Source organism: Coptis chinensis, chromosome 3 (genome assembly GCF_015680905.1).
Source record: "Coptis chinensis isolate HL-2020 chromosome 3, ASM1568090v1, whole genome shotgun sequence".
NCBI lineage: Eukaryota > Viridiplantae > Streptophyta > Magnoliopsida > Ranunculales > Ranunculaceae > Coptis > Coptis chinensis.
This window is the reverse complement of record NC_141458.1, coordinates 72,482,314-72,554,402: the sequence shown is the minus strand read 5'-3', so window position 1 is coordinate 72,554,402 and position 72,089 is coordinate 72,482,314. Positions and strand designations below refer to the sequence as shown.

Here is a 72,089-nt window from a genome sequence, read left to right as displayed (position 1 = left end):
CAACATTTGGATCATAACCAATAACATAATAGGTGAAGAACACCCAAACAGCAACTTCTACAAATGTGATGGGAATCTTCAGGACCCATGTAGGGAGGGAATAAGCCCATGAAGGATAAAACAGGAGGTCCCTTTGCTTGTAAAACACTGGTAACTTTGCAATGGTCATGTTAAGCTCCGAGAAACCGTTGAACATAATAATGAGTAGAGTGTAAAATAGAGCTCCCGTATATATACCACCATCTGCTACATTATCACGAGACATTTCGGTACGCAGGAAGAGTGTCGATGCGATGAATGCCATTATGGTAAGCTGCAACAAGAATAAAAAATCAGTATCACATCAACAGGTAAGGAATGAAAGATTTTCAATCAGGAAACCTGAAACTCACTTGTGTCAATTTGAAGATGTACACAAAACTATTCCTCTTCATCAGCAAATATTCTCTTGCAATGCAAGCTTTTAAGAGTTCCTTCTTGTTAACCCCAAACTTCTTTGTTGTCAAAGCTGCAGGATGGCTCTTGCTCTTGTCAAACGGAATTGCAAGCTCATCACCTACTTTACGGCCAATATGGAATGATTGAAATGCCTCAGCGAATTCCTTGGACGGGACGAATGTGTAGGGTTCATCTTTACGTACCCAGTACTGTTTCTGATCTTTCTTTGAGGTCACCTATCATACAAATGAAAGTTCAATCTCAATCCCTAATCTTTTCTAAAAGACTCGCATAGGATAACAGCTGATGGGAAATAAAGAAAAAGTAGGTTAGGTTTTTGAATGAAACATACTTCTTGCAAAAAGTCGGCAACTCCTTTTCTGTCAGGACATTGGAAGCCCATCGATCCAAAGAATTCAAGTACATTCTCACGTGGACCCTGGTACACAATCTGACCATCTGAGATTAGAATAATATCATCAAAAAGGTCATAAGTCTCTGGAGCTGGCTGAAGGAGCGAGATGACAGCAGTCCCTTGGAGAATATGGATGGTTTGCCTCAGAGCATTCACTATCTGGAAAGTTGTTGAACTGTCCAAACCAGTAGATATTTCGTCCATGAACAATGCCTTTGCTGGTCCAACAAGCATTTCCCCTGTAAAACATTAGGCAGGAGGGTTTAGAATAAACGGTTCAAAGGGAAGTCATATGAATGAATTTCTAACTACACATCAGACTATGTTCTACCTGTCGTGACTCGCTTCCTTTGTCCACCAGAGATACCTCTCAGCATATCATTTCCCACTAAGGTATCAGCACAAACATCCAGTCCCAAAATCTAAAGTTTTCAATCATATCAGAAAACAGAACGTTACCTATCTTAATCTAGGCACTTCTCAACATATTGTTTATATTGTCAATAATATAATCCTTAGCACAAATGCTACCTTTAAAATGTAATCTGTAACTACACTGGCCTCCTGACCTTCAGTCGCCGCGGCCTGCATTATCAGGAACAAAATTCTTAAGCTTTTGGAAATAATGTATGACAAGGTAGCATACTCATCGCATAAATGCCTCAGCTAATCACCAACCAATATTTAAATTTTTTAATTCCAAATGTATTGGATCAATCACGGATTTAACTTTACGATAACCTTTTGAAAATTGCATAGAGCCCATTTCATTTGAAATATTAAAATTTGCTTCTCATCTCTTGGAAAGTAATCAAAGTTTCTACTCACCTTCATATAGACATCAATGTTAGGATCAGGTTTGATATTTGCTGCCTTCTCTCTTCTTGACAATTCTGCCAACATTTCTGCAGATTGCTCAAAATTGACCAATTTAGACTCCTAAGAAACTCCTTGAGATTTATTCTTGTTCAACATAGTGAAAATGATAATATTTAAACTTACCATAGCCTGTTCCAACCCCTTGACATCTAGCAGAGAAAGCCAGGGTTTCCCTCACAGTCATTTCTCCTATATGAAGATCATATTGGCTGATATATGCAGATGTTCTTTGTGGAACAAATTCATCCATTGCATGACCATTGTATGTTACTCTGCCTGAAACCTGACGTAGGAAAGAATCCGTTTTCAGTTTTTCAATAGTATTAAAATAAAGATTTAACTGGAGCTAACATATCGAACTTCAGTTACCTTCAGATCTGAATCAAGCTTTCCAGCCAAAGCCAACAGCAATGTAGTCTTTCCAGAACTTGGGGGTCCTAAGAGCAGTGTCATTCTGTGGATTTGGTAACAACGATAAGAACTGTATTATTTTGAGAATTCATGACATCATACTGAAACCAAATTAATCTACAGTTGGGATTTCAATGATGGAAAATGACACCATCTGTCTTACCTGCATGGCTTGATGATTCCACTAACATCATGAAGTATTGAGAATGGCCTCTTTCTATCAGGAAGAATATGGAGTGAGCCCAACAACCCCTACAGATCCAACAATAAGATATTATGTATATAGAATTGATTAAAACAAACTAATCAAGATTGTGAACGATCAAAATCTATATGTAAATGAGCTACCTCTATCATGTTCATAGTGAAATTGGCAATTGTAGGTAATGCTCTGCCTCCGACACGAGCTTCTGCATCGACATTTAGATGCTCATATCGAACTTCAATCGTTGGAATATCAATACCAACCCTGAAAACATATCGAATAAACAGAGTAAACATCACAAATCTAGCACAAAATTATTAGAAAAAAATAAAAGAAAACGCCGAAAGAACGCTGTTTACCGGTCAATACGATTCTTGAGCTTCAACAAGAACTTTTCATTATCTTCTTCAGCAACTCTCACCAACCTCTCTAAAAGTTGCTTCTTCTCTTGAAATCCAAGATTAAGAATGTCAATTTCTGTTGCTTCACCCTCTTCCCCAGGAAATATACCTTTCTTCATACGACTATAAGTTGGTAGTTTCTCAAGAGCAGCCCATTTAAGAGCTTCTTCATCATCTTCTTCTCGAGAAGACGCGGTATGGAAAACTTCAGAGGTACTGTTCCTCCATATAGAAGAACTATTCCTACGCATACTACTAACTCTATAAAGATCACCACTCTCCATGTTAACCACCTCAAAACAGCAAATTCTATAAACACCCCACTATAACCAAATAAGAAATGAAGTGATCTCAAACTTCAAAACTTGGAACAATGAGCTTGGGGTTCCTTGTTTATGACCTGTTAATGCGTATAACTTTTCCTTTGGTGCCTTGAACAGGTCTGTGAAGACTTTGTTTTTTGAAGATTATACGGTGAAGTGTGAAGGTTTATATAACAAGGTGTGATGGAGGCGGTTTGAAGTTTTAAATATGAATGATCAAACTTTTGGTTTTGAGGTTTGACCATATAGAGTCTACTTTTTTCATGGAAATGACAAAAAATGAAACTAAAAATGAAAATTAAAACAGAGAACAGATATAAAAAAATTGACTTTACTGATTCATGAATCAAGAACCACCAGCTAAGGCTCCTAAAAGTATGGGTGGAAATGGATTAGTTTACTGTCACCAATGTGAACTTTGTCATTTTAGTATTCATTATTAGCTCCAAATTAAAGTTTAAAAGTTGCAACCTCAATAATGCACATTTCAGCATTAATGCATGGCTAGTTGAATTTTTACTCAACCAAAATGCATTAAACTAAAACAAATTATCTAAACTAGTTAAGAAGGTACTTGTGTACCTTTTTGATTAACAACGATAACGACGCATATATGAAAGTATACAGTAAACTTGTTACTTGACATGCAACAATAGATCAGCTATGGAACGAGGCATCAAGTTATTGTCCCAACTTATAAAAGGGTCTCGAGTTTCAGCATTTCAGCTCCTCGTAAAAAAAAATAGTTACCGGTTACATTATGTTACTTTACTCATGTCATCGGTATACACAATTCGATTTTCCCTAACTAGGCTCTAGCCTAACTTCTAAGTTAAACAGAATTAGGAACGTAATATATGTTTTTTAGCACTGTGGCTCATTTTGTCATACAGAATGTCATATATATAAAGTTATAAACATATCTGAAATTGTTAATTCAACCATTCACTTAAAAGTAAAATGGGAAAGATTATTAATTTAAGTTAATATTAGCTAGTCAATGATTATGACTTCTTTTTTTTTTTTGGGTTTTTAATGATTGTGACTTTATGTGGTATTAAATAGAACACACACTCTACATTATAGATTTATAGAGTTTACCAAAATAGTTTGGCGCATTTGAAGCTAAATATGAAAATAGCTAGAAGTTGTGGACTTTGTCTGAAAGAAGGTTCTAACAAGAGAAGGGTACTCATCTTTCACTTCTCTTCAATTTCTGTGCGGTGGAATTTTCCATGAAGATTGTATGTATATTGGTGACTTGGTGTCACGAAAAAGTGCACAAGCAGTAACATGTTGGCATTGAATGATGTAGCATACAGCCGTACACACGCTTCTTCAATTCTTTTCCCATCTCTATTTCTTTTCATTTTTTTCCCTTTCTAGAAGATTGATCACGTTTTGGCTTACGACACGACTTGGCTTTACGTAGGGAAAGATTCCATAGACTCACTGTAAAGACCAGGCAAAACCTATTGGATAAAATGATGCGAAAATATGATTCAACTATTTTGACCCTGTCATAGTTCAATTGACCCTTGTTACCCAACGAGCTAGATGAATCGTTTACCTTATCATTTCACTAATTTTGTTTATGAATTTTTTCTATGACACCCATGTGGGGTTAGTGCGAGATTGCTGGAGAAGACGAAAACTCGAAATGGGAATATTACTAAAGGACAATAACTTGAGCTGTTAACATCGTCTAGAATCTAGATGGCATAGAACTATGCACATAGCACAGAATAATATAAGTTTGATCAAAATATAATATAAGTCTGATCAAGGAAGATTTTGGCAGCACTAGGTGTAGGGGAGTGATATTCTCTATCCAGCACGCGCTTAACATGGTGGAACTAATACACCGACCTATGGTCTCAGGTCGCATCCATGAGCCAACATCGCCACCGGGACGGTCGCAACATCATGCGAACTACGCCAAAGGCAAGTGACCGCACCCTATCCATAAGCAATCATGACCGGCGGGTGCTTGCACTCATCCCGATCGATCCGGGCCATCGGTCACGACGCAAGTAGCTACTTGCCCGTGACCGCCACTCCCCATCATCACAGCAGACCTATGTAGATATTTCTCACAAGCTCCCATGATCCACACCCCACGTTGGTGACATCCTTTACACGTGGAGGGTTAGGATACACTTTCAATCTCTATAAATACCTCTCATATGAACTACGCCAGACCTGATTCTACTCTGACCCCAGGAACCCGTAGAGTAAGATCGTGAGGCGATTAAGCTCTCAAAGCCGAACTCGGTCTCACCCATCCATCCATACCAGTCCCCCAAAGACTGTTTGTAAGGGAATATCACACCACACCTTTACATTGGCGCCGTCTGTGGTCTTGATTACTTGAGAAACCAAACCACTTTACAATCAGAAGCCAAAAATCAAAACAAAAGATTCTCAAGCCCACGAAGCATGGCAAGCCTCGAAGCTCAATTCCACACTTTGGCAGACCAGCTAGGAACAATGAATGAACAAATTGCCCAACTCAGGCAAGAAAACGTCACATTACGTGCACAAGTTGATACACAGAGCCCACTAGCTGGCACCGCAGAAGACGACGTCATCAACGTCAGTCAACAGATCACCGAGCTAAACCAAAGGCTCGACAAGAATGCGGTCAAGAAAGATTCCACCCAGATAGTGCAGAAAATGCTGAAAACCTATCGCGCATCTCCATTTGCTGCTGAAGTACTTCACAAGGTCTCCCCTCCAGACTTTGTCCAACCACGGTTCCCATCATGACGGTTCGCGACATGCCCAAAGCCGGCATATAGCACGATATGCTCAAAGCCTTGCACTCTACAGCGCGCCAGAGTTCGACCATCTCCGATGCAGGCTCTTTCCAGCAAGCTTAAAGGACGGCCCACTCGATTGGTTCTTCTCCCTCGAGCCAGACTCCATAAGAAGCTTTGAACAGCTTACCGACCTGTTCGCGAGCCAGTACGTACACAACAGACGCAAGAAGGGTGATCTCAATTCACTCTTCCAGCTCGCTCTGGGCAAGGAGGAAACCTCTGACTCCTTCTTAAGCGGTTCAAAACGAACTCTTGGACATGGAAAGCGGCCTCGAGGAATCATTTGCCGCGGTGGCTTTCCAACCGCTGCCGCTTCGCAACACCACCTACCTAACCGGTCGCTCTTGAAAAGACTAACCCGAAATGTTGGCGGTATGCGCTTCCGAGTGGATAAATACATCAAGCTGCAAGAGGCTTTGCTTTGCTAAAACGAAACGAAGAAGAAGAAGAAACGTAAGAGGGAGAGGTTTACGAAGCAGCATCATCCTCTAGGAAACGACCCCCACAACAATGGCAACCCTCCGCATCCAAACCAAGAAATGATCGGAATTCGCGTGCTCACCGGATCTCCTAGGTTACATACTAGAAAAGATCAAGCGAGCTGCATTCTACCGACCCGGAGATAAAGGCGACCAACAGATCGCCCGGACCCGAGCCTCTTCGCTTTTCACCGCGCCAATTGCCACGAGACCGACGTATGCTGGGGGCTCAAACATTATTTGCAGGATCTGGTCAAAGCTGGGCACATCAAGCAGTACACCAATATACCGAACGGCGACCTGCGCCACAAACTGATGGCCCGCCGAATACGCAGCAGGTCCCCACCCAGACGGAGCGATCTGAGGTCTCAAAGTCGCCTCACAACAGGGGACGCTCCAGAGAACGCGTCCGTCAAGATCGCCGTCAGCCGTCAAGAGGTCGCGAGCACGACAGAACCATCCACATGATCACTCTCCAAGATGATTCTGTCTCAAGTTCACGGGAAAAAAGAAGGCGCGTAGGTGCCCTCCATGAAGTATACAATTTCTCTTCACAAGCTGCAGCCGTGCCACGCAGTTCAGGGCGTAGAACAGGAGACATCACCTTCTCAGAGGCCGACCTCAACAAGGTCTGCCTCCCGCATAACGATGCACTCGTGGTCCACGTCAAAATCAGTGACTGGACCGTCAAGCGAGTTTTGATCGACCCCGGCAGCTCTTGCGATATTTTGTTCTACCACACGATCCAAGAGATGAACTTACCAAAGTCGGTCTTCATAGACCCCATTGCACCCCTCTTCGGATTCAACGGCTCCAGGGCCGATCCAATAGGAGACATCATCCTCCCAGTCTCAGTGGGATCTCGGGAAGACAAAGTCAAAACTCAACCGCACGCTTGGCGTCCTAGATACCAAGTCGTCCTACAATGCCATTCTAGGACGACGGTGGATACATCAGATGCAGGCCGTACCGTCCACGTTGCACCAAGTCATCCATTTTCCCGGCCCAAGGGGAATGATGGAAACTTCAAACAACCACTTTCGAGGCCCATCATTGTAACCCGGATCATCGCGACAAACAAGACCACCGGAACCTCCCATCTTAAAATTCGAACGAGCCTACCAGGCTATACAATGGCCAAAGACTTAGTGGTCGAGGTGAGAGCTAAGCGACAAAAAAAACGAGCGGCGGGGGCTCCAACAAGAGTTTCCACTCACCAGCCCCGATCTCGACCACTACCAAAGCGTGGGCGTACCCGGCGATTGCAAACCCATCAGTTAAGCCCGATGGCGAATGCCACGTACAAACAAAGTCTCGACTTCGCACCACCAGCTCCCATACAACCGGGGAGTCGCAAATAACGGCGAACTACCAGTTCTGTTGTCCGCGGCAACGCGAATCATTTCTGACCCTGTTGTCGTAACCACAGAAGACGTCCCAGTTCCTACGGCCACCCCAACCAGCTATCAGACCAGCCCGGCATTACCAAAGTGCAATCATCCAGAGAGCGCCCAGAACGCACAGAGCCAAGCACCGACTCAAGACAAGCAGCAAGTGAACCTGGGAACCGAAGACGACCCTAAACTCGTCTATGTGGGAGCCAACCTCGACCCCACACTTAAGGCTCAACTTGTAAATTTTCTGTCCATGAATAAAGATGTGTTCGCTTGGTCGTATATCGATGTGCCTGGTATAGACCCTAATGTTGCATGCCACCGGTTAAACGTCAACCCTGGTGCCAAACCAGTTCGACAGCGACCTAGAAGATTGTCTCTACGCTTTCAAAAAGCAGTCAACGATGAGGTTGATAAGCTCAAACAAGTAGGGTTCATCCGCAAGGTTGACTACCCAGAGTGGGTCGCAAACATAGTGGCCGTTCCAAAGAAGAATGGTACAGTCCGCCTGTGCGTCGACTTCACCAACGTCAATCAAGAAACTCCAAAAGACAGCTTCCCCCTACCCAGAATCGACCAACTTGTTGACCAGACCTGCGGACACGAGCTGTTATCATTCATGAACGCGTATAGTGGGTACAATCAGATACCACTAGCTGAAGAAGATCAGGAGAAGACATCGTTCATCACTGAGCAAGGAATTTATTGTTACAACGTTCTCCCGTTCGGACTAAAGAACGCGGAGGCGACCTATCGGTGACTACTAACCAACCAACATGTTCCAGGACATGTTAGGGGACACCATGGAGGTCTACATCGACGATATGGTTGTCAAAAGCAAGAAAGCAGGTGACCACCTTACTCACCTCGAACAAGCGTTCTCCCGACTACGACGAACCGGAATGAAGCTGAACCCAGAGAAGTGTCTTTTCGGAGCGTCCTCCGGAAAATTTCTCGGATATCAGGTCTCGCAACGAGGTATCGAAGCAAATCCAGATCAAATTCGGGCGTTCTTAGACATGCCCGACCCTCAAACAAAGAAACAGATACAGAAGTTGTCGGGGCATGGTCGCGACTCAACCGGTTCATATCAAGAGCATCCGATAAGTGCCGACCGTTCCTACAGATACTAAAGAAAGGCGAGCAATTCTCATGGAACGATCAATGCCACCAAGCATTAAGCCACCCTTAAGAGTACCTCACAACACCTCCGTCCTAGCTAAACCAACGAGACGGAGAAACTCGGGGCTCTATCCGGCGGTATCCGATTTAGCCATCGGTTCGGTCCTATTCAAGGACGAGCACAATTCAGAAACGATCTACTTCACAAAGCAAGACACTCACTCCAGCCGAGAAGAACTACTCTTACATAGAAAGAGCGGTCCTTGCTTTGTTATACTCGGCAAGAAAATTCAGACCGTATTTCCAGGCTCATCCAATCAAAGTACTTACCGATCTCCCTTTGAAGAGGATTCTTCACAAAGAAAACAAGACTACTAGGATGGCAATATGGGCCGAAGAGCTGGGCGAGCACCACATGGACTTCGTCCCGCGCATATCGCAGAAGGGTCAGGTCGTTGCAGACTTCCTAGCAGATTTCCCAGTCGACGACCCTAATTGGGAGGCTGAAACAGAGGTCGCACCCAAGAAAGCGAGCATGCAAACAGTCTGGTCTCTCTACGTCGATGGTTCCAGCAACCCTGGAGGCAGTGGTATGGGAATCGTTTTAGTCTCCCCCGAGGGAGCTATGGTAGGGAAGGCAGTTCGTATAGACTTCGCAACGTCCAACAACGAAGCGAATCTGAAGCACTAATAATGGGAAATCTTGTAGCGATCCGGCTTGGAGTAAAGGAGATCCAAATCTTTAGTGACTTCAATGGCGTCGTTCGCCAGGTTGCAAAAGAGTACACTACCAAAAGGTAACCTCTCTAAATACCTTCAAGTTGTTAACGATTTGCTTCCGTCATTTAGCGAGAGCGACGATACACCATTTTTTTTCGTGGCGAGAACCGCCACGCAGATAGATAACTGGCATACTTAGCCACTCGGACAATCGAATTGTGCCCTAGACAACCGATCATCGAAGTAGTCGATCGACCCGGCTTACCAAAGCGGACCAAGTCTTGACAATTAGCGACTGTTCCCACTCTCTCAAGATCGACGAGTCAAACCGGATGCGACCTATTATACAAGACATCGATGCACGGCACACTCCCCGTGATGAGCGCACCAAAGCCAAGAAGGTTCCACACCAAGCACGTAGCTATTGTTTGGTGAACGGCGATTATTCCGCAAAATCCAGCGGGGGGACCTCATCCGAGATGTATCGATCGAGCAAAGGCCGACTAATTTTTGCTTTGAAATTCACGAAGGAGAGTCGCGGCAACCATCTTTGGAGGTCGATCATTAGCCCACAAAGCGATCTCCCAAGGGGTACTTCGGCCTCAGATGCAGATTGATGCTAAAGCGTATGTCCTCAAGTGTGTCAAATGCCAAACATTTGGTCACAACATCATCTGACCCATTTCGCTGAATTGATTAACATCGCGAGCCCTTGGCCGTTCCACATGTGGGGCATGGACATTATGGGACCATTCGTCCCTCAGAAGAGCACCGGCTTCCGCTTCGTCCTCGTTGCCACAGACTACTTCACTAAGTGGGTTGAAGCAATTCCATTAGCACACGTCAAAGAATCACACGTCAGAAATTTCATTTGGACTCATATCATCACCCGGTTTGGCTTACCACATACACTGGTGATGGACAATGGCTCCCAGTTCAAGGGAAAAACAGTCAAAGAGTTTCTGGCCAAATGGAAGATCATTCATGCATTCTCTACACCACAGTACGCTCAAAGCAATGGACAAGCAGAGGCCAGCAACAAAGCCATTCTGGAGAATTTGAAGAAGAAAATTGAAAAGAACAAAAGCCAGTGGCCAAATCAGCTGGAGAACATACTATGGGCTCATCGCACTACAGCTCGCTTAAGCACCAGCGAGTCACCATTTTCCCTGTGCTATGGCACAGAAGCCGTCATCCCCACCGAGCTGACAATCACGACAACCCGATCTGAACTTGTCGAATTAGGCCTTAATGACTCAGTTCTAGCTCGAGAGATCGACCTCCTCGAGGAACGCGACCGACCTAGCGACCATCGGGGTGGCGACCTACCAACAGTCCTCAAGAGATCTTACAACAAACGAGTACATCCACGGTCTTTTCAACCGGGAGATCTCGTTTTGAAGAAAACTCAAGATGACGCTAAGCTAGCACCAACGTGGGAAGGCCCTTACATAGTAGAACGCGTCGTTGGCAACGGCGCATATTGGATTAAAACCTAAGAAGGAAAGTTGCTGCCACGACCATGGAACACATACTTGCTAAAGCAATTTTACCAATAGTTGTATTACGCATTGTAATTCCTGTTCCCAGGCACTACAAAGTTCATATGAAAGAGCCTCAAGATTGTTATCATAAATGGCGGATCTACTCACATCTCCAAACCATACCTCTCACATAGCAAGCTCCATACCGAAACACGCTCTCATACGAGCAGGACGCTCTCAGGAGCTTACAGGCTTATCGCCTCTCCGAGTCTCGCTAAGTTAAGGACCTATACTTCTAGGATCAGCTCAGCGAGAACGCTCTCAGGAGCACCACGCCCTCAGAGGCTAAACACGCTCTCATGCTAGCAGGACGCTCTCAGGAGCTTACAGGCTTATCGCCTCTCCGAATCTCGCTAAGTTGAGGACCTATACTTCTAGGATCAGCTCGGCGAACGCCTCAGAGCACCACGCCGAGAGGGCTAAACACGCTCTCATCGCGGCGGGGCGCCTCGGGAGCTTACAGGCTTATCGCCTCTCCGAGTCTCGCTAAGTTGAGGACCTATACTTCTAGGATCAGCTCAGCGAGAACGCTCTCAGGAGCACCACGCCCTCAGAGGCTAAACACGCTCTCATGCGAGCAGGACGCTCTCAGGAGCTTACAGGCTTATCGCCTCTCTGAGTCTCGCTAAGTTGAGGACCTATACTTCTAGGATCAGCCAAATGAGAACGCCTCGGGGAGCACCACGCCCGGAGGCTAAACACGCCTCATGCGAAGCGGGGCGCCTCGGGAGCTTACAGCTTATCGCCTCTCCGAAGTCTCGCTAAGTTGAGGACCTATACTTCTAGGATCAGCTCAAAGAACGCGCTCTCGGGGAGCACACCACTCCTCGAGGCTGAACATGCTCCCATCGCGAAAGCGGGGCGCCTCTCGAGGAGCTTACAAGCTTATCGCTTCTCCGAGTCTCGCTAAGTTGAGGACCTATACTTCTAGGATCAGCTCGGTGAACGCCTCTCGGGAGCGTAACATCCTCGGGGGCTAAACACGCTCTCATCATGGCGGGGCGCCTCGGGGAGCTTACAGCTTATCGCCTCTCCGAGTCTCGCTAAGTTGGGGACCTATACTTCTAGGATCAACTAAGCGAGAACGCTCTCAGGAGCATTACGCCCTCAGAGGCTAAAACAAACTCTCATACGAGCAGGGCGTTCTCAGGAGCTTACAGGCTCATAGCCTCTTTGATCCTCACTAGACGAGGACCGATACTCCTAGGGTTAACCAAAGAAGAACGCTCCCAGTGAGCAACATAACCCACGAACTTCGCGGGGCACGGGTCCCTTTCGTCAAAAAGATCAAACACTTACATGTCGCGTTCCCGCGCATTATCATACCAGCCTAACATATAACGAGAATACATCTCAGAAGCAAAATCCATAGACAGAATCAAAGCCATGAACAATCAGACCAAAAAGTATATAGCATTAATCGAGTACTCACCAAAAGGAGCACACATTTCGGATCCAGTGAAATCAGCTCTAAAGCACCGACCTGCTGGGTCTACCCAGAAAATCCAGGTCGGCTACCAAATTACAAAAACCAAAGTTAACGAACTGCCACTTTCGTGGAAACCAGTTCTCCAAATTCAAAAGAAGCGAACTGCTCGGGCAAGCCCGAAAACGCAGCTCTAGTGTTTAACCCTCGTAGGGGCAAAGAAGACACACGTTCGTATCAAACACAAAAACAAATTCTCACCAGAAGACAGAATCGGCATCACGGAGCAGCGACCACATGTTTATCCTCAGGAGCAGCGGTTGAGGGAACATGCCTGGCAGCTCGCAGAACAACACGCATATCGGCCTCTCGAGCCCCATCTGCCTTCTTTAGCTGACAGTATTTCTCGTCCAGCTTGGCGTACTCACTACAGGCAGTGGTATACGCGTTCTGAGCCTTACGGGCAACCCTCTGGCATTGCTTCGCGTACTCGGTGACTTCCGCGATCTCCACTTGCAGATCAGCCATAGACGCAGCAAGTTTCGCATTTTCATCAGCAACAGCACGACATCTCTCCGACATAGTCTCCAACCTTTTCTTGTCGACCACCCGGCGGCTTCTCGCACACATCCCAAAATCGACTTCGGGCATCAACATCGATGTCGGGCGTTGCCAACACTCTTCAACTTATCATAACCAGCAAGAAACTACAAGTACGGAAAGACAATGAAAATCAATCAAAGCGGACGACTAAAAAGTTAACAAACAACGTACTCACCAAACAGCTCGCCATGTCCATGGTCCCCAGGAGCGTATCCATATCTTCGTCCTCGACCTCAGCTTTGTCCCCGTCCAGCACGATACCCCTCAGGAGACTAGTCGCTATAGGCGCAGAGTGGAAGGAAGCTGCGCAATCGGAGCGCTTTTACAAAGACGCCTCTTCCCCGTCTTCCCGACGTAGAAGAACTCACTTCCCACGTCCCCAACGTGAGAGTGCGAGCTCCCACTAGCGACGTGGCCCCCCTGCTCCAGGTCGTCTACCCTTTCGGCAGCCCGAGGGACGCCGTCCTCCCGGTGGGGCGACCTGATCACAATACCTCCAGTGGGGCGCCACGACCTCCGGGGCCGTTTTAGCTTTTGGACCCCAACGCTACCGCCTTCCTCTTGCCACCACGGTCCTCGTGCACATGAGGATGAAACTCCATTTCCTCCATCGGTGAGAGAACTCTCGTGGAAGACCTTCTCCCCTAACAAAAGGGTCACACCGAGCCATAGGAAAAACTAAAGCACAAGGAACAAAACGAAGCCACTGAGGGAGAGATAGCATCCAACATCATGATCAAAAAAATGAAAGAGCAAACATACCTGAGAAAATGACCAAAGAAAGCAAGCAAGTTCAGAGGAGAAAAGACAGCAGCAACAGGAAGTCCAAATGCCGTCGCTCTCCCCGAACAGTTTATATTTATGCAAGGGAAACGTCTCTTCCCGAGGCAACTCATTATGGCATCGAGACGCCAAACGCCAATCCAACTGGCAACCATCATTTCATATTTCACAGACCGTTCATATCCGCACACGTGCCAAGCACGCACTGTAATGGAGGTGACCACTGCTCACAGGACGTTCCAGCCGTACCAATACCGGGTAACTAGAGAACGTTGTGACCAACTGCACGCATAACAGTTCAAGAGTGGCACAGGTCCACCAACCTAGAACGCTCTAATAACCTACCACAATAGCAAGCCCAAAGGCACACAAACCAAACAGGCATACGATACGCAGGGAAGAGAGACAAAAGCCAATAGTACGTCCTTAATATAAAACAGTCAGCAAAGTGAAGACCACAGTTCGGCCTCAGTTCGCCGGATAGCCGAGCTGCTGGGTCTACCCAGGAAATCCAGCCCAGCTAAACATCAGTATCATAAAACAAGTAAAGGAAAAGACGAGCTGCCCGGCCAACCCCAGGAAAACAGCTCTATTGTTTTAGGCCAGAGGCCGCGTACAAACACAAAAACCAGACATTGACCGCTCAAATAACATCATCGAAGCCTTCAACAAGAGGGACGGTCAGCACTTGGGAACAGCTCGGATCACCAGGAGACGCCACCACTCCTTCAGTTAGCGTCCCACCCAGACCACCAACAACAGGAGGCTGATCAGCAACCACCTCACCTTCAGGAGCAGGAACGACCGCAGGACCAGCACTACCGACCTCGAGTGAATCGACCTGTCGGTCTATTGTAGGTCCATGAGCTGGCTCCTCGGGCAGGTCGCCGTATCTCGCCTCCAGTTCTTCTATTTCAGCACGGATAGCAAGATAGGCCTCTCTCGCCTCCATCGCAGTAGCTTTACAACGTTCAGCGAACGCATTAGCAGCAACAGCCTTTTTCTTCAGATCAGCGACCTCATGCCTCAGCCCAATCGCCTCGTTCACAGCTGACGTCCTCTCCAGAGATAGCGTGACCAGTTGCGCCTTCAGAGTATCCAGCTCCACCTTCTCCGTTTGAGCTATCGCTCGGAGATCAGAGACCTCGAGCCTCAAGGACTCGACCTCCGACTTCTCCATTTCAGCGAACAGTGCAGCTGTCTTCAATTTCTGATACCCAGCAACCAGCTGCAGCAGCTCGCACATAGTACCACAAACAAACGATAAGCAACAGTGTACAATAAGTAATAGCACAAACAGTAACAACGTGACCACTTACCAGACAAATCGCCTTATCCACCCCTCTCAGATTCGACTCCAGCTCCTTGGCATCAAGGTCCTTCCTATCACCATCAAGCGTCATCCCCTCCAACAAGCAAGCAGCTATGGGTGCGGACTTGTAGCTGCAGTCCGACCTCTTCACATAGCACTTTTTCCCAGTCACCTCATCAATGTACATCAGGTTGCGCTCCAGATCGTCCTTGCCAAGATCTTGGATCGCCTTACCAGCATCTCTTGAGCCAACCTTCCCCTTCATCTTGCCTGAGGCATCTCCAACAACCCGGGGTCGAGCGACCTCCGGGGCAGCCTCCGGAGCAACCTCCGGGCCGTCCTCAACTAGGACGCTGAAGTCGGGCATCGGCCTCGACCTCGGGTTGCGAGCTGCCCTCCCACCCGTTCGCACCTCACCACCCTGTGCGGTCTGGGCCACCCTCGCAGTCTTAGCAGGTCGGTATTCCGGAATGTCGGAGGGAGCGTCCTCCACATCAAAAGGAGCATCCTCCCCGACCGCTTCCCGATCCGGACCGGAGGCCCCAAGACACCCGGTCGCTTCACCCCAAGATCGGCCCGATTTCTATCCTCTCGGTCACCGATCACTCCCACGCTTCTCCATAACACGTTCCTTGGACGCTCCCTTACCACGAGCCCTTGTTTTCTGAGCTTCCCTTCTCTTCCGAACGGCAGGCCCTCCACGCTCCTTAAAGAATCCGGCGACCTCTGGCAACTTCGCCTTTTTCTCAGCCCGAGTCAGCCTAGCGAAGCTCTCGATCACTGCTCGGTTCGTCTCCTGTGCAGGACGGTTATCTGTACAAAAGACAAAATAACAAATGTTAGATCAATACAGGATCAGTCGATATCAGCGTGAAACCTAAGAAAACGTACTGGTACCCACCAGTAAAATCACACGTTTTCCTGTCCACACTAAACCCGCTCGCACAGTAGTTACCGACTAACAGGAACGGTCTTTTATCCCAAGACTCGTTACTCACTCCATCCAGAACGGGCGACAGAGTAGCTCGGGTTTGCAAGCTAAAGTTATATGCCCTAGATCGCTTCAAAGTGAAGTGCTCAATAATATCAGCGACTTCGATCTGGTATTCACCGCTGGCGTTCAACAGGTCGAACACCTTCAACAACCGCCACGTGTTACCCACGAACTGCACAGGCGCTTTGCCACAACGGTTCAAAAATTCGCAAACCAACTTCGAAAATGGTATCGTCATATGCGCCCTCAGCTGCCCCTCACAGACGATCACCCCGTGGTGCGGTGGGACGTACCTCTCGCCAAAGACCAAATCGCCTCGCTCAGGCTCGTGGATCTCCAAACCGTCCACGTTTATACCATATCTCTTCCTTAGATATGAAAACGCCCTCAAAGCGTGTTTATCCACAGCCCTAGGCGGCAGCTCGATCGAAGACGACCTCTCACCGCGTCCTGAAGTGCTAACGTCAGCAACCACAGGAGCAGATCGAGCATCGCCTTCCTCACTCACAGCCTCATCCCCATCACCCTCACCCAGCATACCAACTGATTCGTCTGTCTCCTCCTCATCTTCCCAACCGAGGGAAACTTCACGAACCTCGTTCGAACGAGTGTCATCGGAATCCGACATCTTTCTCCTCTAAGCTTAACAAATCTAGCTACTAGTATCTAACAGAGTACCCTAACAACTCTAGCACAGAAGCTTAGCACCAAACAAGGGAAACGGGTTAAAAAATGGCAGAGAACTAACCTGAAGATTGATGCGCTAATGAAGTTCTCTCTACCAGACGAAGTAGCCAAATGAAGTCTCAGTCAAGCAAGTAAAATTTTTGAACAACCGCCCCTCCAGTTTCCAAGGCATTATGATTACACCCTAGCCCTAGCCGCCCACGACTTCCAAACAACTGTCTTGTCTTTTCACATCCCGAAAAAACGGTGCGCCACGTTTTCTTCTCTGCAACTGCTCAGATCCTGTCACGTGCTGCACACGCGTCACACGATCGCACCAACTAGCTCACGCGGTTAACACTAGCTGTTCTACACTGATCGTGGCAGATTCCCACCTATCACATAGTACGCGCGTGCCACCGTTCTCTCTCAGCAGGTCGTTATCACAACCTACTGAGAGGGGGCTGTGTAGGGGAGTGATATTCTCTATCCAGCACGCGCTTAACATGGTGGAACTAATACACCGACCTATGGTCTCAGGTCGCATCCATGAGCCAACATCGCGCCACAGGACAGATCGCAACATCATGCGAACTTCGCCCGGTGATGACCACGCACCCTATCCATAAGCAATCATGACCGGCGGGTACTTGCACTCATCCCCGATCGATCAGGCCATCCGTCACGGCCGCAAGCTACTTGCCCAGACTGCCACTCCCCATCATCACAGCAGACCTATGTAGATATTTCTCACGAGCTCCCATGATCCACACCCCACGTTGGTGACATCCTTTACACGTGGAGGGTTAGGATACACTTTCAATCTCTATAAATACCTCTCCTATGAACTACGCCAGACCTGATTCTACTCTGACCCCAGGAACCCAGAGTAAGATACGTAGGCAGTTCGCTCTCAAAGCCGAACTCGGTCTCACCCATCCATCCATACCAGTCCCCCAGAGACTGTTTGTAAGGGAATATCACACCACACCTTTACACTAGGTACGATAACGTTAATATTTCAACTTCTCAAATATCACATGATAAAATCTGTATTCTAAGTTTTTAACCCACCCAGGCCTCCAATATGTGTGTTAAACAAACACATCTAAACAATGACTTTTGGTATTGACTCAAGGTAATTAATTCAACACCTTAAGTTTATTTTCCTTTTGTACTTTCTCGACATTGTGATGGGAATTAGATTTTAATCTGTACAAAAAACACAACATTGGTGTATATATCATGCTAATATATATATTGCTAATAATAGAGACCTTTTTTTTTTTTTTTTGTGTTATCTTGCACTAGCAAAGTTTTGTGTATACCCATGCTAATATCTTATCTTATATATAATGGGAAAACTTGCCCCGTTTATTAGTTTCAGTATTCTCTATTTTAGACCAATCTTTTAAATCAAAAGGGTACCCGAAAGTTTCACCCATAAAATTTTCACAAAATTTATGTACAAGGGTAAATTTGTCATTCAACAAAAAAGGGATAAAAAACACGGAAAATTAATCGGTAATTTAAAGCATCCTCCGGACTATAAAACTCAACATCTTCGTAAAACAGAGATACCGTTTTGCGGTTTCCCAATTAAAAAAAAAACCGTTCGTTCATTTTTCCCTCTCCATTTTTCTCTTTCTTTAAATCATCTGTTCTTCTGCACAGGAGACTTCCAACCAGTAAGATCACGATTCTAAATGTTTTCAGGCTTTTTTGTAACAAAACCACATCCAATTCTCTGATTTTCATTTGCAGGTAATCACAGAACAAATTTTCTTCTTCTTCAAAAATAGCTTCGCTCCTCTTCTCGCGGATAATTCAAACCATTTCAAAGTAAATATCGGTGGTGTAGATGGCGATTCATTTGTATTTCTCTAGGTGCATGATGACAAAAAATCTTTTTCTTATATTTACTTTATTTCTTCTGTGGAAGCAGATCGCTATTTTCTATGAAGATGACCAGTCGATCAGAAAAATTCCGAAACCAGTCGATTCTTTGCTTTGTTATAAATGCAAGTGAGTAAATAAAACTCTTCGATACAATTCTCTGTTTCCAATTTGCACCGTTTCAATACCGTTTCCAGATTTTACAAAGAAAAGTAAATCATCCTCTAATCCCTAACTACTTCTCCATCTATTTAGTCTCTCCCCTTGCATACTCTCCATTACCTCTGCAACCGCAATGGAAGAGGTAAGGTTCCTATTTCCTAATTTCACTTTTACTTTCAGTTTGAATTTAATCTTAAACAGTTTATTGTACGTTGCCTTAATGCCGAAAGGACTTCATCTGTATCTATTGCAAAAAATGAGTTATGATTTCATATGTACTAATTCTTCATGCATCCCTCTAGCTCCATCTTAATGTTTGATTTCCATAGGATGTGATGAATGACAACATATGACTCTACGTTTCTCAAAATGCTTGTGGTAGATATAACATTTCATTTTAATTTACCTGTGTCTAAGCATCCATACCCTTGATCAATAATTCTAATCATTTTTCCTTTATTGTACACCATGAAAAAATATCATTCAAGTAGAAATTTGCTTAGCCTGAAATTATGTCATTGTAGTTCTCAATTTTCCTTTTTGTTCGATGCCCAACAAATGATATTCTGGCCTCCAACATTTAAACAAAGTCTATGTTGTTTGTTCATATATGTTTCTTCAAGTGATGGAAGAAATGACCACTTAATATATCCATGAAAGTGTCTCCTAAGTTTTCACCGATTACGTTTATATTTAGTAGTGGTAATTGAGAAGTAAATGGAATATTATGTTTAGAAATCTTTTCTAGGGTCCAATGTACAATCTAGACAGAGTATATAGATTTAACTGCATCACTATTGCATGTATAGAATGGATGCTGTCCACTTCAAGCCAAGTCATTTGACTTGGGTTTGCACATATCTTTGGTAGTGTGTGTAATGATTATTGCTATCTTCTTACCCTGCATGTGTACAAGAAGGGTTTATTTTTCGTTTACAATGTCTTTGGGTTTGAGGTGTTATACTAGTAATCTATTTATGTTTCATACTATGATTGTTGCAATGAACATCCTACCTATTAAGCTTATTTGGTTTAAGCATATTGATACATGCTTTATAGGAACACCTATTTCATAATGTTGTTTGTGTTCCTTATTTTCTTCCTTATGACTTCAGCGAAATTTAATCGGGAAGGAAAAGTTAAATAAACTGCATGAAAAGAGAATGGACATTTCTACTGTTATAATATCTAAAATGGGGAAAGTGTATATTGCAGTGAATGTAAATGTTTATCCTGCTGGATACATGTCCATTGGACCAAAAAAGAAATACTGCGGGGAAACAAAAGAACACCACTGCAGAAGAGGTATTCATTTTGGAATTACATATAGCTGCTCTTCTCTTCAAAACTGTACTCTGAAAAGAATGTAACTATAGTTGTAAGCCTCTTCATAGTCTTTAATCTTTAATTTGATGTTAGTACTTTTGAGCCCATCTTCTATCCTAAAACAATACAACTGGGTAATGAATGGGATATGTACGTCATTTTTTCCTAGGTATTACAGGCACAACATTCAGGTCTTGCAAAGCGTAGTCAAAAAATGGAATGACCACAAAAATCTTAAATTTGTAATAAATGTTGGAGACATCGTTGATGGTTTTTGCCCTAAACTAGAGCCTCTAAATGTTGTGCAAAAAGTTGTTAAGCAATTTGAGACATCTTATTGCCCTGTCTACCATATGATTGGCAACCACTGCATTTACAATCTCCCTCGAAAGGATCTGCTACCTATGCTTCAGATGCAAACTGCCAATGATCAGGCCTACTATGACTATTCCCCAACACCGGATTACAGATTTGTGGTTCTTGATGGTTATGACATCAGTGCCATCGGTTGGTTTCATGACCATCCAAAGACAATGGAAGCCCTGCAGATTCTGCAGGAAAAGAATCCAAATTCTGAGAAGAACAGCCCAGTGGGAATGGTGGGAGTGGAAAGAAGGTTTTTGATGTTCAATGGAGCAATTGGGAAGGAATAGCTGGAATGGATTGATAAGATCCTTCAAGTTTCAACCAAATATGAAGAAAAGGTGGTGGTATGCTGCCATAAGGCTCTAGGTCCTGGAGCAGCAGGCTATGAAGCACTATGTTGTAATTATGATGAGGTCATGGAAGTAATACACAGATATAAATGCGTGAAGGCTTGCATAGCAGGCCATGATCACAAGGGTGGGCGCTCAATTGATTCCCATGGTGTTCACCATCAGGTCCTTGAAGCTGCTTTAGAGTGTCCACCAGGCTCGGACGCGTTCGGTTACATAGATGCCTACCCTGATAGATTATCGCTTTTTTGTACTGATAGAATGGCAAGTACTGAAATGGTCTTCAATTCGTAAGGACTGTTAGTAATTGGTAATATGCTTTTCTTTAGTTCTTGATCCCAAAACACAAGGTTTCGTGTTAGAATAATTCTACACTACTAACACATTTTAAGCAAGCGATCATATCTTACAGATTTTTATATACATGTTTTTTTTTAGCATTTTGGTGTCTAGTAAGATAAGTTCACCATAATTTTTTGTTAGCATCTTGGTGTCCAGTAAGATAAGTTAACGTAGTTTTAGCATGCCAAAATACCAATACTATATGCTCATTCTATCTTGATGAGAATTATTATTGCTATCACATTGTTGTGGAGTTTAAGATCAATGTTAACATCTTCTTGAGTTTCCCACATGTTTCGATGATATTGCTAAAGAGCAATTCATTTTGTTGATGCAAGGATTTTTTTTTTTTTTTTTTTTTTTTTTTTTAAGTTTGGCAGCATCTTGCTTTCTTTATTGCCTTTTTTGTAACTCTCGATAGCAGTGTCTTTCTTCATTTACTAATTTTTGTTCATTAACTAATTTATTCTTGATTAAAAAGGTTCTTGATTCCTCTCTCACTCTAAAATCAGGTTCTCAAATCAGTAGGAAAAGCTCTTGATCAGCCGGGTTAAAGCAGTCTGTAAGGGTTGGTGAGAGAGGGTTCAGAGAAGTCGCAATGTCCATCCTAGATCATGATTGCTCTGCTAATGTTCTACATACTTCCTTGGTCAAGATCACACACTTGATTTTCAACCTCAATGAAATGAAGGGATGAAAGGTAACAAGACTCGTGGGAAGAAACATGTGAGCAAGGTTGCATCGTTTGAGCAGTTTATTCCGCACGACTTTGATGGAAGGGATGAGTTTTCCTGTTGCTGCTGTCTTAAGGGGTATTGTGTGCAATTTTTATTCATAAAGATTGTTTGAATGTAAGGCTTCACTGAATCAGATGACTTTATTATTTTAATGAAATGTCATATTTTATCACTCTAAAATGTTGTAGGCATAATGTGGATTAGGAAGACTTTCTAAAATGAAAACTGTTGGACCGATTCAATTTTATGTATGATATTCCATTGATATCCTTCTGATTTTCTATATGATTATAATATCCCTAAGTCAATTATATTATTCTCGCAGTGGTGATTTTGTGAAGTCTGTCTATTTTGCCTTGGTGTAATTTGTGTGCAATGAGAAGTGGAAACAGATGGATTTTGAAACAAACCAATACTTAGTTTTCAGAAAGCTAGATATGCTTTCGAACATGGATCTATGATACCAATTCGCGATCATTTCAAAGTTTGAGATTGAACTATATTTGGATGTTTATGTGGTAAAAATAAGCCAGGTGTCGCGCGTAACAATATTACTTGGATAATTTTTTAGTCATGTTATCTATCCATTGGAGTTATCAAATAGTGCACTTGCACAGTAGAGGTTGAAGACACATTTGGTTGTAAAGCGCAACGTGGCAGATAGAATCATATGTCTAAATGGCTATTCTATTGGGTTTTACTTTCTAAAATGAAAACTGCCTCGCCAAACAGACACACCGTTTCGACCTATTTCCCAAATTAAAAAGGGAAAAAATGAGCGTATACTACACTTTTATTGTTTTCCAGAGTTTTGGTGTTGTCTGGATATCGATTTTTTTTACAGAAGGTGTTCAATGATTTGGGGTGTTGATGGTTTACTCATTTTTCAGTGCATTTTGATGGTATAATTGCACTCTCTTCCTAATTTTCCGTTATGTGGAATTACGACTGAGCATATATTGTACTTTTATTGTTTTCCAAATTTTGGGTGTTGTCTGGATATCGATTTTTTTTTACAGAAGGTGTTCAATGATTTCTTCCTAAATCATGTTGTCATTATCGGAGACAGTCATTTATCAACAGTTTTGGTACCAATAAATTTTGAATAATGGTTACCGTTATATGAACATCTTTTTCCAAGGTTTGACACAATTCTGGTGACCCTATTATTGTCATAATAACTTTTCCTTTAATTTTTTAATTTTTTTGGCTTTTTTTGTCTTCTCCCTTTTCATGGTCAAGTGGAGATTCTTCATTGTATCTCACAACTTTTCTATGTCGTCTTTGATGTTTTTATTATTACTTTGTGAGTCAACACGTAAGATGCACAATGGATCATGCTTTTATCGCCTCTTAACTCCTTTATTATGCATCTGTCAAAGTACCACATGTGGGGTTGGGTGATAATAACTTTTTCAGAATGGGGACCAATAACCAATGCAAGAATTGATAGAAGGATTGTGCGACTAACTAACGACAGGGTGAAACAGATATAATTCAGCGATGCGACTAGCATCCATAATTTATTCTTTTTTTCGCCTCCATACAGATGATTTGAAAAAATCACCACTCCGTCATTTGAATCATTCAATCTCCATAAACATGAAATGAGATCCACAATATATTGAAAGTTTTAAATGGTAATCTTGCCACATACAAATCTTCCAGAAAGCTTTTACTTACACATTCAATTCACTTCACATATTATATCCGACTTAATAGCTATATAGAACAACTATCAATAGTGTCCAATGTATTTTTTTTAATTGTTTCTCAATGTGATCATTTCTAAATATACAAAAAAAAAAAAATTAAAAAAAAAAAAATGGCATTTGTTAGCTAGCTACAACTTCTTTCTCTGTCCAAGCTACCTGCTTATTTACATATTCAATTCAATCCACATATTATATCCACCTTAATAGATCTATATATAGAACAAATATTAACAGTGTCCAATGTATTTTTCCTAATTGTTTCTCAATGTGATCGTTTCTAAATAAAAAAAATAAAAAAATTGCATGCTTTTGTTAGCTAGCTACAATTTCATTCTCTGTCCAAGCTACCTACTTATTTAAACCGACCAAAATATTAAAAAAAAAAAAAAACAACAGATGGATTCGCTAAATCATTCTGAAGACAATGTTAAAAAAAAGGTTATTCTTCTTCCATTTTTTTTTAGATATTTTATTCTTCAGTGTAGAATAACAATTAATTATATTGCACACCATGATATAATATTCTTATATCATATAGATAGTATACTCATATGAATCCAACAATGTTCCTCAATCACATATAAATGCTCGACAAGATAATTACACAACTAACAGCACAAAAGTTAACTTCATTAACATAATACATATTTTTTTGGTAAATTAGTTTGTGGCATATGCACTAATATTGACTAAATTACAGGCGGTAAATACCTTTTCGAAAATATTTATTCGCACCAAGGCAGAGCAGCAAAAATCGAATCGGACAAAGAACACAACTAGCGTATTGAAGTATTTTTTTTCTTATTGAAGTTTTTTGTCATACCTCGACCTGTATTAATCTAAAATATATTACATAATATATCCATTCAAACAAATGTAATATGTTACTATTCTAATTTACATGAGTTCATTCCTTTGATTTTCTCCACCCCAATTTCTTTTCCTAGAACATGCAACGCACGAGCCCGTTTACTAGTTGCTAGTAATAAGGATCTCAAAACATTTTTTATTTTCTTGCACTACTACAAATGCAGATCAACTTGAGTTGTTAACTACTTACCACTCTATGTATCCCATTGTCGATATCCTGAATGAGCCATTTGAAATTTGTTAGTCGTAGAGCATCTTTAATGATGTAAGCTTAAAAACACTAATTTTTTTTCTTACCAAATCAAACACTAAATCACTCAACCACCAAACAATTTTAGTCCAGACATAAAAAATTATGATTTGTCTTAGAGGGGGCACCAAAATTTGATGTATCTTGGGGGGGAACACAAGAAAAAAAGAATATGAAAATCAATGACACACGTGGCTGTTAGTTGTTTGTTAATTTGATTTGTTTTGAAGAAGGACCACAAGCATTATGGTGCACACGGTTTTCGAAGAGCCGCACAGTTTTTGAAAAACTACGTTGTACATTTGGTTAAACACCAAACCAAACACCATATACCAAATATGGTGTTTGGTTTGCTTATGTTTTTTTATGTAAATTCCATTCGGTGTCTCCACGAAAGATGGTTTTTAACCAAATTTTCAAGAATTTGGTGTTTGCACATGAATTTGTGTCACCAATAAAGATGCTCTTACATTCCTCAAGTTGAAGATGTTCTTAAGAGTGACTACCAATTAATTACCGATTAATTGGTCAATTTGGTGATTAAATCGGATTGGTGAGAAAATTTGGTAAAAACAAAACCACCTTTACAAACAATATGCAATTAATCACCTCGTCATTTACTCGCGATACTGATAGCATAGATAAATTGAGATTCATGATTGTGTTAGTGAATCAAATTGAAATACATACATATTACATCATTATGTTTTATATAAAACTAGCTTGTAGGCCCGTACATACGTACCGTCTCTTTTGAAAACTTGCTCAATAACATATACAAATTTTGTGACAAAATCATTTTAATTGTCCTTTAAAAATCCATTTTTAATTAGGGAGAGATCTTGTTGTAATAGTTGACCTAATTTAGAATTATGACTCTCATTTTAGTAGGAGAAGGATTCCCGTTTTAGTTTAGGATTGCTAGAATTTCCTTTTTCAATAGGGAAAAAAATTCCTGTTTTAATAGGTGATGATATGGAATTTTAAAAAATCGTATGCCTTATTTGAATTTTCTAACAAATCGTTTTAATTGTCCTGTAAAAAATTCGTTTCTAATATTTTTAATAGGCGACATGGAATTTTAAAAACCGTATGTCCTTAGCTAAATTTCCTAACAAATCGTTTTAATTGTCATTTAAAAACCCCATTTATATATAGGAGTAGGATTCATGTTTTAATTAGAAGTCTAGAATTTCCCTTTCAAATAGAAAAAAGGAATTCCCATTTTAATAGGAGTTGGCATATTCCAATTTTTAAGTTGGTTTCTTAATTAAATCCTGTTTTAAGTTGGTGACGTAAAATTTTAAGGAAGCTCGAAAAATACATTTGTGGGAGCTTTAATAGTAAGACTAGAAAGTAGGCCAACGCATACGCATCGACTCTTTTGAAATCTTGTTTAATGATCATATAATTATATATATAGAAAATTTTAATTGGGGGAAAGGATTCCTATTTTGTTGCTAACCCGTTTTAATTTCCTAACAAATTATTTTAATTAAGTTTTAAAACCCATTTTTAATTGGAAGAGGGATCCCGTTTTAAAAGTTGACTTAATTTAGATGTGTGATTCATATTTTAATAGGAGAAGTATTCATATTTTAATTAGAAGTGTTAGATTTTTCCTTTTCAATAAGGGAGGAATTCCCATTTTAATAGGTTAATGATTCTCGTTTTAATTAGAAGTGCTAGAACTTATCTTTCCAATAAAGAATGAATTCCTGTTTTAAACGTTTAATAGGAGATAATGTGGAATTTTAATAGAGCTTAAAAAATACCCTTTTGTGGGAGCTTTAATATTAGCAAATCGTGATTCCTGTTTTCGTTGCTAACCGGTTTTAATTTCCTAACAAATTGTTTTATTAAAGTCTTAACAACCGTTTTAATTCTGAATAAATCGTTTTAATTAAGTTTTAAAATCCGTTTTTTAATTAGGGGAGGGATCCCGTTTTAATTAGAAGTGATAGATTTTTCTTTTTCAATAGGGGAGAAATTCCCATTATAAAATAGGAGAAGGGTTTCCGTTTTAATTAGAAGTGCTAGAATTTCTCTTTTAAATAGGATAGGAATTCCAATTTTAATAGGAGTTGATGACGTGGACTTTTAAGAGAGCTAGAAAAGTACCCTTGTGGGAGTTTTAATATTAAGATACTAGAATGTAGGCTCGTGCATACACACCAGCTCTTTTGAAAACTTTTTTAATGGTCATAATTATACATATAGAAAATTTCTAATAAGTTATTTTAATTGGGGAAAAGAATTCCCATTTTGCTAACCTGCTTTAATTTCCTAACAAGTTATTTTAATTAAGTTTTAAAAACCCATTTTTTAATTGGGGGAAGGATCCCGTTTTAATAGTTGACTTAATTTAGATGTGTGATTCTTGTTTAAATATGATAAGTATTTATGTTTTAATTAGAAGTGATAGATTTTCCTTTTTAATAGAGGAGGAATTCCTATTTTAATAGATGATAATTTTTTGTTTGATTGGCAAACCTGTTTTAAATGAGATCAATAACTTTTTGATGCTGGCGGTGTAATAGCCTAATAATGAATAGTAGACTGGGTCAGCGGAAAAGGAAGTGGGGGTAGCATAATAAGGGACGTCGGGGAGTATGGGATCATGTCTGCGGAACCCTAATCAGGGGATAGGGCCCGTGTACAATTGGGAGATGAACAGAGGGATGGAGGGAGAGACGGACGGACTAGCTTGGAGTGACCCTACATGGGGATGGAGACCAAGTCAGCGGGACAAAGAGTGGAAGGCAGCTTAATAAGATAACCTGGGGAGTAGGAGAACATAGATGCGGAACCCTAGGTTGCAGATGTGGCCTAAGTACGGCAAAGAGGGGAGCCACCAGATGGACGGTCTAGAAACGAAGGGAAGGGGTATAAAAAGAAGAGGATGGAGAGAAGAAAGTGGAGGCCGCATAGTAAGAAGGAGAGGAGTGAAAATAAATAGTGAAAAAAGGAAGAGTGAAGAGTAAGTTTGAGGTTGTAATCTTAGGGTTCTTACCAATATAAATTGTTTAGATTTTAGGTTCTTACATTTGGCGCCGTCTGTGGAAAAGATAAAAACAAGTTAGAAATGGCACTTAAGAAATAGGTAAGTAGACCGAAGAGGGTGGCGGTGCAGGAACTGATGCTAGAGGCGGTGATTGATGAAGAGAGGAGCAGGAAGTAGAAGAGACGCTGCTTATGAAAGAAGAGATCGGGAGGTTAAGAGAGGAGAATGAGGAGTTGAGAAGAGAGATGGAAAAGGAAGAGAAAGAAGCAGGTGGAGAAGCAAGTGAGGGTGCAGAGGAGGAAGAGGATGGGCCGAATCTAGTTGAAAATCCAGTGACGGGCTTGACAGTTAAACAGGTGGAAGAGATGATAAATAATGATAGGGAAGCGAACCGGCAGCAGACGAAGGGTCGTGGGGGAGCTGCCAGTCAGGTGATGCCCGAACTAAACCGCAACCCACTAGCGGACGGTATTTGGGCTTCTGAGGTCCCAAAACGTTTCAACCAGCCCAGATTCGAGAGGTACGACGATAAAGGAGACCCAGCGGATCACATCCTTCATTTCTGGCAGCAGATGCCACTATGGCAAGAGTCTCGATATGATGGGCTGCGGTGTATGATGTTCCCGGCTAGTCTAAAAGGAGGGGCATCGGACCGGTATTACCGGTTACCAGCGGGGAGCATAAAAAATTTTCAAGAATTAGAACAGGCGTTTATAGATCACTTCATACACCAAAAAAAGTGTGTGGTGGATATCATGACACTATTCAATGTGCGACAGAAATCAGCGGAGTCAGTGAGGGAGTACCTATGTCGATTCAAGGCCGAGACTTTAAAGGTTAAAAATTTGGATGAGAGAACCGCAATGATCACATTTGAAAGAGGGCTGCAGCCAGGAACAGGAGTACACCAGTCGGTGGCGAAGAGCGAGATTGCAACCTTGCATGAACTATATCCACGAGTGGAAAAATATATTAGATATGAGGACAGTATGCAGAAGGAATCTAAGAGATCATGGAAAGCAGTTCTATCGTTGGAGAAAGACATGGAACACCAAAAGGCAGGCGCGACCGAAAAGGAAGGCCGGGGGTACCGCTGATTCCCACCAAGGACAGAGAGAAGCCGGGAGGGGATTCGAAGAGAAAATAGAGAAAGGAAGCCATATCGCGAGATAGAAGTGACGCCGCTGAATAGACCCCTGAGCAAAATATTACCGTTGATCTAGAACCTGCAGGGATATGAAAAGCCGCGGAACACCCCAGGAGAATTACCTGATAAATCTTTATGTGCCTACCACCAGATACGCAATCATGAGACCGATGACTGTTATGCAATAAAATGGATGGTTCAACGTTTGGTGGAAAAAGGGAGGATGAGAGAGTTTGTAAGGGGAGCACAGAATGAGGAACGGGTGCCGCGTCAGGATCGTATACTAGGAACTATTAAGGTACTAAGTCATAATGCCCATAGAGATAGAGTGAGGAGGACCGCAAGCATCCAGCAAATCAATGATGGGTTAGAATGGCCGCGACCTAGGGTTGTGTCAGCAGAAGACAGAGACAGGATTGTTTTTAGCAGTGCAGATCTACGGGTAGTGGATTCCCCCATAAAGACGCGTTGGTCATCACAGTAGCAATGGGCAATTATATGGTGAAAAGGGTGTTGATCGATTGTGGTAGTGCAGTGGATTTGCTGTTTAAAGGAGCTTTGGAAGAAATGGGGATTGATCTTAGACATTTGAGACCGCTGCGAACCAATTTATATGGGTTCAATGGGAGTATGACAGAGCCCATGGGAGAACTCTTGTTGCTGGTAACCACGGGACCAGTGATGGTTATCACACGGTTTATGGTGGAAGATTCATCTTCTCAGTACAACGCGATTTTAGGGAGATGGTGGATTCATGAGATGAAGGTTGTTCCGTCTACGTACTACCAAGTGATACGGTTTCCCACCTCGACAGGCATATGTGAAGTTCGCAAAGATCAGGTGACAGCAAAGAACAGCCATCGGGGTACAATGAAACGGTTAATCCGCAGACCAGAAGAGGAGAACTCGAACCCCAGGAAGAGGCAAGCATAACAATTACAGTGTACCGCTGGGGAAAGGGAAGAGGAGTCAGCGGTGGGGCCGAAGACACTTGATGAGATTGAAGTTGTAAATATAGGGGAGGGGGAGGATGAGAAGTTCACATCGGTAGAGTCCAATTTGTTGGAGGAATGGAAATGTAAGTTAATACAATTTTTGTCAGAAAACAGAGATGTGTTTGTGTGGATGATTGAGGATGTTATGGGATTAGACCCAGAGTTTGCGTGTCATCGGTTACACATGAAGGAAGATGCCAAGCTAGTGAGGTAAAGGATGCGGAGCATTAGACCAAAATATGCAGAGGGCATTCACGAAGAGGTGGCGCAGTTAAAAAGGGTTGGAATAATACGAGAGACGGAATTCATCGATTGGCTATCCAATGTGGTCAGGCTACAAAATATTCTCATTCATGGATGCATCTATGGGGTATAACCAGGTCGCGATGTATGGACCGGATCAGGAGAAGACTGCATTTATGGTAGAAGGCGGCACGTACTGCTATACAAGGATGCCATTTGGGCTAAAGAATGCCGGAGCCACTTTTTAACGGTTGGGAGAGAAAATGTTCGAGAGCAAGATTCAGAAGGGGATTAAAATATACATAGATGACATGGTGGAAAAAAGCATGTCTGAGGAGGAGCATTTAGAGGGCTTAAGGGAGACATTCGGGATACTTCGAAAGTATAATTTGAAGTTGAATCCGGAGAAATGCACATTCGGAGTGACCACGGAAAAATTCTTGGGCTACATCGTTACTCATCGGGGAATAGAAGCTAATCCCGAACAGATAAGAGCCTTGATAGAGATGCCTTCACCGCAGAATGTCAAGGAAGTGCAGCAGCTTGCGGGCAAGGTAGCGGTTTTGAATAGGTTCATTTCCAAATCGTCTAATAAATGTAAACCGCTGTATCGGTTATTGAGAAGCACCCCTGATTTATCATGGACTGCGGAATGCGAGGAGGCGTTTCAAGAGTTGAAGGGATACTTGGGCAAGGCTCCTTTGTTGTCTCGGCCAGAACAGTGGGAAAAGTTGTACTTGTATTTGGGGGCTACCGAGTATGCAGTTAGTTCAATTCTTGTCCATATAGTTGACAGAGTGGAGAAGCCGGTGTATTTTCAAAGCAAAACATTGCTGGACGCAGAGACGCGATATAGTAGAATTGAGAGGTATGCCTTTGCGTTAATCTTCTCGGCCCTAAAGTTGAAGCCCTATTTCGAGTCACACTCGGTGGTGGTGGTGACAAACTTGCCTCTCAAATAAGCATTAAAGACTGAGAAGTCAGGGAGAATGTTGAAGTGGGCAGTGATGCTTAGTGCATATGAGATACAATACCAGCGGAGAAGGCGCAGGCAGTAGCAGAGTTTTTGGCTGAGTTACCTATAGAGAATCCCACTTGGGGAGAAGAGATGATCATGGAACCAGAGAAGAATGGGGAGCCCGACTTACTAGATCCTTGGGATAAGAAGAATGTGGGGAGAGTATTCGCGGATGGATCTGCCACTGACGCATGCAGCAGCATAGGAGTTGTGTTGGTTACACCTGATAATAACAGAATAGAACAGACCATGAAATTAGGGTTCGTGCAGTGGCATCCAGTAACGAAGCAGAGTATGAGGCAGTGATAGAAGGATTGAGAATGGCCGAGGATTTGGGAGTAAAGGAACTGACTGTGTATTCTTACTCAAATCTAGTGGTGTGTCAGGCTAATGGAGGGTTCTCTCCTCGGTGTCCGCGAATGGCTAAGTATTTGAAGGTGGTGCACGAAAGGTCCAACAAGTTTGCAAAGATTCGATTTGTACACTTGGGTCATGGAGAGAATAGGCACGCAGATGCCCTGCCATACGTGGCTGCAGCCATACCTGGGTCAGAGGAAAGAACGATATGGGTAGGAAGACTGGATAAGCCAAGCACGGAGGAGGTGATAGAGGTGTGTCAGATTGCAGAAGAAGAAGGAGGGTGGATGGATCCCATAAAGCAGTTCTTAGAAGGAAAGGAAGTGACCAATAAGAAAGAAAAAAGAAGGTTGGAACAGACTGCTCAGCGATATGTTTTGTTGGAAGGTGAATTGTACCGAAAGAACTTCAATGGGCCATTGTTGAAATGTCTAGGACCGCGGTTAGCCTTGGAGGTGCACACAAAATTGCACGAAAGTGACTGTGGGAGTCATTCTGCTGGGAGAACTACGGTACACCCGTTATTGATGCAGGGCTATTTCTGGCCCCACATGAAAAGAAATGCGGTAGAATTCGCTAAAAAGTGCGACAAGTGCCAGAGATTTTTACAGTTGATATCCGCTCCCGCGGAACCTTTACATAATGTCTCAAGTCCATGGCCTTTCGCCATGTGGGCGATGGATATCGTAGGACCGCTACCCATGGCGAGTGGCAAAAGGAGATATATGTTGGCAGCCACGGACTATTTCACCAAATGGATAGAAGTTGTACATTTGCAACAAGTGAAGGAAATGCAGGTGATTAAATTTCTATGGGAGAACATCATATGCCAATTTGGGCTGCCACATACCATCATATCGGACAATGGGACACAGTTCACGGGAGCGAGGGTGACCCAATTTCTTCAGTCATACAAGGTGAAACAAAGGTTCTCGGCCCCCTACAACCCCGAGGGCAACGAACAGGCGGAGTCTTCCAACAAAACAATAATAAACAACCTGAAAAGGAAGTTGGAAGACAAGAAGGGCGCATGGGCAGACGAGTTGAACCATGTTCTTTGGGCTTATCGAACCACACCTCGGACAACCACCAAGGAGACCCCATTCGCCTTAGCATATGGCGTCGAGGTCGTGATTCCTTCAGAGATGGTGGCAGCTACAATGAGAACCAGGGCCGTGGAAGATGGATCGAATTGGCGCATCTTGGTAGAGGATTTGAATTTGCCAGAAGAGAAAAGAGACTCAGCTCGCATCTGATTAGAAGAGTACCACAGGCGACTACAGAGATAATACAACAAACGGGTCAAGCCGCGTCAGTTCAAGATAGGAGAATTGGTGCTCCGCCAGGTTACTCCAAGCACAAAGAGAGAAAGGGATAGGAAGCTGGGCCCAGATTGGGAAGGGTCGACAATCGTGGTGGAGGTGGGAGGATCTGGAACTTATAAGTTACGTAGAATGGGGGACAAACTGATAGAGAAGCCTTGGAATGTAAGAATGTTGAAAAGGTTTTACAATTGAATGTAACGAGATTACAAAGCAATGTAAAGAAAGTCCTGAGCAGAGGACTAGAGCTGTTTGTAAATATATAAAACCATAACACTTTTGTGAAAGGAAATTTGATTACTATGTATGATGTCCAAATGAGAAGGGGAATCATGAACAAGAGGTACGAGAGACGGATGGGGCAAGGAGAGTGACCCCGTCGAGCTTCAACGCCCATCAGAGGGAGAAGCAGCGGAGGGGACGAGCGCGCCCTTCGCTGACATTAGAGCTGGGGAAGCCTGGAGCAAGATGAGATGTTTCAGTAGGTTTCATGGCCTGATCGAGCCCACAAAGTGGGTGAGCCCTCCGCAGATTAGAGAGGCAAGAGACAAACGGGGCAAGGAGAGTGGCCCCACTGGGTTTCTACGCCCATCAAAGAGGGAAGCAGCAGAGGGGATGAGCCCTTTGCTGACACTAGAGCTGGAGGGAACCTGGAACACGATGAGTTGTTCCAGTAGGTTCATGGCTTGACCGAGCCCACAGAGCGGGGTAAGCCCTCCGCAGATCAGGGATGCGAGAGACACCTGGGGCAAGGAGAGTGACCCCATCGGGTTTCTACGTACATCAGAGGGAGAAGCCGTGGAGGGGATGAGCCCTTCATTGACACTAGAGCGGGACGAAGCCTGGAACAAGATGAGTTGTTCCAGCAGGTTTCATGGCCTAACCGAGCCCGCGGAGCGAGGTGAGCCCTTCATGGATCAGGGATGCAAGAGACACCTGGGGCAAGGAGAATGACCCCATCAGGCTTCTACGTCCATCAGATAGAGAAGTCGTGGAGGGGATGAGCCCTTCGCTTACACCAGAGCGAAAGGGAGCCTGGAACAAGATAAGTTGTTCCAACATGCTTTAGGGCTTGATATAGCCCGCGGAGTAGGGTGAGCCCTCCGCGGATCAGAGATGCAAGAGACACATGGGGCAAAGAGAGTGACCCCATCGGGATTCTACGCCCCTCAGAGGAAGAATCAGCGGAGGGGATGAGCCCTTTGTTGACGCTAGAGCTGGAGGGAGCCTGGAACAAAATGAGTTGGTCCAGCAGACTCCATGGCCTGGATGAGCCCGCGGAGTGGGGTGAGCCCTCCGCGGATCAGGGTTGTAAGCGACACATGGGGCAAGGAGAGTGAACCCATCAGGCGTCCACACCCATCCGAGGGAGAGTCAACAGAGGGGATGAGCCCTTCGCTAATGCTAGAGCTGGAGTGAGCCTAGAACGAGAAGAGTCGTTCCAGCAGGCTTCATGGCCTGATTTAGCTCGCGGAGTGGGGTGAGCCCTCCGTAGAATAGAGATGCACGAGACATATGGGGCAATGGGAATGACCCCATCGGGCTTCTACGCCTAGCTGAGGGAGAAGCTACGGAGGGGAAGAGCCCTTTGATGACACTAGAGCTGGGGGGAGCCTAGAACAAGATGAGTTGTTCCAAGAGGTCATGGCGTGATCGAGCCCACGGGGTGGGATGAGCCCTCCGTGGATCAGAGATGCAAAAGATACATGGGGCAAAGAAGTTGGGCTACATTTGACTGTACCGCTTGACTGGGCACGTCGCACAACTCAATAGAGTCGGTGAAGTGCCCTAGTGAGAGGAGGAAAGATTCGAGGGTGAAAATTTTAGAAATGCGCTAAGGAGAGGGCAAAGGATTGACCAAAGATGTGGATAATTACATGTGGGTATACTTTGCAAGTCAAACAAGTAGATAAAACTCGAAGATAAAAGACAATATGCATGTTAAGCGTATTCAAACATCAAAATCACTAAACATGGAGAGAATCAAATCGTGAGTTAGTAACAAGGTTTTAATACAAAAGAGATCTAGGGCATTCCCTAGGTGGACTCCTCAACAATCATCTCCTCGGTAGTTCCTTCAGCAGTGGCAGCAGGGGTCTCCTCAGTGGCTGCCGTAGGGGAGGTGTCTTCGTCCATCACAAGGTTCTCGGGAGTGACATCGGGGACGAGACTCCTTCCCTGGCGAGCTCTGGGGATTCGATCACCGGGGTGGCAGGTCTTTCGGAGAGAAGGCAGCCTTCCTGTGTGAGCCGCTCAAGTTTTTCCTAGATCTTCCTGGCTACCCTCTTGTCAACCAGGGCCATGAAGTGGTCACGAAGAACCGTCATGTCCGATTGGTGCTGCTCCATCAGCTTGGCGGTATCATCCTTATGGGTCTGACTGAGGACGTCCACGGTCCTCTGGTGTTGTAGGGTGAGGGTGTCCAAGTCGATCTGGTGTTGTTAGAGGAGCGTTTCTCTTTGACGGCTCAGGCGCTCGTTGACCGTATCAATGTATCGTTGGTGAGATGACTCCGCAGATATGAGTTCATCATGTGCCTTGACTTTGGCCAAATTGGCAGCTGCCAGATCTGATTGAAGTCCGACATAGGTAGCTCTCAAGCCAGTTGGGCCGTTAAGTTCTTGCTCCAAGGCTGTCACCTTAGTCTTGGCATTGAACAGGCCACGGATCATAAAGGAGATGTCCAGGCTCACCTGGGATCAAAGAGGAAGATGGATAAGAAGAGAGAGAGAGAGAGAGAGAGAGAGAGAGAGAGAGAGAGAGAGAGAGAGAGAGAGAGAGTTGTACCCTTTCCCAATTGTATACAACGAGCTATGGTGCTGGTCAAATGAACCACCGTCTGCATAAGCTATGTCCTTAGGCAAGTGAGCGTTATAGAACAAGGAGGAGGCTATGGCAGCATTGTCCAGAGCGAAGTCCGCCGTATTCAACTTACGGTTGCGCACCTTGAAAATCGAACAGAATTCCTTTGCGGTGATAAGATCAGATGCCGGGACAGTAGGCGGACAAGTTCTTTGCCAGACCGGCGTGTGCGGGGGGAAGAGATAATAGGGTGAAGGGGTGAAGAGGCAGGGTCTTGTTCCGTGGAGGCAGAGTCCCACTAAGTGGTATGGGCAGGTCCTTCAGATGCAGTGGCTCACTGCCTCTTGGAGGGAGGCTGGTCAACAGGAGCTTGCACTTCGCTGGAAGGAACTTCCATCACCACATCCTCATTAGAGTCACTATCGAACAACTTCTGTTTATGAACATCCATGTCCGCGGAAGGTGAGTGAGGAGAAATATATTGGTCCCAGGTGGAGATAAAGTGGTATGATGGGACGTGTTCTAGGGTAGAGGAGTGGGGAAAATCTGGAGAATCAAGGGAGGCAGGGGAGTGAGGGGAAGGTTGGAGAGGCTGGCGGCGTGAAGTATGGGGGTGAGGCCTATGCTTGTGAGGGGGGATGTTTGGGGCTTACGCTCTTTGGGAGGGGGAGGACGGTAGAAAGGTGTAGATAGACCACCAATATATTGTAGATCGGGGATGGGCAATAAGGGAGTCGCGGTAGTGGGATGGATACCCAGTTGATCCGCCTGAGCAGAACCAAGGTCGCGAAGTCTTTGGAAGATAGGGCAAGAGATCCTGGCGTAAATTTGGGATTTTGAGTCTGGCCGCCAACCTGCAAATAAGAGAAGTTGTGGATTAGTGGATAACTTGAAAAGCGCAACAGGAAAAGGGGAAAGATCTAGGATACTCATCATCGGTGATGAAGGCGAGATGATTTAGTGTTAAGTCAGAAGGAAGGTCCGCGGATAGAAAGTTGGCCGATACATATAGCGGGTAGTGATGCCGGCCACACCTTGTCAAAGGTAATGACACGGAGGATGAATGATTGCTTCGAAGGACCTACACAGAAGGATTGGTACCCGACACCTACATCTTTGGTATTTTTCTTGATGTAGTATTGAGAAAAAATATCACAGCTAGTTATCTTGGGTTCGCCGCTTTTGTTATATGAATTCGCTGCATACATAATCCTTAAAAAATTGTCGATGCCTTGGCAGGGGGGATGTTCAAATGGTTACACACCTCGACATCAAGGAGGGTGAGTGGAAACTGCAGACCAGCGACAATTTGGCATACATTTATAACAAGATACCCCGGGCGGCGGGAAACCAAGTGAGGGTAGTGGGTGACGGAGGGCACGTGCTCCAATTCTATGTTGGCTAGGATCCCATAGGCAGCCCTAATTGCATTCAAATTAGGTCTACAAAACCGGGATGGGGGTGGTAGTAGAGTGCCTTGGCGGCCCGAGGTGGAGGGGGCCGCAGCAGGAGCAAGAGGGGGTGGAGACGCTACCTCAGTAGAACGGGGAGAGGTGGAGGCACCGGAACCGGGGTCCAACATCGAAAAGGGAGATGAACAGACTCTAGATGCAAAAGTAACTCAAGTACAATACAACTTAAAGAGGATAAAGCCTAGGAAACTTATCGAGCAAAGGGAAGAATGAGATGACAAGCCTGGAGGAAGAACCTAAACGAGGAGATGGCCACCAGAAAGATCACAACGGAAGGGATCACTGTGGAGGTGCAAGTAAACCGGAGAAAAATCGTGAAAAGAAGGTAAAATGGGAAGGAAAGCAAAGAGAGAGGGAGAAACTGAGAATAAAGTGAGGGAGGAAGGAGAAGGAGCGAAGTTTAAATAGACTGAGGGTAAAAGGGTAAATTCCAGGGGGTGAGAAAATCGAAGGGTCGGCTGGAGCTCCAGCCAAAGGTTGACACGTGGAGGTTTGAGAAACGAGGGGTTACAGAAAACACGCGTGATGATTACCCATCCCATCGCACACGTCTCGAGAAGAACTGACCTCAGTTAGAGAAATGAGGCGGTGGGAATTCTCGACCCCGAACCAATTAAATGGCCGCGGTGTCGAGAAGGGGCATTTGTAGTGGTTTAATAATGAATAGTGGACTGGGTCAGCGGAAAAAGAAGTGGGGGTAGCATAATAAGGGACGTCGGGGAGTATGGGATCATGTTTGCAGAACCCTAATCAGTGGATGGGGCCCGTGTACGGTTGGGAGATGAACTGGGGGATGGAGGGAGAGACGGATGGACTAGCTTGGAGTGACTCCACATGGGGATGGAGACCAAGTCAGCGGGACAAAGAGTGGAAGGCAGCTTAATAAGATAACCTGGGGAGCAGGAGAACATAGCCGCGGAACCCTAGGTTGCGGACGTGGCCTAAGTACGGCAAAGAGGGGAGCCACCAGATGAGAGGACAGATGGACGGTCCAGAAACGAAAGGAAGGGGTGTAAAAAGAAGAGGATGGAGAGAAGAAAGTGGAGGCTGCATAGTAAGAAGGAGAGGAGTGAAAAAAGGAAGGGTGAAGAGTAAGTTTGAGGTTGTAATCTTAGGGTTCTTACCAATATAAATTGTTTAGATTTTAGGTTCTTACAAGCGGGGTTCGAGCCCAAAGGTTTTACCGACTTTGCTAGTCAGCGCCTGTTTAATATATTATAATTAGAAGTGCTAGAATTTCATTTTTCAATAGAGAAGGAATTCCCATTTTAATAGGAGATGATGTGGAATTTTAATAGAGCTCGAAAAATACCCTTTGTGGGAGCTTTAATATTAACAAATCGTGATTCCTGTTTTCGTCGATAACCCATTTTAATTTTCTAAAAAATTATTTTAATAAAGTCTTAACAACCCGATTTAATTTCTCAACAAATTATTTTAATTAAGTTTTAAAATCCGTTTTTTAATTGGGGGAGGGATAATGTTTTAATTTAGAAGTGTGATTCCCGTTTTTAATAGGAGAAGGATTCCCATTTTAATTAGAAGTTCTAGATTTTTCTTTTCTAATAGGAGAGGAATTTCCATTATACTAGGAGAAGGATTTCCGTTTTAATTAGAAGTGCCAGAATTTCTCTTTTCAATAGGAGAAAAATTCCAATTTTAATAGGAGTTGATGATGTGGAATTTTAAGAGAGTTAAAAAAATATCCCTTGTGGGAGCTTTAATATTAAGATACTAGAATGTAGGCTCGTGCATACACACCGACTCGATCTTTTGAAAACTTGCTTAATGGTCATAATTATACATATAGAAAATTTCTAATAAATTGTTTTAATTGGGGAAAATAATTTTCATTTTGCTAACCCGTTTTAATTTCCTAACAAATTATTTTAATTAAGTTTTAAAAACCCATTTTTTAATTGGGGGAAGGATCCCATTTAAATAATTGACTTAATTTAGATGTATGATTCCCGTTTAAATAGGAGAAGTATTTCTGTTTTAATTAGAAGTGTTAGATATATTTTTCCTTTTTAATAGAGCAAGAAATTCTATTTTAATATGTTATAATTAGAAGTGCTAAAATTTCTTTTTTCAATAGAAAAGGAATTCCCGTTTTAATAGGAGATGATGTGGAATTTTAATAGAGCTCGAAAAATACCATTTGTAGAAGCTTTAATATTAAGATATATATTGATATAGATATAGATATATCCATTTCCTTTTCACGGACAAATAAAGTAATATACGCTGAAATTCTTTTTTGATAATTATTTATGTGACAAACTTTTTAGCAAACTTTTTAGCAAACTTTTTTGGGCTATTTAGCTTTTGGGCCACTTTTTAATTGGATAAGTTGCAGTTGGTCACCAATTGATTGTTTATTTGTATTTGGGCCAAAATTGACAGTTGCCCATTTATTTTTTTATATATATATTGACACATTTATCCTTAGGACCAAACTCTAATTTACCATTAAAGTTTGAGGGCCAAACCCTAATTTGGAGATAAGAGTTGGGCATTTAATAAAAGGCCTAAATTTGTTCTAATTGCGAGTATGCTCTAATTATGATGTATCTTGCATGTAATTGGTAGTTGACCTTAAATACAATGACCAAATCTAAATTGACATCAAATTAGCCGCTAATTGAGGTGTACAATTTTATGTTCTTGATACTATTAAACAATAATTTTAAAGTGCTAATATTCTCCCCTTGTTACGTCTATAATTAAACTCACCCTTAAAAAAAATTATTATCTATTATACCCCTATATTCTTCCACCTCTCCCATTGGCATAAGCTCACTAGTCACCACTACCTCCTTGAAAGTTAAAACTCTCTAATTGGATAAATTGGCCACTCAAATATTTATTCCATTTTACCAACCTTTATTATATTCTAGTTTATACCTAATGATAGCGATTGAATCAACAATAGAGTATTCAACCCCGTGACTAACACTGATAATAAATCGTACGAGGTGTTCTGCAATTGATCATCTTTATTTATATAGATGTAAGAATTTTGTTCAAATTTAGGCTTGAGATAGTCCAATTTGAACAATACCTCACAATTATTTTAGTACAAAAGCAAATGAAAAACAAACACCTTCTAATTTTTAAGTATAGCAATTGAATTATCACAACCTCAAACGTGTTCATAATAATATTCGTGAAATTTCATTTTGCTCCTACCACAAAAAAATTTGTATAATGATCGAGACTATTTAATTCGTACACTTATACAAAAATTAATAATATGCATTTTGTTTTGTTTCCACCAATCACTTTTGGATCGTATTTGCATGTGTATGTTAATTAACTTGGCTTAGGTGCAAGATGTAAGTTGGTTAAGTTGTGGTCACAAAAAGATTCTTATATGACCATTGAATCAAATCTTAGATCTTTGTCAAGTGTATGACTATTATTTGAATTTTTTAGTATTTGGTTATACTGTTAATAATAATATTTGTGTTTGGTCCACAAGTAAGTCACGTGTATGGTATGTGCAGAAAGACATTTTAGCCATTTTTAAGAAATTATAGATGGAACAAGACGGTAAACTCAAAATCAACATAGTCAACTATAAATTTTGACCCAAACGCAAATAAACGATAAATTAGTGACCAACTGTAAATCATTGTCACCAAGTACGGTACGGGTTTAAAACGGTATACTTGAAAAAAACTTAGTTCGTGTTTTAAACGGAACGTCTCGGAAAAAAAACGGAAAAAAAAAATGTAAAAAGCGTGGGGCATAAAAACGGGTTTAAAAAAAAAGCGGGTTTAAAAGCGTAAATACGTAAAAGAAACGGTAAAAACCGATGATAAATAATATAATAGATAAAGAGTTTGATTTTCTATAAAAGTGGGAAAAAAAAATAGACACATAAAATAAAAATAATAATAATACAAATGAAAGAAAATTCAAATACATGAAAGTATCAAATTATCATTACTCATCCAAATACTAGAAGTTTTAGATTCAGTGCCAAAACACTATTCAAAATAAGATACTACTAATTACCAACCATAATGGCATAATTAAGTACTACAAATAAGTTAATAACTTTAAAATTTTTAATTAATTATTAATAGTCTAAAGCAAAATAGAACGGTCTCAATAAGTCAATCTAACGCCCACTCTTCAAAAAGGTAAACTCCAAAACCCTTTTCTTTTCTAGCATTTTCTTTTAAAAAAAAAAAAAAAAAAAAAGTTTTAAACGGGAGATTTTCAAAATCTCGGTAAAACGGGTTTAAAACGGGTTTAAATCGGGTTTAAAACGCGTTTAAAACGCATTTTTGTTGAAAACCCGGTTTTAAAATCGGAACCGGGCATTTTGGCAATATCTCCGGTTTTAAACGCGTTTTAAACCCGTATTTGGTGACGATGCTGTAAATTATCTAATTAAAAAATAGCCCCCAGATCTAAATATCTCAAATTGTTTTAGAAAGCAAATCTGTCAAAATATGTGAAATGTCATCCCTGACCAAATGTGCTTGCAATTAAATATTATTAGAAGTGAATGCCACTCAACCAATCCAAGCTATTCATGCCTTGATAAGATGACATTTTTTGAATAAATATTCCTATGCTTGCACGTGAAGTACCTTATAAAGAGCGATTTGTTCGATCTTCGCAGATTGCCTAATGTCTAGCACTCTGGCGCAATCAAATGTTGTTGGTTTTTCTCTTTAAAATATATTCGATATTTTTCGTATTCATTCAAGTACAACTATGTTGCTCGCCGTGAATGCAATCTTTATCACTTTTAAAGGCCTAATCACATATCTTTATATATAAACAGCATTCTAATCATGCACTTGGCCCTAAAGATCATCACTCTCAACTCAGAAGCTGTAAACGACCGTCCACATAATTTCTTAATATACAGCTTTCTTCATATTAAGCTGTCAGAGCTTGTGATAATATATAGCAATTAAAAGTTTTGAGTATTAAAAAATTTAGACAGTATGTTAATCAAATGATGTCAGTTTCATCTCCTTGTGTTTTTTGTTTGGTAAAATTTCATCTCCTTGTGTAGTAAGTACTAAGTACTGCATAAAACATGCATGACCAAATATTTTTTGTTCTACCGGTCACTGAAGTTATCTGTAGACCATTTACATGACTAATTAAAGCATCTATCTTTAATTAATGAACTCCAAAACACAGATAATGACGCCTAACACATGTTAGAGGGCACCCTGAAGAAGGTCATGCTTCTGGGTATCGACATATTAATGTCTCACACCCCAACCACTAAGGGGCTATTTGTTTTTTTGGATTAAGTTATAAGAGGGTCTTATATGACCATGTGTTATAAGAGGTCTTATAAGATGGTCTTATAAATTGGTTTGTTTTTTATTTTAAGTTCCTCTTATAAGCACTTGTAAAAATAGAAAAAACAAATACATGACATTTTATAGATGGTTATTTGACAAATATAACCCTACTTTACATCACATTTAACTTGAATATATTAATTTGAAACAAACGTATAGTTTGATTTTCAGTTTCAAATCAATTTTGATAATTAGAATATTGATTTTAGAAAACTACTTTAATTGGCGGTGGTGGTGGTAGTAGTCTTAATAGCACGGTGGTGGTGGTAGTGGATGTGATGATATTGGTTTTAATAGCACGGTGATGGTGGTGGTAGTAGAAGTGGTGGATGTCTTAATAACATGGTGGTGGTGGTGGTGATAGTCTTAATAGTACGGTGGTGGTGGTAATGGAGGTGATGATATTGGTCTTAATAGTACGGTGGTAGTAATAGTGGTGGTGGTAGTGGTGGTTTTAATAGCACAGCAGTGGTGATGGTGGTGGTAGTGATAGTCTTAATAGTACGGTGGTAGTGGTGATGGAGATAATGATGGTGGTGGTGGTAGTGACGGCAGTGGTGGTGGTGGGCCGGCTCTGAGATTGTGGGGGCCCAAGGCAAATTCTTAAAAAGGGACTAAATAACCTATTGTTTATGCTATAAAAATATTTTAAATGCCTAATAAACATCCAAAATTATTTAGTGTAGTTGGTTGCTATTCTAATTTCTCTATATGTGAGTATTTTTGTATCCAGATCATTAAATATATAGTAGATAAACTCCAGACCCAAGCACTGAATGGGGGCCTTATTATTGGGCTTTGACTCGGGGCCCTAGGCGGCCGCCTACTTGGCCTTGCCCCAGAGCCGGCCCTGGTGGTAGCCGGTGGTGGCTAGGGTAATAGAGTTATTTGGAAAATAAGATAATGAAAAATAAAGAAAAGAAAATGAGACTAGGGTATATGGGCCGGGGGGTTTTGAGAGTTATTTTTGAGTTATAAGACTTATAGAATTGAAGTAGATCCATTTTGAATGCTTATAGAATTGGAGTTTCTTATAAGACATTTTTCTCATAAAACCAAAAACAAACTAAAAAAAATATCCAAAATTATAAGACATTTCAAATGGCCTAAGGCCTTGCCTTTGAATAGTGGGAATGGGAACTAGTCGCTAATATATGCCAAAACAAACTAAAATATATCCAAAATCATGAATTTCTCAAGGTTTATCAAATACATTTTAAGGGGTACCCTTGACTTAAAAGTTTTATAAATGAGGCAAAACAAAACTTAGTGTTCTAAAAACGCCTTGCGGTAGTCGGGCTTTTGAGAGCGAGTGCTAGTGGGAAGTGGGAACTAGTCGCTAATATATGCCATGACACCATAATAATATGTGACTCCAGATTGCTTTAATTCATGAATTTCTCAAGGTTTATCAAATACATTTTAGCTAGGGGTACCCTTGACTTAAAGCGACTTTTCTTCATTCCTACGATGACTGTTTCAAAGTTCATACTTAAAGTGAAAGCGCAAGTGTGCAACTTTTGACGGGCTAAATTTGAGCCTGGCAATTTCAAGCCAGCTTTTGTTTATACTTTATGGGTCCTACTATTGACAGAGCCCAAATTATGTTGAACAGACTCCGGCCCAATTCTGCTTAAATTTGGGGTCTGTAATTATGTTGGGCACGAGTTCAATACACCCCCCACATCCAAAGCCTATTTTCGAATGAAACCAGAAAAACCCATAAAGTCGGTCTTCTTCTCTTGCTTCTCTCTTCCTAGTTTTTATTTACCAAGCTATAGTTTTCCCACACCATAAGGTATCGATCTATCTTGTTTTACTATTTATATATTTTTTCCGTTTTTCGCATGAAAAACCAGTAAAAGCGTAAACTACAGCGTAAACACGATGGTAGTAGCGTAGCTTTACTGATTTTCATATATATACTAATCAATATAATTTAACCATTGCACATGATAAAAAAAATGTTCTCAGAAGTCTTTGCAGTCTTTCCTCTGTTGCAATAGTGTGATCTGTCTCAGCTCTTGAGCAACTTCTTTCATTGTTGGTCTTTCCTCTGGATCCTGCTCCACATATCTTAGAGCAAGCTCTGAACACGCTTTCAACTGTTCTTTGTTTTCTAAGTGAAAGATGTTGGTTTCCAGATATAATTCAGTGAGCATCTGTGTTAATGGAACAGGGTAAGTCATGACTGTAACAATCAGCTCGAGTATGTTGTGAGCTCCATTTCCAGTTATAATCTAAAAAAATACAGCTCCAAAGCCGAAAACATCACTCTTCTCTGTATACCTCCCTGTAGCTATGCATTCAGGCGCAGTAAATCCAAAAGTACCCACGACTTGTGCATCTACATGCCTTTCTCCGTAAGGAATCGATACAGAGAGACCAAAATCAGACAATTTTGTGCCAAAATGTTGGTCCAAGAAAATGTTATCCGATGATATGTGTCTATGGATGATGGTTTTGGAGTTGGCCAAGTGGAGATAGGTGACTGCATCGGCGATATCCATGGAAATCCTCAATCGAGTTTCTAATGGTAGTGGCGGAAGGTGCTTTGGGGATGAGTATATGTGATCAGAGAGTGCTCCATTGGGCGGATATTCGAAAGTCAAGATGGGAGCCTTAGTCTCCAAGCAGCAGCCAAAAATAGTGAGAACCTTGGCATGTTTGTTAAGCAGTGACCCGACCGCGATTTCATTTATAACTTGTTCGGTGAATAGGTAGTCATGGTCTTGAAATTCCTTAATTAGGACTAATCGATGATCAAGGATTCCTTTGTAAAGGGTGTAGTTGTAAGTGTGGCGAAGAACATGGTGGTGTCGATGGTAGTTATTGGTTGCCAGGTTGAGCTCTTTTGCAGAGAAAATACGAAGTGGGGGTATTTGGCATCATAGAGAGCGACCAACTCTTGTAACATAAGAGCACTGTTAGCTTTTGGGTTCTAGTTGATTCTTTTTTGGTGATCTTAAGAAGCGTGACCACCACCACATTTGTTTTTTATGGTAACCACCAACCACATACTGGTACTCCACATTTGTTATCCGGTATCACAACATTAGCAATTAATAGTGATGTGGACAACAGATTGATTCCAGAAACCAGATTCATAGTCTTAATCTTTTTACAGGGTCACTAATTCACCAATGGCAAGCTTTTGTAAACGTCTCATGAAGAAAGTACGTTGTACACTTTTTTGTTATTGTCCACATTATATCCATGTTGGAGGATAATTAAAGTGTTTATCGGTTGTATTAACATTATGTCATTGCTATTGTTCTTCAGAGAAAAAGAGTGGTGAGGATGGGCGTGGCGTGGGGAGGACTGGGGAGCATAGTAATTGATAGATGCTTAGGTTAGAGCTCTGTGTTTGTTGTTTCATCAGGTTGGTTAGCTGGTTGCTTGTTCTGCCAGTAGCCCATGTACCCATGTAGTAAAGATTTCTATCAATAATAAATGCAATCACCTTTTAAAAAACGAGCAAATAAATAGATAAAAAGTACGCTTTGATAATCTCAAAGGGCTTTCCATTTCCTCAGTTTTGAGGTCAACTTAAAAATATGCTTGCAAACCGCTGGTACCTCAAATTTAAAGGTACTTGTTACTGCCGGACCCCATATTGTGTTGGGCAGACCCCAAAAACTAAAACACTTATTACAAATGTGCCATTGGTCCCAAAAGTTGTTTTGTGTTGGGCATACCCCAAACCAAAGTGAATTTGACTTGTTCTGAACCTTTTCAACCCTTCTTTTTATTCTCTTTATCTTCCACCATAAAAACCATAAACCCTTAAACCCTTAAACCCTTAAACCCTAAAGACTAAACACTAATGGAAGAGCCCAACCCCATTTTAGAACATGAAGATGACGAAGAAAATGTAATGCATCATGACCCCATTCAAGAAGAAAAATATGAAACAAGTTCCAAGTGACCCCATTCAAAAGAGAATGTAGAACAAGTTCAAAGTGAAGAAAATAGAGGAATGGATGATGATGCATTTAATAAGAATAAGGTAAATCTAAATTAAACGTAATTATGAATGTAGTAATTATACATGTAATAATTATGCATGTAGAAATTATTGATGTGTACGGTGATTATACATGTAAGCATGTAGTAATTATGCATGTAATAATTTTGCATGTAGGAATTATTAATGTGTAAAGTGATTATACATGTAATAATTATGCATGTAGGAATTATTGATGTGTAATGGATGATTATACATGTAATAATTATGCATGTAGGAATTATTGATGTGTACGCTGATTATACATGTAATAATTATACATGTAATAATTATGCATGTAGTAATTAAACGACGCGCTAGGTCGTTTGTATTTCACACCAAACGGTCTCGTCCACAATCGTCGATCGTGGTCCAAAACGATGTGGCCATGTCGTTTGGGGATTTGAATTTGGAAAAACGATTTATCCGTTTTTTTTTGCGACTTGAACGGTGTAGCCACACCGCTTGAAGTTAGTCACAAACGACATGGCCACACCGTTTGGACTAGGTCCCAAACGGTGTGGCCATATCGTTGAGTTTTGAACTTGGAAAAATATGACTTGCTGTTTTTTTTTTGAACGCGGTGTGGCCACACCGTTTGGACTTAGGCTTTGAACGGTGTGGCCACACCGTTTGGACTTAGTCTTAAACGACATGGCTACACCGCTCAAGACTAATTCCAAACGGTATGGACATGTCGTTTAAGACTAAGTCCAAACGGTGTGGCCACACCGTTCAAGACTAAGTCCAAACGGTGTGGCCACACCGTTCAAATGCCAAAAAAACAGCAAGTCATATTTTTTTCCAAGTTCAAATCTTTTGGCCATGTCGTTTGTGGCATTTGGTACTTAAGCCAAACATCAATTAACAACTGTTCTTTATTTAGGATCCTTCGGTGCGTTTCGAGAACTCTGGAAACTCGAATGACGTGGATGATGTTCAACCGCTTTCAATGGATACAACGTAAATATTTACTACGGAAGAGGTACATAGTAGGCATTGTTTTCACTTGTTTTATTTTCTAAATGAAATTATATTAGTTTATTGATTGTTGTTTTCTTTCATATCTTTAGGTATTTCATACACGTAGTGACGAATTGGTTGGGCAACCGCCGGGAAAAACAATGTAATGTGGTTGTGGTAATTGGGAAGTCGCAGAATGCTAACGGAACCGAAAGTACCAAGGCCGGATTTAGAATGCGAGAGTTCGGGCGTATCGTTCACACAAAAAAGCGAGAAAAGTTAATAAGAGAAATACGGGAACCATGAAACGTGGATGTCCATTTAAGTTAAGATGTATTTTCCAACGCCAAGACCGCCGATAGTTGGAAAATTGTCGTTCTTAATGGTGTTCACAACCATCCATTAGCTTAACAACACCCTTGAAGGACATGCATTTGCTACTCGACCGATCGTTCCATAATTCGAAGTCTTGTCGAGATGACTCAAAATGGAGTTAAACCTAAAGAAGTTTTGAAGTCCATCGGACATAGGTTTCGATAACCTATCTAGCATATTTCAAGTCTACAATGCCGGCACAAGGTGAGGACATTGGATATGAACGGTCGCCGCAAATGCAAAGATTGCGTGAGTTGTTAGCGTAAAAACCATTATTTCGAGGAGGTGAGAGGATATGAATACGGATGAGATAACGGATTGTTATGGGCCCATCCGCACGGTGTTAAAATGGCTCGAACTTTTCCAAAAGTTTTCATCATAGACGCCACCTACAAAACCAATAAGTATCGGTGGCCTTTTGTACGGTTTGTGGGGGTGACTTCAACCCGAAGTCTTTCCGCGGTCTGTCAAGTGTTGCTCCAAATCAAAACAGCGATAGACTATGAGTGGGCTTTGGCGTCGGTTTAACGGTTTCTTTGGGTGAAGAAAGGCCATCCGTGATCGTGGTCCGACGGGACTTGGCCTTGATGGGTGCTGCTGATATTGTGTTTCCTCGACGCGCAAAGCATCTCTCGTAGATGGCATATCTCTATGTGCATCCTTCCGAAATGCAATGATTTTTTCCCACCACGTAACTAGTAGATAAAGGCCGTTCCTCGTGGAACGATTAAAGTGAAATCGAGGGATCGAGGATATCTTCAACCGTAAATTCTTTGCTTTGGAAAAACACTATAGGGTTGAGTACTCCAATTTTGTTAGTTATCTGCGAGAGACTTGGTTGCCTTACAAGGATCGATTCGTATGTTGTTGGACAGATCAACACATTCACTTTGGGAGTACAACGACCAATAGAGTCGAAGGGTCTCATGCTCAGGTGAAACGTGTTCTAGGAAACACAAACAGACATGATTTTCTAAGTATGTTTTACTTGATCGACCCGATTTTAGAGATCCAGCTGTCTGAGATTAGAGGTACGTTCGAGAAGAGTTTGATTGTAACCCAGCACCACCACCGGATTCCTTTATTTCGTGAACTCAGAAACCTGGTCTCAAGAAAATGTTTGGACTTGCTTTATGAAGAAGTAGATACCCGTGTAAGCTGTGCTGCTAAAGACTCTGAGTTCATTTGTGGGTGTTATTTGCGCACCAGTCATGGATTGTCATGTGCTCACGAAATCATTGAACTTCAAAAGCAAGAACGTTCCATATCTTTGAGTGCTATCGATCCCTTTTGAAAACTCATGCGCTTTTCCAAGTGTGTCGGTGGGTGTTGGTCCCGATTGTAGACCTTCGATGGATATGTTTATGAAAAGGTATGAAATGGCTTCTGAAGAAGAGCAGAGGGTTATGGTTAGAAAACTGATGGAGATTGCTGTGCCAGAAACTACATGGCTAGAACCACCTCATGAGGAGGCGAAAACCAAAGGTCGGCCTAAGGGTAGCTGCAAGAGAAAGCTTCCAACTGAGGATGAGAACTCTTCAAAAACGAGATTCATCTGGTTTTGAACATTCCCAACGTGAGCATGAAGAGTGGGTCTCGTCGCAACAATCAGAATGTACGCCAAATTCCAAGCCTTCTCATAAATTCCAAGCTACTCCAAACCCACCTGCAGAGAAGTCTTCTCCGAAACCACCTTTGCCACACAAAAAAACCACACCACGGAATAACTCTTCTCAAAAATCACCTTTACCACCTAAAACAACCACACCACGGAATAACTCTTCTCAAAAATCACCTTTACCACCTAAAACAACCACACCACGGAAAACAACCACACCACGGAATAACTCTTCTCAAAAATCACCTTTACCACCTAAAACAACCACACCACGGAATAACTCTTCTAAAAATTCACCTCAAAAGTTGGACATTGGCATCTTGAGGGAGCCGAGACATTACGGTTTGGACATTCCAAAAGAACTGCACAAATATATTGTTAAAGTGGATGACCCTGTGGGTGATGGCAATTGCGGGTATAGAGCAATGTGCATTGCATTAGGAAGAAGTCAGGAAGAGTGGTCGTGGATGAGAAATGAGTTGTTACAAGAACTTAATGACAACCTCCCCTATATTGTACATTGTACACTCACAAAGGAGATTAGGTAATGCGTGAAACCTACAATTTCCCATGAATGCGGTTGGGCACCCCTCGTAAGTGGGATGAGCATGCCCTTTCTTTGGATATCTATTTGCTTCGAGATTTAATGTCGCCCTCGTACATTTAGGAAGTATGTACTTGCCATCTTATTTTGCCACCGAGAACCCAAGCAAATCCCGAGAGTAAAGAAAGTGTTGGGTACCGCTTTACGTCTGGGGATGTCATTTTGTCCATGTTGAACTTGTTGATGATTGTCCGGTTCCAAAACCGATGCGAAGATGGCGTGAGCTCGACACTTAATTGCAGATAGTTGGGATACTGCATTACAAGCAAGACAAGCGCAATTTACGGCATTGAACATTCCCAATTTAGTATTGGAAGACGAGCACACTAATGATGGGGCCGAAATACCAATAATAGATGTTGACTAGGAATAAGTCTATGTAATTAATGTTCATGTGGTTGGAATTGTAATTTTGTTTTTGATACAATTTTCTTAAATTTGATGGTATTTTTTTGTCGAATTAATTGTATGGATGTATGTATGTTTGTTTGATTTTGGAAAAAATGACTTTTGGCAAAAAACATTCTCTGTTTTTTTTGCATTTGGACGGTGTAGCCACACCATTTGGACTTAGTCTTAAACGGTGTGGCCATGTCGTTTGAAACTAAAACTTGGCAAAATTATGATTTGCTGTTTTTTTGGCATTTGGACGGTGTGGCCACACCGTTTGGACTTAGTCTCAAACGGTGTGGTCATGTCGTTTGTAATTAGTCTAAAACGACATGGCAACACCGTTTGAGACTGAGTCCAAACGGTGTGGCCATATAGTTTGAGATTTGAACTTGGCAAAATAAATTCTCTGTTTTTTTGGCATTTGGACGGTGTTGCCACACCGTTTGGACTTAGTCTCAAACGGTGTGGCCATGTCGTTTGAAACTAGTACTTGGAAAAATATGACTTGCTGTTTTTTTGGCATTTGGACGGTGTGGCCACACCGTTTGGACTTAGTCTCAAACGGTGTGGCCACACCGTCCAAATGCCAAAAAAACAGAGATACTTGGTCTGGAGTCCATCAAAGATAGAGAAGTCTGCTGCTACATGATCTCATGCAAGGATTCCATCAACATAGACAGTGTCATTGATTGGCTTATCAAACACTCAAAAACGGCAAAATGATCATTGGTGTAATCTTTATATGGTCTGTATTGTATTTGTATCTGAACACGTGCTTTGTACAGTATGCTAAGGTAATTCTTGTTCAAGGTTGTTGTCCAATCCAAGTTTGCCGTGAATCCTAATATAGTGCAAAAGCACCACAGGTGCTAAGGCATGCTGCCCACATCTGTAAGCAAAATATTTTATTCAGTATGGATGGTAGTTTAATTGAGTCACAAACTTTCCTTTGAATTTGTTCAAAATTGCGAAATTTGCGTAAATTCTCTGTTTTTTTGGCATTTGGACGGTGTGGCCACACCGTTTGGACTTAGTCTCAAACGGTGTGGCCATGTCGTTTGAAAGTAAAACTTGGGAAAAAATGACTTTTTGTTTTGCCTCTTGCCACACCGCACCGTTTGGGTCCAAACGGTGTGGCCACACCGTCCAAGAGGCAAAAAAACAGCAAGTCATTTTTTTTCCCAAATTGATTTCACTTGTATTTACAGACAACATTTACAGAGAAACAGAAAATAGTTACAGGGAATAGAAACAGAAAATAGTTACAACATTTCCCACCACTTGTATTTGAGTTCTCTAATGTAATGGAAGTCCACCTCAATGTGTTTAGTCCTTGCATGGAATACTGGACGCAATTGCACTTAAGTTATCACACCACATAACTGGTGGCTTTGGCAGAAATATATGAAGGTCTTGCATGGAAGTCCTGATTCTCTTTTTGCAGTTGAATTCCATAATGAATTGTACCCTTTAAAAATCTGAGAAATCTCTGTAAACGGACTAACAAAACCTGCGAAGTCGAATATGAAACTTAGATTTCGCAATTGCACTTAAGTTATCACACCACATAACTGGTGGCTTTGGCAGAAATATATGAAGGTCTTGCATGGAAGTCCTGATTCTCTTTTTGCAGTTGAATTCCATAATGAATTGTACCCTTTAAAAATCTGAGAAATCTCTGTAAACGGACTAACAAAACCTGCGAAGTTGAATATGAAACTTAGATTACAAACTTAGATTCAACAAGTATTCCACATATCCCACAAAAATCTCTGAGTTTCAGCAACAATAAAATGTTATCACTTGATTTTTCTCTATAAGCATCTTTGTTACAAAAGCATAAGTAAACATAACAACAACACAATAAACCCTAGACTCTATAACACATTTCCAGACTCAAGAAAGACACTCAATCTCTCAAGCTCTATAACACATTTCCACCCCAGACTCCAACAAGACTTCCAACAAGAGTGCCAATGCTCAACACACTAAACCCTAAACTAACCAAACTCAACATTGCTAAATCCAATGCTCCTTAACGATATCGTCCGCCAATGAACTTGCACCGGGTCAAATTGTATGCCTCCATGAACTCGTTCCGCATCGTCGGAATCGCAGATCCCCACCCAATTGCGTGCCTTGATTGAGCAAACGAGAAATTTCATCAACGACGGGGTGCTGTCAAAATTAAAACGAAAAACTACATTAGTATATACATTTACATTTATAAAATACCAAAACAAAATAAAAAACAAAAAAAACTAACGTTGTAAAGTATTAACTCACCAGATTATGATATGGAAGACTCAGAGGGAGTAGAGATTAAGATGATCGGGGTTTATCATTCGAATATGGCTATTGTTTTCATACCAACTCATGTATCTACTAACACACTCCCATGGATAAGACGGAATGGGTCCTCGATGTTCAAGTTGTATCAAGTGATTCGCCATTTACTCCAATAGGAAGACACAACATTAAATTTCACATCGCATCGTCCGAAGTAGTTCGCGTCGAGGTCTTTGGTCTTGGGGGATCCAAGGTACAAACCATATATGACCTAACCGACGCGACAACCCTCAAACATTGTAATTTACTTTCGACATTATCAAGAAAGCATATAAATCCCTCGAAAAATGCTATTTCATCCACCGCCGTATAGCTCGGACTTCAAAGATAGGGATACCATTCAACCTATCAAATAGCATATGATCGAGGAAATTAATCATTAACCACATACTAATAATATCAATTAATAAATAAAACTATTTATATACAAAAATGCTTACATCGGTACAAGTCATATTATCAATCATCGCCGGCTATGCTTCAATGCAAATTGTTGTGCTAGCATAAAAAGACCGAAAGTAATCAATATTTATGAGTACGCGACATGCTCAACCGATAGTCATCGTTTGGGAATGGCCTGAACACCGGAAGTACTCATAAATCCATGCCTAGATTAATATAGACACCCGTTAATATTGTAATAGATATATAAAATTGACATTGAAAAGAAAAACAAAAACTAATACCGTAGGAGAGTGAAATAGCCCGAAACACCCTTCACCTTGGCACTTGTGGCGGTCCCAAGACCCTGTACAAAGTAAGCCGGTAAAGTCTGACCCCACGCCAGTAGTCTCTCGATCTCGGCAAATTTCATAAGCCTCGGATAACAAACGGAACTGCAGTTCCTGCGACGATGTCGGTGAAGGCAAAGACATCCAAAGAAAAACAACAAATAAGCTCTCACAAAGAAATCGCAACTCTTTTTGGTTGACGCCTTCTTCACAACAACCCCATTTTCATCCCGTAAATCTTCATCCGTCACCTTCCCAAAGAACTGCTTCATCAAGAAATCCATCCTAACTTTGGAAGTGAACTTATTGGATTTCATCTCCGTGATCTATCTTGTCCATGGGTATGCCAAGACCTTGGTGGAGGAGTCTTTTTATCCGTTCCGAGTCAAATCGGTGTCCCGATCCACCGCTTTGCCTCGATCGAACTCCTAAGAGTTGGGAAACATCGTCCCAACGTGATTGTCATCTCACCCCACGGCATATGAAACGTGTTGGTCTCTCGGATGCCACCTCTCCACAAACGCAGAGAGACCAACACGGGGATCCCGATGCTTATATACACCTAAGACCCGAGCACATAAGCCGGGTCCTTTGAAGCTCCACATGAAAATTAGAACGATCACGAACACTCTCCGACGATATCCCATTTGTACCAACTTGTTCAGGTGCCCATGACACTTCAACACCCTCTCTCCGCCTAAAACAACAAAAACTTAGTATTAATGTATGCACAAGGTTTCAGAATACAAAATTTAAATACTAATAGACAATATATAATAATATTACCTGCCCTCCCAAATATCATGCGAGCCACGTGCACCGTGATAGTCATATAACGGATGTGACACCGAGAGGGCCACCTCCATAAACACCTCTCTGGAACTCCAAGTCATTGTTGGACTTTCTCACAATATTCACTGGAGGTACAGGTACAGGGACTTCAGGGACTTCATCGTCATCATCATCCTCCTCCTCCTCATCCTCTGCGTCCTCCTCATCCTCCGCGTCCTCCTCATCCTCCGCATCATCAACACCCTCTTCGTCATCTTCTTCACTATCATCCTCTTCATCATCACCTACAACTACACTCTTCCCACGATCCATATTTACATCATCTACATCTACATCTTTATCTTCATCTAAATCTAAATCTAAATCTACATCTACATCTAAATCTACATCACTCATAACTGTTTGCTTTCTTCTCTTTTGATTTCCTAACTCTACACCACTTACTATATTACTGGGATCATCCGCTTTCCGATCCCCTCTACGGACTGATGCCGAGGTAGTTGTTGCCCTTTCTCTCTTTTTCTCGGGCTCCTCATGACCCGACTACTACTCCCCACCTAACAACTTCTTAGCACCCGGTGAAAACACTTTTTGCTACATTCTTCACATTCACATTCTTTGTTCGAGGCATTGCTACAAAATAAATAGGAGTTAAAAATAGGAGGCATTCACTATACTTATTTGTTCCATAATTTCATATAGCGGTAAGTTTCCACCAAAGCATGGAAGCACAATTGTGACTACAATATCCCTCTCATGCATGCATGCATGATGATGGCTTCAATGATTAAGAGGAATTCTTAAACAAAAAGAAAAATTCAAAGGGAACCTACTTTTAGGAGATTCTTGGCAAAGTCTACATCCCCTACTTTAAATAGGTCGCTATTCACTACTAGAAACATTTGCATGCGTGGATAGTCAAATAATTACCTACCGGGCAAAAGCACATACACTAGCAATATAAAGCAGATATTTACAAGATAAGACGAGATATCCCACTACAAACAAAAAGCTAAAACCAAAACAACAAAAATGGACACAAGAACTAACAAAACATAGTGACAAATTCAAATTTTCTCCGGCCTTTTTAGTCCAAAAAAAAGAAATTGCATAAACCTAAAAAGTAATCTCCTTGAACTCCCTCTACAGACTACAGCCTAACACCATAGGAAAAACAATCCTTTGAATTGAAGAATCAAATGTGCATCAATCCTTTCAACCAATGCCCTAAAATCTTCTCCATGTGCACCTAAGACATGTGTGTCCTTTAATGTCTGAATGTGTACCGTTAGATATAAGATAATAGTTCGGATACCTATATCTAGCTTCCTAATATTTGTGTGACGTGTTTTTCCTTCATGATTTCCTTTTTAAGTGCAAGTCACGCTAAAATTTATTTGATAGGAAAGCTGTTTTGACATGGCCTTACGGTGCTAATCCAACATATGAAGCTTGATTTTCAACATTTTTTACAAGACAATGTGAGACAATCATGCTTTCATAGAAATGGTCCGCGCTCGCTACAAATCTCACCCCCCCCCCGGCGTGCCCTATATTTGCTTTTTATATGTGATTTAGAATGACAACACTTACATTTACGGTCATTCCTATCCACGCATGCAAATGTTCCTTGTGCTTCTGGTCCGGTCCAAATCGTGTCTATTTTCAAACCTATCAATGTGGCATGCGTGTCTATTTCTAGTACAAGGCAAAAGGGGATTACTTAAAACCATATTAACTTCTAAATAGTCAAATAATTACCATTCTTCCAATAGCATAACTACCCATAACTCAAACAAAGTAGATTAATAAGGTAATCGAAACATACAATAAGGATAACAACAATAAAGAAAGACATCATCTCGGGGCTTGTTAAAATCATTTCGGGGTTCTTTTGCACCAATCATAGTTGCCCAAGAAACCACAGTTTTCTCAACCATTTTATCAAAAAGCGTACTAAGGAAAGCAACAAGTAACTCAAAACATAACATTATAACATTGAAATTATATAACAAACATATAACAAAATGGGTGTCTAGTAACTGTTCTATTATATAACAAAAAATAACATTATAAAATTGAAAAATGGGTGTCTTATAAAATTGAAAAATGGGTGTCTTATAGTAACTGTTCTATTATATAACAAACATAACATTATATAACCCGCTCAAACATAACATTATAAAAAAAAAAATAAAAAAAAAAAATTGAAAGATAGAACAGTTACCTTTAACAGAAGTAGTATAGTTTCCAAGACACCAACTGAGTTTCTCTGTGTAGTGATGAACAGTTACAAAGAGTGTTTGAAGAGAAGAGATAATTCCGTACTTTGTTAATTGAATTGAGATCGAGAGTTTGTGTTTGATAATTCCGTACTTTGTTAATTGAATTGAGATCGAGGGTTTGAAACAAATCGCTAAAATGAAAATCGAGTGTTTTCTTTGTGGGTTTTGGTCGAGCTTGAAGGGTTTGAAGCGTAAATCGGAAATCAAAATCGAGTGTTTGTGGGTTTTGGTCGAAGGGTTTGAAGCAGAAATTGCTAAATCGAAATGGAATGTTTGTGTTTGTGGGGTTGCCGGTTTGCCGGTTTTTGGGTATTTAGTTTGGGGGGTGTACAAGTCCAAGTTGTGCCCAACACAATGGGCGCATCTCGACTTCAACTCGCCCAATTCGGGTCTGCCTTAACACAAATTGGGGTCCGGCAGTAATAGGACCCAATTTAAATTCTGCAAAAAGGTTGTTCACAAGCGCAAGTGTCATTCGCCTGGCCTGGGGATACATATGATCGAATGAAGTTTGACCTCCCTGATCCGCTACTTTGGTAAACTTAAAGAGGCGGGAATGCAGGATAAAGATTGACCTACAATTAGATGTACAGAATTATAATTAAAAATGGTAAAAATTGTTTTCAATTATAAAAAAAACACATTTATATGAGAAGTCAAAGAAGAAAGTGTGGAGTCTTTGAAGGAAAGGGCAATAAGATGTTGCAACAAGTTACTATTGATATAGTTGGAGAGCACCCAACACAAAACATGTATTTTAGGGTAATGGCAAATTTGTAATAATTTATTTTTTTTGGAGTTTGCCCAACACAAAATAGAAAGTACCCATAGCAAGGACCTATTTTATTGGGCTTAGAGTGTGTATTAGGGCATTCTATTTGCCTGGTTCTCTAGTGCCTACTTCGAAAAGCTGTGGCGCGTAAGCCGCCCTGCCCCTGCCCCATTTGATCCATTTATCTCAACATCAAAGATCAAACACATGCTTAACGAGAAAAAATTTGCTCCTTGGGCTGTTTGCTCATTGTGTATGAAATTAAAACACGTGGCAATTTTATCATGTGAAAAACAATTCATTAACGAAGCTGGAACTGGGTCTCGTGGAAACGTTTAGGAGAGAGAGAAAATTGAAAAAGAAAGTTAACAAAAAAAAAATCAATAATCATCGTCTCTTTCATTGTCTTCTCCATGTGGTTCTCTTCTTGTTCATCACTACTCACTCATGTCTGCATGAAACTTCACAAAAAAAACATACATTAATTATCTAACTATCCTTCCTAGTTAAGTCAGAAACTTTGAAAACAAGGATTATATGGATTATATCTCGTCCCTCTGACCGTCGTAGTTTTTATTTTTTCTATGTTGTATTGATTCAATTTGAAAAAAGATTCGATGAATTGGTATACAGGTTGCAATTTCAGTGGTTTGATACTTTGATCCCACAATAAAGGTAGTGATTGCTGATCACACTTACAAAATCATGGAGCTACAACCATTAGAGCAGTTGAATACACCCTCATTAGAGCCATTAACAATTAATTAGAGGGAAAATAATGAATACGTGAAGTTTTTCTTGGTAAGTTACCTTTTCAGTTCTTTACTTATTTTTCGTTGGTTTATTTCTCTCTCCTATAACGGCTAGACGTAGCAGTTATGGCTCGTTAACAGGCTGTTTGTTTTTAAGAGAACAAGTGGGACGTACGGCTAGACGTAGCAGTTATGGCTCGTTAACAGGCTGTTTGTTTTTAAGAGAACAAGTGGGACGTGTTTTAATCTCATTGGCCAATGACACAATGAGCAAACAACCCAACGACCAAATTTTTCTCCATCCTTAACATAGGATTCATTTTTGCTGCAATTTTCTCAATACTTAGTTTGCTTCTGCCAAATAAAAAACTGCCACATGGTCAATGATAATGGAGCAAGTGTATGGAATTCGTTTCTCGTGACAGTGAGTAAAAGACAAATTTAATTTTATCAGCTCACACATTTGTCAGTTAGCTTTTCTAAAAATCAGGCCCACCACAAAGGTGATTGTTTTCAAGAAAACTAAATGCATGTATTTGTGCACTTCTCAAGCAACAAAATTTGTCCCAATCTCTTGGAGGATTAATTCCTCACGGAAATTGCAAATTGCCCCAAATTAATTTGACTAAAACCTTTTTCAATAATAAAAACATAAAACTAGAAGCAAAGTATAACCAAAATAATAATAATAATAATAATAATAATAATAAACAAATCTAAAATGTAAATAACTTACTTCTAATTTGTTAACTACTTTTGAATATATTTTTGAAAGTCACGTAAATATCTATTATAATAAAACGCAATGGATAGACAAAGGGTGGTGGAGATTGCGTGGGGATCTGAGTTAGATGTGCATGGAGATTTGCATAAACCTTTTCAATGGATTGTATTAATTTATAACGGTTAATTAATTTATTATTTAATTTTCATATTAAAAGCACGCTTACTAATAAATAGTATGGTTTTAAAGAGTTGTATTAAAGTTTCTACATACATGGTATTGCTTTATAATAATTCTAACGGTTGGGTTTGATGGTCATGGAGAGTCTTACGGATTAAGCCCACTTTTAAAGCTCAACTATTTAAAACGGTAATTAATATGGGGGACATGTGTGCGGTTGGGATCGTTTTGAATGAATTAAATGTTATGGATTAAATGGTTTCTTTATTTTCCCACTTAATGACTTGAGAGGTTTCATTTTAAAACAATTACATTTTATTATTATTATTATTATTATTATTATTATTATTATTATTATGAGGCATTTTTTTTTCTTTGTGCAAAAAAAAATGTGTAAACATTTATGGCATTTTGAAACCTCAAAGTTTTCTCTCAAGTTTATGTTTATGTGGGCTTGGGATTTGGATAAGTTTAGAAATGAAAAGACCCGCCTATCCTAGAGTCCTACTAAGTGCTAACTATTTGTGAAGATTAATAAGTAGTATGTCCGGTTTAAAGTATTAAACCTTCTAAAATGTCCTTTAATTCACAATTGAAAAGAAAGAAACATCTTTCACTTCCCACAACTCCTCTCTCCCAAATCCCAATTTTTTTTTTCAATAATATCCCAAATCCCAATTTCACCACTTTAAAGTATTCAACCCCTATTTGCTTAATGAAATTTAGAAATTGCAAGGAAGACTTCATCTTCTTCTAGGTATGTCTTCCGCTTTTCATTTAGGGTTCTAAGAATATTCTATAGGTTACTAATCTCTTAAATACTCCATAAGAATACTCTCTCATGATATATTTTCTCCCTCGGGTTGCTTCATAGACAATTCTTTCTTTGGATTTGCATCATTGCCAATTGGTTCGAAGATTCGAGTTACCTACAATCGTTATAAGCTCTCTTTCATTTCCATTACATTGAAAATCTTATACGATTAATAAGAAATTATGTGTGATCAAACATTGAACTGAATTAGACGGTTGGTATTATAGTTTCTAATACAATTTTTTTTTTCTCAAGAGGTTTTTTTGATGTTATGTTATTTAAACGGATGGTATTCCTGTGAAGAGCTCTTTCTTTGAATGATAAGAAAAAAGGTTTATTCTTTGCATTTGAGAATCCGACAATTTCAGGAGTGTTATGGTATATATAGTTTTTCAATTTAAAATTGTTTTTTTTTTTGTTATTCATAGTGGAATCTTACTTTTGGATCAAGTAGTTTCATATTCCATCAGATTTTTCTAGCATTGTTATGTAGATTTAATATTGTTTCCCCCTTTTAATGGATTTTTGGTGGTCTTTGGTGCTTTCCAAGTTCGTCAGTGTTTGCCGCCTTCTAGTGGCCTGACACTACATTTGCTTGATAGCGTCATTTGATTTATATATTTAATAATTTTTGTTTTTGGGTTTTCTATCTTTTCACGGACAAAACCATGTTAGGGATTCTTTTATATTTTTCTAGCATTATTATGTAGATTTAATATTGTTTCCCCCTTTTAATGGATTTTTGGTGGACTTTGGTGCTGTCCAAGTCTGTCAGTGTTTGATGCCTTCCAGTGGCATGACACTTCCTTTGCGTGATAGCGTCATTTTATTTATATATTTAATAATTTTTGTTTTTGGGTTTTCTATCTTTTCACGGACAAAACCATGTTAGGGATTCTTTTCTATTTTGATTATTGTTAGATAATTTCTTTCGTATGTATTCTATAATAACTATTGTTTCTTGCATCAAGATGATTGGTTGAGTATTGGGGCTCTTATAAATTTCAAGGTACAAAGTTATCAATTTAAGCATCAGGTTTCAAGTACGGCTTTGAAACCCCTCATTTATCAATCATGAATATATTTTTTCTATTAATTCTTTATTTGAAATATCATATGGATGAGAACTTAGGCTATTATTGGAATGTGGTTGTGTCCCTTTTGGATATTGGATGGTATGTAAATCTCGAAATTTTGTTGGTTATTTCATCTTTAATTGTTTATACACATTAAACAAATTTTGGTGTTATTAAGTGCCTTAAGTATGATCAGAATAGGGGATTGTAATATTTTTTATTTACTATTTTGGGTTGTAATATAAGCATTGCATATATTATTAGCTTAACATGGCGAGTTGCAATATCTTATTGTCGATTATGGTTAGAGAATGGGTGGCTAAACTTTCAACAAGATATTAAAATTTTCAGTGGAACTTTTTAAAATGGTTGTTGTTGGAAATTCATGGAGAATGGCAACTATTGTCAATGTCAGTTTGAGCTCTAGTAAGGTTATAAACTTTTTGAGTTTAATAGACTGACATAAAAGTATAAAACCTCTTTGAAAACCATTTCCTGACATCATCTAGCTTTTAACTTTAGAATGCCATCACAGGCCTTGGTTGTGATATCACCAAATTGACGACATCAACTGAGCAATGATGGCGTTGCTAGGCTATGCTAAATCTCCCTCACTTCTCATTTTTTTTTCATTTATATATTCTATGAAGAGTTTGCCAAGGATAGATTTGTTTACTGCAAATGTGTGTCATTATTAGACGCACTAATTTATATGAAATACGACACGAAAATTTCTTTTCAGGGAATAGTTTCTAATCAAATTGGATTTTGAGGCTTTCAACCTCACGAAGCATGTCTTAATGATTACAAGCTTTGAATTCTAGCGGTGATAGATAATTAAACTCTATTAGTAGTCGAGTGTCTTCTTAGTTCGAACTATTGTTTTTCTTTGTGCTTTTGGTGTTTCGAACTTTCGATATGCAAGGTGCGATGTATCAAGGAAATTGCCTTTTGCAGTTTTATGTTTTCATTTATTCTTTAAAAGCCTATTAAGTCTTACCTAACTACCAAATCCTTTTTTTTTATTATTATTATTATTATTTTTTCATTCAGATGAGACGTGATATTTGCTGACAGATTCAAAGTAGTATTTGATTACGTTCAAACACATGAAAGGCATTGATCTTGGCATGAAAAGGTGGCTGATAATAAATATATTTATCTCGAGGTGGCTACTAGTTGTAGAAATGGGTTGCAAAGATCTTAAGCTTCAGGACCGACTTTATGAATGAACATGAAAGAAGAGGCACTAATACATTGTAAGGGGGATAACACAAACATGAAACATCTTTAGGTAGCTGCAATTATTTATAGAATGGTATCACTTTCGAAATGCAGAAATCAAACGGTGTTAGAAGGCAAGAAACTTGTAACGCCCGTATTTAAAATATGTAATTATTTATTTAAAATTTGCTGGATTGGATTTGGAATATGTGGGCCTGATTTCTTGGTCCGAGTCTGTATTGGGCTTAGGTTTCAAACCCAGATATATATTCATATTGTTCTGGAGAATAGGGTTCTTAGATAATAAAATAAAATAAAAATGGAGGCAGAGATAGGAGCTGGATTTGCTAGAGGGTTGGAACACGACGATTCAAACTATGATGAATTCGTGGAACTTTTAATACAGGTGAGTGGTTATATTTTTAAATTTTCACCGAACCTACGGTACTGTCAGAGTTTTGGCTTCGGGCTCAGTATATTTTTGGTTATGCTTACTGTCGATAATCTTTTCCTCCTGTCGTATTGATAAACGATTAAATCTGAAACTATGTCGTATTGACTGTTGAAGCTTTATGGGCGTTAATGGCAGATAAAGCCCAATAGCAAGAAATCGTCCTATATTTTTGGTTGAACTCTATTGGGGTGGTTTTGAACCCTTACTGATGAGGTTAGGATTGAATGATGTTGGGTGGTTGTGGGGAAGTGTTGGGTATGTGGTATTGACGTGGGTTTGAAGGATGTCGAAGCTTGAAGGAACTGTTAATGGCGGCTCGCCCAAACATCCTCAGTAAAATCTTTTGAACTGTTTTTCGGTTGTTTGTGTTGGTGAATTGATGATTGGCTGTAGTAGCTAGTGTAGGGTGTGAGGGCTGTAAATGGGTGCGGGAAAGGGCTGTCAAAGCTCGGAGAAACCATTAATGGCGGTCGGATCCATAATTTGGGGAGTGATTTCGAAATTGGAAATTTGGAGTTTCTTTGTTAATTAATATTGTGGGGTTTTTCATCCTCACCAATTTCGGTGGGTTTGTGTAGGGGGGTGTGTGGAGGTTTAACGGTGGCCGATTTGGAGGCTGCTGGAGCAGCTGGAGAAGATGACCTGGTGGTCTCTCTTGGGCTTGGGCTTGGGCTTAGTTGGTTTTCCCTTGGGCCGAAATCTAATTTTCTGTGTTGGGCCGAAATCTAATTTTATTTTGGGCCCGATGTTATTTTGTTTTGGTTGGGCCGATTTTGATATAAGTTTTTGGGCCTAAACACTAGTTAGTTGTTGGACCGGATTAATCTTTTGTTTCGGGCTAGTTTAGTTTAAGTTGTGGATCAGTTTTAGTTTAAGTGTTGGGCCGATTTTAGTTTAATTCTTTGGGGCGAACCCATTTGTGTTTTGAGCCAGTTTCTAATTTGGTTTTGTGCCGGTCCATATAACTTAAAATAGAGATCCAAATGGGTCTTTCAACATTTAGACTTTTGGGTTATAAGGTTTAGGTTTGGGTTTGGGCTTGGCTAGTGGGTCCTAACCATGACCTTAGCCATGAGCCCATGAACTATGCACCTTTGCCCTTAGCCATGAACCATGGCTATGATCCTAAACCTGTTGAACATGGAAACGACAGTTTGACTTTGACAATGACGTGTTGACTTTGACTTTGACCATTGACTTTGACCGATGACCGTTGACTGTAGAATGTTGACTTTTTCCAGATTTTTCACATATTTAAGAATATGGACAAATGTAGTAATAAAGTATTATCGAAAATTGTATAACTTTGTTTGTCATTATCTAATTAAGATTTGACGTGAATAGTGTGTAAAGCATATAAGATTGGCACGTAACAAGAGGGAAATTCTTATAAGACTTAGATATATACGTTTTTATGATAATTAAATTATATACGGACTTAGATTCATGGACTTTAGTATTGGGCTTTGAGGGTGACTTGAGTTCACATTAATATATTGAACGAATATATTTCATGATTGATTATTATTATGAGTTGCTACTTAAATGAATTGTAGTATGTATGAAGGCTTGAGATATCTCATAGGGTGTAGTGCAATATATTATTGGCACGTGAAATAATAAGTTTCGAGATTTGATATAGAGATACTTGGATATCGTGCAATGAATAGTATTGGCACGTGATAATGTGGATTGTATTATAACGAGAAATGTTGAGCTTCAGTACAATTAAGTATACTGGCATGAGATAGAATAAGAATTATTCTGAGATATAAATATATGACACTTGAATAAATTACGTAACGAAAATCCTAGAAACTAGCTACCACAACTCATGTGATTTGGCCCTTGTGATGGGCGTATGCGATATGATTGGCCCTTCGGGCGTTTCAGTGAATCTGAATGGCCCTTCTGGCGTAAGTAATGTGATTGGCCCTTCTGGCATTTTAGTGAAGCTGAATGGCCCTTCGGGCGTAGCTGAATGGTGGCTTGATTATTCCGTTCGCAAAATTAGAATGAGACGCGCGATATTTTATGCCGTATAATGGCAGTACTCACATAATGACTTTCGTGTGAGGGTTATCTGGTGTGCGGGATCCCGCTCAGGGTAGTTACGCACGGAGTGGTTCATTATGTGAGGGGAGGCATGTGGATGTACATGTTCGGCGTTGGGAAGCGATTGTGGTAGTCAGGGAAACTAGGTAAGGCATAGTTACGACATGATTTTAGGGACACGCAATGAAAGCCTTAAATAATATAATTATGGTAATATGTTGGTTAATAATATATCTTTAAATATATGATTTGATAGAGTTTTGCAGAAGGGTGGGTCAAACTAATTACTTGTGCAGAGACGACCCACTCTGTAATTGAGCATGAAATGCGGTAAGTATAGAATATGCTTGGCTGGTTATTAATTTAGTTAGAACCTAAGGCGCCTCGGTGGAGGAACTAACTGCCTTATGGATTGTGTATGTATATGTATAAGTATATGTTGTATTTTAGAGCTACTCACACCAGCATTTTTATAATGCTGACCCGATTTGCATGTTTGCTTATCGGGTGTGTTCATTAAATGAACATAGTTGATAAGTCTTGACAGGTTTAGTGTTGAAGAAGGTTGGTTGCTACTTGTGGTTTGCGTTAACGTCGTATTTCAAGATAGGTTTTGTTTTCCCTTGAGGTGATATAGATTTTCAGTTGAGACAATGTTATTTGTAGTTTCATTTGTAATTTTAAATAAGGAGTTATTGAAAAGAGATTTATAACCTAATCTTATTTGTGAATTTTTGTAATGAAGAGGACTTTTGTTTAATTGAAATTTTTTTATTGGTTTTTAATTATCCGCATATTTAAACTATTTATGGGTTTTTGGGAGTTGAGAGTGCGTCACACCTCGAAGATCGAAGAGTCGGGAACAAATTCTATTTTTCCAAATTTTGTCGAAATTCGAGGTGTGACAAAACTGGAGGCAAGTTTTCTATAGAAAGGATTATTTTTTTTTAGAAGGAGCAGAGAGGAATTCAAAAAAAGCAGGTGAATATATAATTTTTTTCTGGTCTCAAGGGTTGTATGTTTAACATTGTAGTTGACACTATGACATTAAGAAGTGAGGGTTGCAGGATATGTTGCTGAAGTCAGGGTCAAGGAGATTAAATGGGAACTACCTGACCAATCAATGTAAACAGGGTCATCAAATGATAATCCTGACGTAGCAGGTTTTGGAGTGATATATAGAGATTGTGACCACCATACTTCAGGAGCTATGTATGAATATTAGTATTAACACAAGCTTTGTTGTTGAGTGTTTGGCGATTTTGAAGTGCATCGAGGAGGGCGTCATCAAAGGGTTGAGGAGACTATGGGTGGAATAAGACTCTATGGCTGCTATGAGGGCATATGGATCTTCGGAGCTACTTTAGTTAGTGAAGCATAAATGGTTAAAGTGTTGAAGATGGCTAGAATTCTCTTTTCTGTCAAGTACTTGGTTTAAAACAAACTTTACGGCTGCCACACTTGGCCAGCAAAATATATGAGATTACAGTTGGCAAACCCACTTGGCTTACTAGGTGGGAAGTGACATATACAACATACTTGAAATTTGTAAAGCAATTAGAGAGGGTATACAACTCTCTAATTAAAACGTTGTAATTAATTTTTTGTACTTATTTAAAAACAATGCATAGTGTTGTATTTTAAGCACTATTGGTGTAATTGTTTGATTAGTTTTTTTTTTTTTTTTTTTCAACTTATACTCTCCTTTTTTTAATAAGAGAAATAAAAAATACCCATCTTAAATTCTCTGCATCTCTCCTCTTCACTCTTCATTTCTGTATTATTCACCATTTTTTCAGGAATTTTGATTCCTCAAACCAAACATAGCCTAAAGGAATTTGAATAAATTCATTTGGATTTTTTATTGTTTGATAATGACTTGAGATTTGCTACAATATTTTCACGTTTCTTCCCATTTTATGAGCAGAGTTAATGGAATACAAGACTTGGAAATATATTCGTGTCGAAGATTGTATAATATTTTGCTTCAGATTTTGTGATAGTGGCGCAATTGGTGGTTATTGGACAGTGCTTTAATTTGGGAATAAAATTAGTATCTGAAATTAGAATGACAACAAAATCGTGTGTAAAATTGAATAGTAATACGGTTTGGAGTCTGGACTGATATTTGTCTCCCATATATTATTTAAAAGTTGTTCTTCTTTTTTGAGAGTAAACTTACATGCTAAAGTACCTGAATAAAATTTGCCAACCACAAGAGCTTAGAAAAATATAATTAAAAATTATTCAATTACAAAAGAAACTGCATACTAAAATTGACGTGTCTTACGAATATATATTTTTTCCATGAACACTAAACAAATGATATTGAGTGAATTTACTGAATTATATTAACTTTCTTTTTCTGGCCACAATGTGCATCAAGAAATGTAAAGACAACCGTGCCGAAGGCACGAGTTATACCTAGTATAATAATAAATATTATATGTGTCTCGTGTTTATCACAATTTTAATGTCATGACCTATCTTTTTTAACCCATTGATCCCCACTTCCAGAGAGTACTGGCTGCAGACAATATTCTAAACAATACTATGCGGTAGTTGAGCGATAGGAGAGTGCCTAGGCCTTATAGGATGCGCCTAGACGGGCTAGGCGTGCTAGGTGATTTTTATTGTGTGTACATATTTTAGCAAATTAATATATGACACGTGACAATATTTTCTTATTGCTTGGATATGGTTTTAAGTGTGGGTAGGAAATACTAAAATACACTCCAGATCCTTACTAGCTCACTTTCTAAGTTCAAAAGTAAAATAAGAAGAGGATGTTCAGAATTGGTTGGAGTAACAGGTTCGGAATTGGTTAGAGTCAAATGCAACAAAAAAAAAATGTTAAATTGATCAAACCAAGCCCAAAGGTCCTAATTCAACTGACCACCCCTAGTTGAGAGTCAAAGTTTGAGACTAGTTCCATGCCTCTATTTTCAATTTTCGATACTTAATTATTATTAATTTTTTATTATAGTATCACTTAGGACTATCAAATGGGTTTCGATAACCCGATAACCAACCTGAACCAAACCTATAAAAAACGGTTTGGATTTTGGTAATTTGATTTTTCCTCCACCGAACCGATAAGATGACATTTTAGTAATATTTATGATTAATTTTGTATATGTTTATCAATTGTATGGCTAAAATTAATTGATTTAATTTTGGATTTAATTGATTTTATAGTTTTCGATTCGGTTTCGGGTTCCCAATTTTTTTATTGGTTCGGGTTCAGATTTTCCAGAATCCTACCCAAACCAATCCATTGACAGCCCCTAATATCACTAACTTTTCTTGGCGAAATATTGTTATCCATCACACACATCTTAACCGTATGTTTAAATTTTAATTAGTGAACTTATGTTGAAAATACAAATCCAAATTCAATGGTATTAAAAAAAATATGTTACTAAATTTTTTACGTTTTGGTTTTGGAAGTTTCTATTCCCCATTCCTCTTACTTAGTGAATTTGTGTTGTTATTATAAAAAATGATTGAAAAAATGTTTAGTCATAATAATTTGGAGCAATTCGCAGAGCAGATGCTCTGATAGTTTGGGCCAAATTTGGGGCGTGAGAGGTGCACAAGTGTAAGGGTGGAATTCGAGCTAAACAAGTCGAGCTTTACCATGCTCAAGCTCGGCTCGCTAATTACAGGAGTTTTAAATTGAGCTCGAGCTCGGCTCATATAGTTAAACGAGTGAGCTCGAGCCGAGCTTAAACGAGCCAAGCCCAAGCCGAGCTCCGATCCCTCGGTTATTTTACACTATAAATATGCTATTTGAACTAAACGAGCCGAGCTTCATCAAGCTCATTTGTTACACGAGCTTTTATTTGAGCTCGAGCTCGGCTCATATAGTAAATGAGCGAGCTCGAGCTGAGCTTAAACAAGCCAAGCCCAAGCCGAGCTCCGAGCCCTCAGCTCAAATTCCGCCCTTACACAAGTGCACACCATTTTGTTTCCTTCCGGAAAAATTTTCTATATCAAAAGTCAAAACAATTGCTTTATGGTGGGCCTGGTTGTATATAGTTGAACTTACCAAAAAACTTAAAAAGTAAATTTGCTTTTTAGTCATTATCATGAGGAAAAACGGAGTAAATCTCTTGTTTCCGTTTTCTTATCCAAATGGCAGTTTTTAACTATACAAAAATGGCAGCAAAAATGGGCTCGGGTAAAACCGTAAAACTCTTAGTTCCGTTTTCTTATCCACATGGCAGTTTTTAATTTGGCCAAATAAACATACGAAAATTGCAGCAAAAATGGGCTCTGCTTAACACCCTTTCTAGAAGACTGACATTTCGGCTTACAACACCACTTAGCTTTACCTAGAAAGAAAAAGATTCCAAGGACTGATTTTGCTGTAAAGAGTAAAGAGCACGCAAAATACGTTGGATGAAATGATGTGAAAATATGAGTAAACTATTTTGACCAAGTCATACTTAATTCAACTGACCCAAAAAAATAGATGGATGATATGGATCTACACAAAGATGCAGTGTTTGCCCCGTTACGCTCTAAATCCTTGGAGTGTATTCTATTTATATGAAGTCGAAGTCTCACCAGGCAACCAATGACTGCTGCCTCCCAAATATGGTTCAGAATTGAGCTTCTACCTTTAGCCAGTTTTAACATTTGTTGAAGGTATAATAGGAACCCTAAAACTCAATGATAACCAATTCCATAGCTGTGTAGCAAATGGACACTCCCAAATCAGATGTTTCAAGTTTTCAATTTCCATTTTGCAAACTCAACATCTAGTGAGTCGTAGAAGGCCAATGAATTGAAGCTTTTCTGCGGTTGCAGCACAGTTCTGAAGTCTTGCTTACATCTTGTCACTTCACTAGAGTACAGTCTATTAAGTCAAGATCTATTGAGTGCAGTTACCATAACTGGATTACTGGACTGGTACTCACATGGAAAAACAGAAATAAGGTTCTTAGAGTCAACGTGCTTCTAAAAAAAATTGTGACACATCATTATTTTAACTCGGTCGAAATTGTTAAAACCATATGTAGCAACGCGTTTTGGAGAAATTTTCGGTTTCTATTTTGGACAACAAAACTTGTCCCGTGCAAATACAATTTTTTGTTAAACGGGACAACTTGTCCCGTGCCTTATTCCTTCCATTTCCTTGGCGCTAATTCATTTTGGCACCCATCATTTCCCGCCATTTTCTATGCTATATCTCATCAGAGTCAGAGTGAAACACCATTCATCTATATCTTTCTTCATCTCTTCTCATCAATTTAAGGTTTTAGTTATAAACTTTTTATATTTTGTCATGGGTTGTTGATCCAGAAGAAGAAAACAATCCAAACTGTTGAGAAAGAGGAGTTGGAATGTATAGACTAGGAGGGGTTGGGATGTATGGACTAGGCAGGGTTGGAGTGTATGGACTAGGTGGAGTTAGAGTGCATGGAGTAGGAGAAGTTGGAAACTTTGGATAATGAGGAACATAAGGAGTAGCATGAATACATTGTTCTTGTTCAACCCACTTATGATAGATAGATTGTTGCTTAGCTTCCCAAAATATAAGTTGAATACCGCTAAACTTGCTTAGATTAAGTATCATGATATCTTGTTCTTTCTGTGCTTCAAGTCTCAAGCTTTCCTCTTCTTTATCCTTTTTCATTGAGAGGAACGACATTTGTTGTTTTAGGTTTGTTTGTTCTTGTAGATATTTTGCAGTTGTAATAAGTTGATTGTCTCTGACTTCCTCTAGAGTTTGTGCCATTTGGTGCGCAACTTCATAAGGATCTCTTTTCTTAAACTTCATTCTCTTTGGGCATTTTTCTAATGCGGGTACTTCAATCGATGGTTGACTTTCTTCATTTAACGAAATATTGGCTATTCCAATATTGTTAGCGGTTAATCCACCACTAACGCCACCACTAGCATCACTACAAGAAGTGGTTTTATGTTTTTTTTTGAACCACTATCACTTCTAGCTTGATAGTAGTGATTCCATTTTGGACTTAAAATTAAAACCCAATAACAATGCTCAAATTTAAATGGTTAATTTACAACAGTTAAATAAATAGTACGAGCTCGTGACATTGTATCATCAACATTAGTACCACTAGCATTCACTCTCGATTGTTGATCATAATAACCTTGAAATAAACTTACCGCATGTTGGATTTGGTGAAAACGAGCTTGAATCGATCCACTAGTTCGTAGTTGGCCTACATAACCAAAAGCTAGCTCATACGCTTGTTTAGTTCTTCAGCAATTTTCTCAAAAAAAAAAAACAACAAAACAAAAAACAAATCTATTTTGCCCCGTTCCAACAACTGCATCTTCTGAAATAAAAATCCAACTATGACATAAATTTTCATCTTCTATGGCTGTGAAATTTTTTGAACGACTTTGAACATGGGTATATTGGCTATTTTCTTGGCTTTGGTTTTGGATATTTATACCTCCCCTATTTCCTCTACCTCTAGACCTTTGTGAAGACATTTTGTTGAAGAATGAAAGAAGAAAGATGAGAGAAAGACGAGTTAATTGGTGAAAATTGAGTGAGGCACTAATACAATATATATATAGGCTACAAGTCCAATGGATCTAAATATTTTCGTTGGGCCCAACGGTACAAAATCCAGCTGTTTTAATTTTTTATTAAAAAAAATTTGAAAAACTTTTGGACAGCAAAAGTTGACCCGTCCAAAATCTGGACGGCTAAAGTTGTCCCGTGCGAGTGGTTGCTAAATTTATGAGTATTTTGGTCGAGAATTTAACAATTGCTGAGATAGAAACGGCAGTTTAGCAGTGTGTTGGTGAATGAAATTGCTAGAGAAATTGCTACCTATCACATTGGCAATCAAAAATAGCAGCGCGTTGATGATGCTCTTAACGGTCCAGAAATATTACATTGGCAATATACAAAGTTCTCAAATACTTAAAGGTGTCATGGATAACACAACGCAATATAACAACTAGTAATCCTACAAAGAGTTGGAGTACTTTTGAAAACTAAGGAGGCTACCGAGAATTATTTAAAGCTACTCTCCTGTCATACCTTGAATTTCCAGACAATTAAAATAGGAAATTATTCAAGATATAAATATCTCAATCACCACCTTATTTAATAATTTGAAAACCCAGGGGTGAAATGAAAACCTAATAACTTATTACCAAACACGACAATAAAAAAATATGAGATCAAATTAAAACAAAAGGAACAACTCTTCATTCACGAATTCAAAAATAACTAACAAATTCTATTACATTTGTTTCAAATCAAAACTTTACATA

The 72,089-nt window shown here is 40.3% G+C and overlaps 3 protein-coding genes, 2 long non-coding RNA genes and 1 pseudogene across 5 annotated transcripts in view; 3 read left to right on the top strand and 3 right to left on the bottom strand.

Annotated features, from left to right (window-relative positions):
* Positions 1–3,377, bottom strand: part of LOC147510709 (pleiotropic drug resistance protein 1-like) — a 7,320-nt gene extending 3,943 nt beyond the window's left edge. Inside the window, exons 1-11 of the mRNA XM_086602581.1 lie at positions 2,708–3,377; positions 2,492–2,612; positions 2,307–2,395; positions 2,102–2,186; positions 1,856–2,015; positions 1,682–1,758; positions 1,385–1,438; positions 1,185–1,275; positions 791–1,092; positions 393–674; positions 1–313 (exon numbers count right to left, since the gene is read on the bottom strand). The exon at positions 1–313 is cut by the window's left edge and continues 4 nt beyond it. Coding sequence (XP_086458707.1) covers positions 1–313; positions 393–674; positions 791–1,092; positions 1,185–1,275; positions 1,385–1,438; positions 1,682–1,758; positions 1,856–2,015; positions 2,102–2,186; positions 2,307–2,395; positions 2,492–2,612; positions 2,708–3,033 — 1,900 coding nt within the window. The 5' untranslated portion in view covers positions 3,034–3,377. The remainder of the gene's footprint in view (positions 314–392; positions 675–790; positions 1,093–1,184; positions 1,276–1,384; positions 1,439–1,681; positions 1,759–1,855; positions 2,016–2,101; positions 2,187–2,306; positions 2,396–2,491; positions 2,613–2,707) is intronic.
* A 10,996-nt stretch (positions 3,378–14,373) lies between these two features.
* LOC147510708 (uncharacterized) lies at positions 14,374–16,090 on the bottom strand. The gene is made up of 2 exons (XM_086599338.1): positions 15,285–16,090; positions 14,374–15,193 (listed from the first exon to the last, which is right to left on the bottom strand). Exons 1-2 carry the CDS (start codon positions 15,642–15,644, stop codon positions 14,609–14,611), a joined length of 945 nt encoding a protein of 314 aa, XP_086455464.1. The 5' UTR covers positions 15,645–16,090; the 3' UTR covers positions 14,374–14,608.
* A 4,368-nt stretch (positions 16,091–20,458) lies between these two features.
* Positions 20,459–21,436, top strand: LOC147510707 (manganese-dependent ADP-ribose/CDP-alcohol diphosphatase-like; annotated as a pseudogene).
* Positions 21,437–29,588: 8,152 nt separating this feature from the next.
* On the top strand, positions 29,589–30,035 carry LOC147510706 (uncharacterized). Its single transcript, XM_086598224.1, has one exon. The coding sequence runs from the start codon at positions 29,589–29,591 to the stop codon at positions 30,033–30,035; it is 447 nt and encodes a 148-aa protein (XP_086454350.1).
* A 14,304-nt stretch (positions 30,036–44,339) lies between these two features.
* Positions 44,340–46,127, top strand: LOC147510705 (uncharacterized). Its single transcript, XR_015216852.1, has 2 exons — positions 44,340–45,829; positions 45,936–46,127. It is a non-coding gene; the product is annotated as an uncharacterized LOC147510705 (long non-coding RNA).
* A 3,283-nt stretch (positions 46,128–49,410) lies between these two features.
* On the bottom strand, positions 49,411–50,110 carry LOC147510704 (uncharacterized). Its single transcript, XR_015216851.1, has 2 exons — positions 49,871–50,110; positions 49,411–49,801 (listed from the first exon to the last, which is right to left on the bottom strand). It is a non-coding gene; the product is annotated as an uncharacterized LOC147510704 (long non-coding RNA).
* Positions 50,111–72,089: the final 21,979 nt, after the last annotated feature.

Coding starts and splice junctions, on each gene's coding strand:
- LOC147510708 (XM_086599338.1), bottom strand. CDS start 15,644: ATGCCCGACTTCAGCGTCCTAGTTGAGGACGGCCCGGAGGTTGCTCCG. Junction 15,194..15,284: donor TGGATAAGGCGATTTGTCTG/GTAAGTGGTCAC, acceptor GAGCTGCTGCAG/CTGGTTGCTGGGTATCAGAA.
- LOC147510706 (XM_086598224.1), top strand. CDS start 29,589: ATGGGCAATTATATGGTGAAAAGGGTGTTGATCGATTGTGGTAGTGCA.